Genomic DNA, 60,948 nt, shown 5'->3' with positions numbered 1-60,948 from the left:
AACACATAAAAATGGGATAATATAATTATAATTATATATTATTAATATTTTTAATTAATATTATTCTTTTTAACTATAACTTTACGTAGCTTATTAGTGTTTTGATTTGATAATAAAATTGGATAATATATAGCTAAAGACAATGGATAACTAAGAACATAAAATAGAAATGATTTAAAAAGGGATAAAAAGAGAAACGAGAAAAAAATAATAAAAAAAGCATAAGTATAAAAACTAAATATGAAAAAAATACTTAACGGATAATAGATTGTTCCGTGTTGAAAAAATAGATCCTAGAAGCGAACCAATTCCTATTGGTTTGGCACGCGTTTAAGGTAAAGTGAACCGTTAACCATACAAATCTAATTAATTACATTAGTTTGGTTTGGATTATCATGTTCTTCGAATTGATTGAACCAATGAACACCCCTATTAGAGGGGGTCTCCATAAGATTTTAACTATGTGGGATATCTATTAATTGTATGAATGCACTTGATGTAGACTAGAATATAGGGGTACATGATCCAGTCGGTCCATTAACCTATCTTGTACAGGATCCGGCCGATCCATTAACCTATCTTGGCACAAGTTCTTAAATTCGCATCTCATCTGATTTCTTCGAGTCTAGGTCCAGGCTTAAAAAGTTGGTTGGTCAATATATATTGTTTTGTAAAAGAATAAGCACAATCTGTCCCAAGAACACTCATTGTTACCATTCCAACTAATTTCAAAACATGGCTTCGCATGCATATGCACGAATTGTGCACGGACTGTGAGAACTATGCATGGAGATTAGAATTTTCTAAATTAACATCACATGGAGATTTTAAATTTCATGTCATATTAGCTTCAAGCCTCCAGCAACCGATATGAAATTCAAAGGACACGAGTTATGGTTTTGCATGTTAAGGACATGTATCTCAACTAATTTAGACACATGAAATGTTGTAAAAACTTATCAATATATAATAATACTGAAGAATGGGACCATTTTGACAATAAACTTCTCGCCTTCTCCAAAACATCACTCAAGAGAATAACATGAACGGATAACAAAAGCTAGAATGAAAGGGTTACAAGCAGGACTTCTTCCCAAGGAATAAAACAATTGTCTTCTTCAACAACCCTATTGCTCAAACAATTTAGAAGCACTTTCTGTGCACAATTGATGGTCCAGATTCATCATATTCTGCCTTTGCAATCCACATCTGCATTTAAAGGACAGTTTGGCTCATTAGCAATCAAATGAAGGCATCTCATAGCTACATTCAAAGAAACAAATGAATTAGAAGAGAACAGAACATACCTGCTGGAAGGTGCTCAGGGATGCCAAGATAGAACCACCAATCCAGACACTGTACTTTCTCTCGGGCGGTGCAACCACCTTGATCTTCATGCTGCTGGGGGCTAAAGCAGAAATTTCCTTGCTCATCCTATCAGCAATGCCAGGGAACATGGTTGTACCTCCTGAGAGAACAATGTTACCATACAGGTCTTTCCTGATGTCAACATCACATTTCATTATGGAGTTGTATGTTGTCTCGTGAATTCCTGCAGCTTCCATTCCCACCAGGGATGGTTGGAACAAGACCTCTGGACACCTAAAACGCTCAGCACCAATAGTGATGACCTGCCCATCAGGCAACTCATAGCTCTTCTCCACTGCAGAGCTGGTCTTGGATGTCTCTATCTCTTGCTCATAGTCAAGGGCAATGTATGCCAGCTTTTCCTTCATGTCCCTGACAATTTCTCGCTCTGCTGAAGTGGTAAACGAGTACCCACGTTCAGTCAGAATCTTCATTAAGAAGTCAGTGAGGTCACGACCAGCCAAATCAAGACGAAGGATGGCGTGTGGAAGGGCATAACCCTCATAGATAGGGACTGTGTGGCTGACACCATCACCAGAATCCAACACAATACCTGAAATAAGAAGAAACATGAATCATCATAGAGGAAAAGAAGAAGGGAGAAAAATTATCAATTACAATGAATAAGAGAACCAATAGAGGCCCTCTTGGTTGATGAGAAAAAATAAAGCATAGTTTTAAAAGTCCATCTACAACAAGTGTTTATTAATCCATTGTAAAGGCGCATGTGTCTTATATCGATCTAAAACTCAAGGAGTAATACTATATAGTGCGATAAAATGCATGCAAGAACTCCATTTTTAACCAATTAGATTTTGTTTGTTAGAAATCATGGTAAAAAATCAATGTAAAAAAGATTTATTTAGACACAACTCATGTAAAGCCAAGTGGCAATCTTGCATTTCGTCAATCAACATTTATTAATGTTCAGCATTTCCCAAACTAAAGCTCTCCAGATGAGCTCAAACTAAAACTTGAAACTAATCATCATCAATTAATTTGAAGGTATTGCTTACCAGTAGTACGACCACTGGCATACAGTGAAAGAACAGCCTGAATGGCTACATACATAGCAGGGGCATTGAAAGTCTCAAACATGATCTGGGTCATCTTCTCACGATTAGCCTTTGGGTTAAGAGGAGCCTCCGTCAACAGAACGGGATGCTCTTCCGGAGCCACACGAAGCTCGTTATAGAAGGTATGATGCCAAATCTTCTCCATATCGTCCCAGTTGCTAACAATACCATGCTCAATAGGGTACTTGAGAGTCAGAATACCTCTTTTGGACTGTGCCTCATCCCCAACATAGGCATCCTTCTGGCCCATGCCAACCATCACACCGGTGTGACGAGGACGACCAACAATGCTGGGAAACACAGCTCGCGGGGCATCATCTCCTGCAAATCCTGCCTGAAAAGTGAAAACAACACACATCGCAATGCCCCGCCAATGTGTTATCTAAGATTCATCCCCAGAAAATCAACAAAGGAAGAAAAACACAAAAAAATGATCCATTTCATTACCTTAACCATTCCAGTTCCATTGTCACAAACAAGAGGTTGAATATCCTCAGCGTCTGCCATCTTCTAATACCTGCTCTGCTTGATTAAAAACAACAAATCAAAGAAACATGCATTATAACAAACAAAATTGGCAAGGGATGCCATGAGGCCAATAATCTTTCTTAATTTAGCTTTAAATCCAGGCTTGTTAATAGCGCGTCATAGCGACGCCATAGCACTCTAGCGTAGCACTCTGGGGGTTCACTGCTACTCTACTATTCACAGCTATTTACCGCAATAGCACTCGAAATACACTACGCTATCTGCCATTAACAACCCTGCTTAAATCACAAAAACAATGCAGCAAAAATAGAAATTCCAACAATTCTCCCACAAACCAAATCACCCACATTTCAAACAAATTCAAAATAATAATAATAATTGTAATAAAAACAACTTTGTTAAAGAACAACAATAAACATCAAAATTGATTTATGATTTGTGACTTGTAAATCAAATCTGATCCTATCATATTAGAATGTAGAGCATGAGATACAGATTACCCTAACATTACAGATCCAGCCCCATTTGATAGAAATCTAGATTACTCAAACACAATGGTGATTAGGATTAACATTGTTCATGGATCAATGAACAATGCATAGATTCAACGAAATTGACAAAGTGATGAAGGTGGAAACAATGCATTTACCTTGGAAAATGCGGAGGGCGAGAGAGTGGTGGATGAGAGATTCTCAGAGCCAGAGACAAAATGAAGGAAAATTTTCAAATGAATATAACAAGTGCCACACGGATTTGGGACCGTTGGATTCTCACTCCCCATTTGGAGAGAGAGAATCAGAAATTCACGGAGGTACAGTACTTATTCAAAATCACTTATAAAAAATAAAATAAAATTTGTTCTGTTTTCTAATTCTGGACTAAAAATAAATGGAGGAAAAATCGGAAGAAAATAATGGATAATGTTGATTTTCAGAACCAATACAACCTGCTTCACTCAATTTTATCAATGTGACAACCTATTCTTAGTTTGCAATGTATAAAAAAGAGAGGACAAGAAATGGAAAAGATGAATGCCACCTTCCCTATTCATCACCCTTCTTTTTTCTTTTCCTCTAATTATGGAGGGTCACAACTCACAACTCATAAGCCTTTTAGATTACTATTACTAAATCTATACAATCTTGAATCAACTTTGGATTAAATATCCAATTTTATGGTTTAAAGTATGTAAGTTGAGGCCCCTCACTTTTTTCAACCATGATAGTTTGCTAGTACTATTATAAGTATATTGTTATGCAAGATTAAAGAATGCCAGCAAAATATTGGAAAAGAGAAACTAATTATGTGACTCATTTGGACCCAGTTACTTTTGCATTGTCAGTGAGCTGTATGAACTTTAGATGCAGTTCCATACCTGGATGAACAAGATTTATTGGCGATTGAGATTATTCAACTACCATAAAATTGTTAAGGGGTCAGCTTCTGACATTTAAAGTTGGATGAAATTTCGTCATGTTAAAAGATTATTGAATATCCCCAAGTATATGCTTGAGAATACATGATCGGGAGGTATCAGTACCTCACGATTCAAAGTAGCTAGATCCATATTTCCATTGTTGAGTTGGATATTGGTTGTTTGGATCCACTATTAAAAAATTTAGAGTCGCTTTTCTCCTCTAAATGCACACAGAACAGTTGGATATTGAAGTACTTATTATAATAAATATTGTTAATGCATATAAATTAAATTTAAATAGAACATAAAATCTGACCATGAAAATGAAATAGGGTATTAGCTCTTGCATTCACAGTAGTAAACTAACCAATACTGTCATTTTCGTTTAAAGAAATATTGTCTCCAACTCTGATGAATACTTCAGATGGTGACGTTCACCAAATTAGAGCCCCAAAACGCAAAGCGTGGAACAAGACCACACGCCTATCTATGAAACTTGAAACCATCAAAGATAAACCTCGTCTGATATGATACTAAAGCTGGTTTTTGACCTTGAAATTGTCAAATCGAAACCTATCCTTTGAAAGTTAATCCAAAAGTGAGGTCAGAATTATTATACAAGTATCTCTAATGCAAGATTATTAGTTCTTATTTTTGAATTAAGAACTAAGAACTGAGTTCTTAACTATTGGAGGTACTGACATAGAGTTCTTAGTTCTTAAAAATAAGAACTCAGTTCTTATATAAGAAGTTTTACTTTGAGTTCTTAACATAAAAAAAAAATTGCTCTCTTATCTAAATTACTTTATTAGTTTATGAGTTTTGTTTTATTACTTTATGAAATAAAAAGTATAAATAATGTGATTGGTGAGACCAAATAAATAGTAGTAAGAATTAATAACTCATGGTTGAAGTAAATTTGCTTAAGCACATGTGACAATACGAGCCCACATGAATAGTGCTAAAAACTAAGAATTAAGAACTAGGATTGGAAATGATGTAAACTGACCTTTTTTTTTACAACAGGAAAAGTAAACTGGCTTTAAGAATTCATGGAATATTATAAAAGTTGAATTTTAGCCAAATTTCTTTCAAATTAAAAACAACGGACAGGGCTTCCCTCTCAAGCAAACTTTTCTTTCCAGCAATTCGAAAGGAAATTAATTAGTAGACATGAAAACATTAGTTAACTAAATAGAATACTCAACTGATTTGGCGAAATAAATTTTCTCAAAAAATAATAATGAATAAAAATAAAGTGCCAGTCCTTCATTATATTCTAAACTGAATTTCACACACCAATGTAGATTAATGACTAAAAATAAAAATATCCAGAGAGTATACAAAGCACTCAACTCAAAGGTTACAATATTATACCATCCAATCTTTGCCACTTCTATCCTAAGAAAAACCAAGCAGAAGAGGAAAAAAGCACTCTCCCATACATTTTCTGTCAGCTCCAGCCTCCACTGGAGCATAAGGATCAAGCATATGGAATATTAAAACTTTCATAATTACTCTACCATTGCATTAGCGGAAATATCAGCAGCAGGCGCATCAGATTTTCTTTTGTCTTTTTTCCCTGTTAGTCACCACATATATCAATCAAACATTACAACAAAGAATATTTTGTAAACAATTTGATGGTCATATTTTAAAATGTGATATCCCCAAAGACATATATATTACACTTTTTAGAAAGGACCGAAAGACAACACAGCTATTTCCTCCTCATAAGTTCCAACTGCCAAATATTTGCAGCATATGCTTCATTTTACTGAATCCAACATATCAATCACCAAAATGCAAACTTCTAGATAATTGCAACCAGATCCTATGTGATCAAATAGATCATGTCATTTTGCTTATGTGATTGACAGATGAAACAGCCATCTCATCACATAGCATTGCAGATGTTAACAGAGGAATGACATGATAATAAGCAAATCATTTTGAGTACAAGTACATATCTCGTACATGCACACATAGAGCAACACATTTGAACTAACTCTAGGAACATTTTTAAGGCATGCGTAAATGTGAGACATTTTGAATCCATCCCGTACAAAGCATGAATAGAAGCATGGGCCCTCCCCTCTATATACCTGTAGCTATCCCCACCGGCATCATATGATTTTTTGTCCTACTGTGAGAGGTAATCCTCAAATGGTAAGGTAGAAGCAGAGAGAAACATGACTTAAACTATATCAGCTCAAACACCAAAGAGAATCCTTCAAACCATTTATATGATTTTTCAATCTCAGTAGCAACACCATTCTAAATTCTAACGTAAAGAAATAGTAAATTCTCTCTGAAATATGTCTTCAGTTTTGTCCAATAATTGTCAACTCAGTCACAAATTAAATATTACACCTTTCTATATATGATTAAGTCAGAATATGTGTCAGTGAGGAAGTTATGTTATTGAACAATCATATGCATCTAATCGAACCTTGTTGCGGAAATTTGCATATGTGCATGTAAATCTAACTTAAATCCTGTTGGGTAGTCCAATAATATAAATTTAATCATGTTAATGAACATGGTGTACAGTGGATAAGGTTTAGCCTTCTTTAATTTCGTTTTGGCTCTTTGTAGTATATAAGTCAACTAGTTATACAAGTTCTGGTGCCATTAGTATGGCCACTACCAGCAGTGCTAAGCTTTTAAAGGATATACATGCCTTGCCAACTCAAAAATGGAGGTCCAATTTGTTTAGAATGGAAGACAGGGTGAGATCAAATTTGTTAAGAGATATAGACAATCAAGGACTAAAATTAAGACTTGTCATTTTCTAAGAGGTGAATAATTGACCGAAATTCAAAGATCTGATTATAATGGAGCTGAAAGATGCAATGAGAAGCTTAAATTCCACTTACTGCAAGTTTGGAATGGTGCTGCAACTAGTGAAAACAGACTAACAGAGAAGAAAAGGAAAAAAAATTTGAGATGACTTGTAAACATCTTATGAGTAAATAAATAGGCTCAAAGATTTTTATGAGTTGATTTGCTACCATATTTCAATATGGTGCATTGGTGTATGCTGTGCAAATATGTTTAGATATATTCTTATTTAAAATGCTCTAAGATCTACACTTCCACAAGAGGAGAAGGCATATATCAAGAAGCTAGTTCATCCCATGAGATGCAACTTAGTTTTAGCCTTAGCCACGCACAGCAGAACAGATTTACAAAGGGAGTTGTTAATAATTATAATAATTGCACCAAACAAAAAACCAGTACTCTTGCAGACTATTGATACATTGGTTGACTATTGAAATAAGGAATTCAAACGAATTTGTTGTTGTTGTTGTACACTGTTGATGATGTATCGTCCTCTATCCAAGTCTGCTAAAATATATTGTTCAATCCAGGTACATCATACACTGTCTCTCTAAAAACTAAATGAAGTGAAGATGGTACATTATTAATGTAGCATACATGCTGATTGTATTAATACATAAACTAGTGCGAAATACAACAAGAAATTACAAGCATGGAAGACAAGTTAGTTACCTTTGCGCTTGAGTTTGAAGCTGCTCTTCTTCTTCAAGTGAAATTTTTTCCCAGAAGATTTAGGAGCATCTTTGGTTGCGCCTTCAGCAACTGCCATTTGCACATCTTCCATGGTCACCACGCCATTCTGCAACGCTTCCTTTTGCTCCTGCAGTTAAATTGAAAATAGAAAACACGCAAAAGTAAGGAAAAATCGTCACTAAGAACCAGCGCAGCCATGGAGGGAGGGACAGAGAGAGAGAGTTTACTCGGCGCCAGTAGTTGAAGAGCTTGCGCTTGCGTTTGCCGGAGAGAGACTGGGGTTGGGTCCGAACCTTGAGTTTCCCGGTGGTAGGATCTCCGTGAATCTTTCTCTTCTTCTCTGCTGCTGCAGCTCTTCTTGCCTTCTGCACCACATTGAACTTCGCCATTCTCCCCTCTTTCCAATCAAACCCTAAAAATTGTTGCTTCCCTTTAAACCCTACTCATTTATACATAACAACAAATTGATAATAAATAATTAATAATAATAATAATAAATTCTTTTTTGAAAGTAATAATAATAATGCATCATTTTTTATTTAAAAAGAAAAAACTGCATAATTGATTTTTTTATTTATTATGTTGAATGGTAACTCCAGTGGGCTATGATTTTAGCGTCTCAATTTGGTTTCTGATCGATTTACACCGCTCTTCCATAAATGGAAGAAGTCATTGGATGATGGTTCTTATTTGAGTTCAGTTATTTAGAATTGTGTTGTACTTTTGATTTTGTTAATTTATCTTTTGTTAGACGCTCACGCAATATGGTTGTTGACTTTTTGGCTAGGAATGTCTCTTCATTCATTAGTTTAGTGTGAATTTAGAAGGTTCCTCCTTAACATGTATTTTGTAATGAGTGACATTGCAGTGTCTATTCAATTTAATTAAGCACCAATTTTCTTTAAAAAAAACATACAAATTGGTGTGCCATAGAATAATTAGATATTTATAAATAGATAAAATTGCACAACTTACAAAATAGGGTGCACGTCCTGAATGATAACTCAAATGGTCAGAGCTAGAGAATATATGGGTTGGGGAGGGAAAAGTCCAGAAATTAATTCCTGGATGGTGTAATTTATATTTGCGATGTAAAAATAAAATAAAATAAGGTACACATGATCATGCTGGTCCGCCGAACCTGTTTGACCCAAATTGGTCCAATGGTAAAAGATGGATTGGAGTGGAAAAATGGGTCTAACCTGATAGATTTCCTTCAATTGATCATGTATCGAGTTCAAGAATCAATATGTCCAAATCAACTTGATACCCAAATATATAATAATAATTAAAATAAAACTTTTTTTAAATAAAAAAACCTAGTAAATAAATACTAAATGTTTGTAAAAAAATCTATTAAATGTGAAATTGTAAATTAAAAGTTAGGCTTAATTGCACTTTTGCTCCCTTATCTTTCACCGTTGTGCGAAGTCCCTCCCTCATGTTTAAAAGGAGCAGATTGGGTGAATAGTCACTTTGATCCCTAAAGTTACACCAGTCGGGCAAATTCGTCCCTATTCTTCCTAAATGGCTCCCGTCGTCCCTGAAGTTTGAAAACGTCGGTCACGTTGATCCTTACCTGAGCTCCCGTTAATAAACGTTAACAGAGATGATGAGTTGGCACGTTAAGTGCTCTGATGGCCATTCCACGTGGATCTGACCGTTGGGGGGAACATTGAAACATCAATTTAGTCCCTTTCTTCCTTGTAAAAGAAAAACAAGAATTAGAACCCTAGAACAGACCCAAAATCCCCAAATTCGAAAACCTTCAATCCCACCTCTTTGGTTCTTCCAATCCTCAAATTTCTTCTCTCATTCAACTCGCAACTTGCAAACAATGTCTCAAAAGTCCAAATGTACTGTAGAAACGAAGGGGAGCACGAAGGGGAGCAATGATTCAAATGGTACCTCGCACTCCATTGTTGATGGAGTCCTCTACTGTAAATGCGGTGAAAGGGCTGCGTTGAGGGTTTCTAGAACTGATGCGAACCCAAAAAGACCTTTTTATGCTTGTTATCTACCTAGGGTAACTACTTCACTACCACGAATTCGTAATCATGAGCTCTGTCTGTTGTGAATGTAATATTTGTTGACTTGTTCATTTGCAGTACCATGAATTCAATTGCAATTTCTTTCGGTGGGTTGATGAAGTGGAAGAGGAAATAGCACAAGATGGAAGGGTCAATGTACTTGGCAACAAAAAGGAAGATGAACTACAGGTGCATGAGGATTCTGGTATGAGGCAAGAGTTAGTGCAGGTCAGGGAAGTTATGTTGAAGACAAGTGAAGAGGTGATTGAAGAATTGAGGCTGGTGAGGGAAGTTATGTTGAAGACAAATGAAATTCTGAGTGAACATGTCAAGCTTCAGAAATATTATGGCATAGGAATGGCTTTGGTTGTCATACTTCTGTTGATTGTGTTGATCATTGTTGTCATTGTGAAGTAGGACATATAGTATGAGTGAGGAGGGGGAGGGTATGTTTCATGTTTTATGTTTGGTGTAGTGTACTGAAGAATGTAATCTTATGAAGATTTCATGAATGAAATTTCCATGCTTTTCATTAGATTTCATACCATTGTGACAACCTTGTTTAGTTACAGGACTAATAAAAATAACCATGCTTTTCATAGATAATAAAGATAAGTGATCACAATAGCACAATAAGGCATTAAAAGAGCCTAAAAGTGGTCCATACATAAAGTGCATAATGTGTCCATAAAGTGAGCACAATAGCATAATGTATCCATAATAATTTCAAAAGTGCATAACAAAACCACAATCTGGCATCAAAGGAGCACATATTTGATCCATACACAAGTCATTAATTAAAATACCCTAATATAGCATAAAAAAGCACAAAAGTGCACAAGTGGTCCATAATATATTTGGCCTAATATTCCTTCCAAAAAATTACAGTCCCATCAACATTATTCTTAGGTTAGTTTAGGGACACCAAAATGTAGACAGCAACCTCATGGATTCTGTGGAGGCCTTGGCTGGATTGAAGGTGTTGGCATGAATACCATAGGTCCTCCGGGAAGTTCATGTGTAGCAGGACCTGGTGATGGGGATCTTCTCCCTTGGGATTGTGGGGGATGTGTAGTGGTGGCAGGTTCAACCCTTTGACGGGGAGGCCTGAAAACTTTTCCTCTCACAGGGGGGGCTCTATAAGCAGCAGTAGCATGTGGAGCCCCTCTTTGATTCATTATAGCAGTAGCAACAGAAGGTGTGAGGCTGTAGACAACCCTTGGTTGCAGAGGTGGAGCTTGTGTTGAAGAAGAAGCAGCAGCAGCAGGGGCTAGTGGTGGAGGTTGCCTTGGAGCAGCAGCAGCCCTTGGTTGCAGTGGTGGAGGTTGCCTTGGAGCAGCAACAGCAGCAATTGGAGCTCTATAAGCAACCCTTGGTTGCAGTGGTGGAGGTTGCCTTGGAGCAGCAGCAGCAGCAGCAGCAGCAATTGGAGCTCTATAAGCAACCCTTGGTTGCAGTGGTGGAGGGCCCTGCAATTAAGTCTATTAGGTCCAATAGAGAGTGTATTAACAAATGACAATTTATGATTGTGTGATAGAATTACCTGTGGAGTTGTGATTGTGGGGTATGAAGCAGCAGCAGCAGGAGCTAGTGGAGTTTGGCTTCCAGTAGGGCCCTGCAATTAGGTCTATTAGGTCCAATAGAGTTGGAATTAACAAATGAAAATGCACATATGAGATTGGGTGATAAAATTACCTGTGTAGGTTGGGATTGTGGGATATCTTCTGTTGGTGCAGTTTGAGAGACATTAATCTCAACTTGTTCAGCATTTTCAGTTTCATCCTCTGGTGGTGGTGGTACCCAATTCTTGGGTCTTATTCGACATCCTTGTTGGTGACAACTTCTTGTGTTGTGACCCTCAAATCCACACCTTGAGCAAGTCATCACAGGATATGATCTCCTCACCCTTCCAGCAAGTTGTGACTCAGTGGCATCTCTCCTAGCCCTTCCAGCAACTTGTTCCTCAGTGCCATCTCTCCTCCGGTTCTTTTTAGGTCTCCCTGCTTTCTTCTTCATGTTTGGTGGAATAGGCTTCTCATAAGGAGTTGGCTCCCAATACTGTTGGCTTCTTGTGGGCTGAATAGCAAACTCATATGTGCTCCTATATGCACCCATTGTCAACCATGCATGAACATAATTCTCAGGCCTTTCGTGCTTCCATCCAATTGCAGCACATGCATGGAAGCAAGGCATGCCATTCAGCTGCCACCACCTGCATGTGCAAGTTCCAGCTGCTAAATCAACAGCCACTCTTTGGCCCCAACAGGTCACCTCAAACCTGGACTCTTGACCTGACCATGTAGCAGTCCATTTTTGGGCTGCCTTTTTCTCTTTCTCCAATCTACTTTTCTGCACTGGTGGTAGAAAGCCCTGATAGCCCATCAACTTCATCTTGTTATTTGCTATGATTCTCATCACATAGCATTTGATCTCCTCTAGCATAGTAATTATTGGCTTCCCCCTATATTTCAGGATCTTTGCATTGAAAGATTCACAAGCATTGTTGCAAATGTTGTCAGTCTTAGCAGTTTCACTGAAATGAGATTTTGTCCAAGCTGTCTTTGGCCATTTATTCAAATATGCCCATGCTTGAGCATTCTTTGCTCTCAGCCTATTCATCTTTGTGTTGAACTCCACCACAGTTGTTGTCCTTGCACATTCCCAAACAGCTCCTTTCAACTCCTTATCCTTCCATTGTTTGGCAAAATTCCTCCACAAATGCATCACACAGTACCTGTGTGACACCCCTGGCATAACAACTTGTAATGCAGGAATAAGACCCTACACGAAAACATTTAAGGTCAAGTCAGTCCTCAATGTTTCTTACAACAGGCAATTCAGTCCATCAACTCTAAACAATGCATTGCATTATCAAATACCATTACACAACTAAATAAAACTAAACAATGCAAACAAGTAAACACATTACCTTCTGCATGTCTGATATGAAAGTCCAGTTATGCTCATTGTGGTCTCCCAAGTCCTTCTGGAGCAGCTCAAGAAACCAAAGCCAATTGTCTTTATTCTCCACATCAACAACAGCATAAGCAATGACATATAGGTGGTTGTTAGCATCTTGGCCCACAGCACTCAAAAGCTGACCTCCATAGTATCCTTTCAGAAAGCATCCATCAAGACCAATCAAAGGTCTACAACCAGCTTTGAATCCCTTTTTGCAACCATCAAAGCATACATAAGTCCTGTGAAACTGTGGTGCTGAATCTGTGATTGGGGTTGTGTTCATTGTAACTGTGGAACCTGGGTTGCACTTAATAAGTTCAGCACAATAGTCCCACAGCAATGCATATTGCTCTGCTTCATTCCCTTCCACCAGTTTCCTTGCTTTTTTCATTGATCTAAAGATCTTTGAATCATCCAATTGTACTCCAAACTGCATTTTTATGTAGTCAAAAGCCTCAGAATGTGTCAAGTTTGGTTGAATCCTCAGTTTTGCTTCAAGCTTCTTTGATGCCCATTTTGTGTTAGCTTGACAATTCCTGAATGACCTGCCACAACTATGTTCTTCATGGAAGGTCTTAATTTGGTAACTCCTCAGTGCTTTGCTCCATCCACAGAATATTTTCCAAGGGCACTTTGGTGCTCTGCATTTGCCCACCACTCTGATTTTGTCATTCTTCTCCCACCTGATAGGCCTACCCTTCTCAATAGTATAGTCCTTCACAGCATTTTTAAAAGTCTCCAGGTTAGAAAACTCCATGCCCAGTTCTAAGTGAACATTCCCAAAAGTAGAAGCTTCATTAAACTGGGGGAAAGGTCCTCTCTTCCTAGAATTTTCTTCACCATCAGAGCTTACAGGGCTATTTAAGTCCTCACTATGATAATTTGCACTCCCTTCACTTACAGACCACTCCTGCAACTCAACTTGGCTAGGTTCATACTCATAATCAGATCCATCTGACTCATTTCCACTGTCTCCATCCAAGTTAACCTCAGTCATCTTTCTCTTGCCCTTCCTATTCTTCTCCATTCTCACTCTCTTGCCTTTCATCACCTCATCATCAGTTTGTTCACTATCACCATCAGTACCATCAGTATTGTGTTCCACTTCTGGTTCTTGAACTTCTGGTTCTTCAACTTCTGGAAATTCAAATTCTGGTTCTTCAACTTCTGGAAATTCAACTTCTGGTTCTTCAACTTCTGGTTCTTCAACTTCTGGTTCTTCAGCTTCTAGGATTTCAGCTTCTGGAATTTCAGCTTCTGGGATTTCACTTTCTTGAATTGGTGGTATGGTAAGTGGTTCTTCAACTGGATGGTCATAGTAAATATCAATCTCATTATTGCTTAGGCTGGAAGCTAAGCACATATCCACTATATCTGCATCTCGCAATACTTGCCTCATTTCAAATGTTCCTCCACTGAGTGGTTTCTTCCACCAAATCTCCTCAAACTTCTCATAACCATGTTCTTTTGCAAAATTGACTATGCCAAATATGTTCAGCGTATCACCCACAATCTGGTCCCAAACACACATCTCTCCACCATAATAACGAAATGATGCCCTATCATCGCTTACTGTAAGCTTCCCCCCATGATGCAAAATCAGAGTGAGGTTTCTGTCCATCTACATGCAACACAAACAAAGAGGTTCAATCAATGACAGTGTCACAAAAATAGAAACCCTCATCAGCGATTACAATGTCACCATTTGCAACATACACAAACAATCTTGAATCAGTTAAACGATAAACATGTAAATTTAGAAACCTAAACCCTCATCAGCGATTACAATCCCCCGATTGTATTAACCCACAATGACAAACCTTGAAACATTTAAACGATGAACATGTAATTTATAGAGCAAAATCACGGTTATCTTAAGCTTATAAGCATGTTGGAGATCAATTTCAGGGTTTTTCATGAACAAAAATAGGGAAAGATTGTACCTTTGCCTCGGTGAGACTGAAACCCCAAAAAGAGCAGCGTCTCTTGTATCCTTCTTCTACGCCGGTGACCGAGCACCTTCAACGCTCCTCTGTCCTCTGCCTTCGCCTCTCTTCAACCTTCAACGCACTTCAACGCTCTTCAACTCTCCTCTGCCTTCGTCTCTTCTTGCTTGTCAGAGGGTTGAAGATGAAAGGTTTGGGTTTAGGAGGCTTACGTTAACTGGGTATGAAGAAGGTGGCAAGGACTATTTTGCCAACTTAAGGTCCAACCACAATGTGACACCTACCAGGGACTAATTTTCCATTATGTTTATTTTGGAGGGAAACACCTCAGATCCACGTGGAATGGCCATCAGAGCACTTAACGTGCCAACTCATCATCTCTGTTAACGTTTATTAACGGGAGCTCAGGTAAGGACCAACGTGACCGACGTTTTCAAACTTCAGGGACGACGGGAGCCATTTAGGAAGAATAGGGACGAATTTGCCCGACTGGTGTAACTTTAGGGACCAAAGTGACTATTCTTCCGGAGCAGATTTCCTCCCTCATGTTTTAATTTGTTCTACCGTTAACTTTTCATCCAATTATTAACGGGATTGCTATTTTCACCTCCTCCTTTTACTAACCACACCCCTCAATCAACAATATAAAATAAAGAAAAAAATAAATGAAATAAGTTAAAAACAGAAGAAAAAAAAAATATATTTTTATAAAAGAAAAAAAAAACCTTCATCTCTCTTGCACATAATTTTTTCCATCCAATAATTTTTTTTTCCAGAAATCATGTAAGTGGTGGAGATAGTAAAAAAGGGGTGAAAATAGCAACCTCCGTTAGCTTTTAGACGGCTGGACTGGGCGGGACATAAAGGATGCTTATGCCCGCCCGAATCGAGCAAACACATGAACGAAAGCAGCCTTGGCGGGATTCACGGAACAACATTGTATGCCGCCCTTCCTTTAGCCGGGTCCACACGTCAGCTGGAAGATTCCTTTAGATTTGTCTTATATGTATAGAGACTTGGGCCCCGGTTGTCAGGCCCAAGTACAATGAAAGTCCACATCGTGATCGTTCCCTCTATAAAAGGAGAGGTCAACACCTTGTAAAAAGTACCTTTGGAACATTTAATGAGAATATTCCTTTTATGATATTTTTAGTACTCTGCTAGGGTTTTGCTTTCTGTCAGTTTCTTACGTCAGATCTCCCTAGTACAGAACATTGGCGCCGTCTGTGGGGCTTACCTCGATCTACAACTTGACGTAGACGGTGAGCTTTAAGATCCATGGAAACCCGTTCGTGTGGTGTGGGCCGCCGCGATCATCGCCGGAGGGGTGGTGGTCGTCACGGCGGCCGCAGCGGCGGACAATACAACAACCATGAAGTGCCTCAAGAGCCGGAGCAGGAGGCTTCTTCGGAAGGGGTTCACTCGGTGGCGCAGTCACCGATGTCGTTGGTGAATGCTGCTCCGGGGAGACCTTCCGATCTGATAGCTAGATCAGATCCAGGAGTCAGGCGACGATCAGCGCCGCCTGAATACGTGAATCTGGACGACTTCAAAAACAACGTTCCGAGAAAAGCACCAGAAGTAGTGACGGGAATCACTCCGGCGGCCTTGCAACAAATGTTGGATACTTTGCAAAAAGTACAAAGCCAGAACGAGCAGTTGCAAGCCCAGGTGGAGTATTTAACCCAACGACAAGACTATAAGCAAGAACAACGGCTCGAGGCCGAGGATGTTGTCGAGTTCCAGCCTTTTGTTCCCGCCATCACAAGGGTGGGTATACCAAAGCATCTGCAAACGATGGCTTTGGACGCCTTTTCAGGCGACTATGACCCCATGGAACACTTGCGTTACTTTAACACAAAAATGGTTATCGGAGGAGCAACAGATGAGGTGAAGTGTAGATTGTTACCGTCAACGTTCAAGGGGATGGCGATGCAATGGTTCATCCGACAAGCGCCCTTTTCCATTGACTATTTTACTGATTTGTCCACGAAATTCTTAACTCAATTCTCCGCCAATAAAACTACCAAGGCAACCATGTTTGACCTTATCAGCATACATCAACAGCCAGGGGAGAAGCTCAAGAACTACATGGCGCGATTCAGTAAAATGGCGGTTCAATTGGAGGAAGACAATCCAGATGTCTGCCTGGCGTCTTTCAAAAATGGCCTCAGGGCGGGTGATTTGAATCGAGATTTGACTAGACGACCGGCTAAGGACATGATGGATCTTCGTGCCCGCGTTCAAGAATTCATTTTGATTGAGCAAGATGATCAAAAGAAGCAAGACAGGGAGGAGGGGAGAAAACAAGTCCAGCCTGGCGGAGTTTCTCAGGAAAAGAACAAGACTGGAAAGGATACACGGGTAGCTCAAACTCCTCGTATTCCAAGACCCGGCCCCTATCAAAATACCAAGCCCGGGTTCCAGAATACGTGGCATAGGAATCCCCAAGGTACCGCGGCAGCCCCGGCTGGTCAACAAGCACCCTCGCCAACTCCTGTTCCACTTACTAAATTGAATGCCCCTCTAAGAACTATCTTAAAGGCAGTTGCACAAACAAACACGGTGCAATACCCGCCGCCTCCTAGGCGACCACCAGCCAACGTGGATACAAACCGATGGTGTGAGTATCACAAAACGTTAGGGCACACCACAGATAATTGTTGGAACTTGAGGCGGGAGATTGATCGGTTGATCAAGGCTGGCCATCTGGCAAATTTTGTTAAAGAAGCAGCAACATCAGAGGCCACTAAGGTAACCCAGGGGGACAGGGGGAAAGGAAAAGAGATAGTGGAAGAGTTGGGCGACCCTGTTGGGGAATGCTCATCGATTGCAGGAGGATTTGGAGGAGGCGTTATTTCAAGCAAGGCTAGAAAGCGGTACGTGGCGGCTGTTCATTCGGTGCATGAGGTGTACGAGGGCGAGTGCTGGTTGAATCATTCTCCCATCATTTTCACCCTTCAAGATTTTGCACACGTTATTCCCCATGAAAATGATCTGATTGTAGTGACAATCAGGGTCAACAATTACATGACAAAAAAAGTGTTTTTGGATCAGGGATCTTCGGCGGACATTATTTATGGGGACGCCTTTGAGCGCCTGGGGTTGAAGGAGTCGGACTTGAAACCTTATACTGGAACCCTGGTGGGGTTTACAGGAGACCGAGTCAATGTGCGAGGATATGTTGAAATATCGACGGCTTTTGGCGAGGGGGATTTTGTCAAAAAATTTCAGGTGAAGTATTTGGTATTGGCATGTAGGGCCAATTACAACGTACTCTTGGGGCGGGACACCCTCAACAAGTTATGTGCTGTAATTTCAACAGCGCATTTAACTGTTAAGTACCCGGCCTGTAATGGGAAGGTGGGCGTCCTTCGAGTGGATCAAAGCGCAGCAAGGGAGTGTTACCTTCGCAGTGTGGCTCTTTATGGGAAGAAGGCCGCCAAGGAAAGCAGCCGTATCACGGAGATTTTTCCACATGAAGGATTTAGCTTGGATCCAAGAGATGACGCTGATGATTTCCTCCCACAACCTTTGGAGGAAACAAAATCAGCACAAATCAAGGATAAAGTTCTGAAAATCGGTAGCGGATTAACAAAAGAACAAGAAGAAAGATTGATCAACCTGTTAGGTGAGAATTTAGATCTTTTTGCATGGACAATCAATGACGTGCCAGGAATTGATCCCAACGTAATCACTCATAAGTTGGCGATACGGGCAGGAGCAAAACCAGTCATCCAACCAAGGCGACGGATGAGCGATGAAAAGAACAAGGCGGTTCAAGTAGAAACTGAGAAGTTGATCAAGGCACAATTTATTCGTGAGGTGCAGTACCCAACCTGGCTCGCCAACGTCATGATGGTCAAGAAAGCTAATGGAAAGTGGAGAATGTGCACGGATTACACAAGCCTGAACAAAGTGTGTCCCAAAGACTCATATCCTCTTCCCAATGTTGATAAGTTGGTAGATGGGGCTTCTGGCAACGAACTTTTAAGTCTCATGGATGCCTATTCTGGCTACAATCAAATCATGATGCATCCTTCAGACGAGGAAAGTACGGCGTTTATGACTAACCAGGCGAATTATTGTTACAAAACAATGCCCTTTGGTTTGAAAAATGCTGGAGCCACCTACCAACGCCTCATGGATAAAATCTTTTCAAGACAAGTTGGAAGAAATATGGAAGTGTATGTAGATGACATGATTGTTAAGTCGTCCAAGTCAAAGGATCATGGCGACGATCTTAAGGAAGCCTTTGCTCAGCTAAGAAAATATCAAATGAAGCTAAATCCTGAGAAATGTTCGTTTGGGATTCAAGGGGGAAAGTTTTTGGGCTTTATGATAACATCAAGAGGGATTGAAGTAAACCCAGATAAAGGCAAGGCGATCTTAGAAATGAAAAGTCCAACAAGCGTCAAGGAAGTACAGCGATTAACAGGACGCATGGCGGCTTTAGCACGTTTCCTGCCAATGGCGGGAGACAGAGCGACTCCTTTCTTCAATTGCTTAAAAAAGAATTCCAAGTTCCAATGGACGGAGGAATGCGAGCAAGCTTTTTCCAAGTTGAAAGAAACATTAGCAACGTTGCCAGTACTATCCAAACCTACGCCAGGCGTTCCTCTGATGCTCTACCTGGCTGTCACGGATAGGGCGGTCAGCACGGTGTTGCTTCAGGAGGAAGGAAAGCGACAGAAGATTATATATTTTGTGAGTCACACCCTGCAAGGCGCTGAATTGCGGTATTAGAAAATTGAGAAGGCGGCCTTGGCAATTTTGAAGACAGCAAGGCGCCTTAGGCCATATTTTCAGAGTTTCTCAATTAAAGTTAAAACTGATGTTCCTTTAAGATAAGTACTCCAAAAGCCTGACTTGTCTGGGCGGTTAGTCAGCTGGTCAGTCGAGTTGTCTGAGTACGATATACAATACGAACCAAGAGGGCAAGTTACAATCCAAAGCTTGATCGACTTCGTGGCGGAATTAACACCCACGGAGGGCGAGAAAAATCAGGGCGAGTGGATCCTGTCTGTTGATGGATCCTCAAACAACACCGGAAGTGGAGCTGGAATCACTATTGAAAGCCCAGATAAGATGGTCATTGAGCAATATTTGAAATTCGAATTCAAGGCAAGCAACAACCAATCAGAGTATGAGGCTCTGATCGCCGGACTAAGGCTAGCCATTGAGTTAGGAGTTCAAAAATTGTTCATCAAAGGCGACTCACAGCTGGTTGTTAAACAAGTAAATGGTGAGTATCAAGTCAAGGACCCGCAACTTTCAAAATACTTGGAGGTGGTGCGGAGACTAATGATGGAGATAGGGAAGATCAGAATAGAGCACGTTCCCAGAAGTCAAAACGAAAGGGCTGATGTGCTAGCAAAGTTGGCTAGCACGGGGCGATTGGGCAATTACCAAACAGTTATTCAGGAAACTCTCCCTCGCCCCAGTATTGACTTGGTGGAAGTGAAGTTAAAAGCAGTAAAGTCAATTATCGAAGGCGAGCCTTCGTGGATGGAGCCAATCAAGATTTTCTTAGAAAATCCTTCAAACGACGACGATGTGAACTTAAGAGCAAAACGCAGGGAGACCAGTTTTTACACGCTAGTGGATGGGGAGTTGTATCGGCGGGGAATCATGTCTCCTATGCTCAAATGTGTTGATACCAAGGACGCCCATGGAATAATGGCGGAAGTCCATGAAGGTGTGTGTTCCAGCCATATCGGCGGGCGATCCTTGGCAGTAAAAGTTTTGAGAGCAGGATTTTATTGGCCGACAATGAAAAAGGATTGTTTGGAGTATGTTAAGAAATGTGAAAAATGTCAAGTCTTTTCTGACTTACACAAGGCTCCACCGGAAGAATTAACAACCATGATGGCGCCTTGGCCGTTCGCCATGTGGGGGACTGATATTTTAGGACCATTCCCTGTAGCGAAGGCACAAATGAAATATATCATCGTGGCAGTTGATTACTTCACCAAATGGATAGAGGCTGAAGCAGTGGCGACTATCACAGCCGCCAAGGTCAGGAATTTTTTGTGGCGAAGGATTGTGTGCAGATTCGGGGGTCCCTATGGCATTGGTGATGGACAATGGAACCCAATTTACAAGTAATATTACCCGGGAATTTTGCACAGAAATGGGAATTGAAATGTGATTTGCCTCGGTAGAACACCCGCAAACCAATGGACAGGCCGAATCAGCAAACAAGGTCATTTTAAAAGGCTTAAAGAAGAAGTTGGATGAAGCGAAAGGACTTTGGGCGGAAGAATTACCAGGCGTCCTATGGGCATATAACACCACTGAGCAATCAAGCACAAGGGAAACCCCATATCGTTTAACTTATGGAACTGATGCCATGCTTCCTGTTGAAGTTGAAAACCAAAGTTGGCGATTAGCTCGGTTTAATGAGAATAACAATGGGGAAAACTTAATAGCAAATCTAATCATGCTGCCTGAGGAACAACGTGAAGCACACATAAGCAACGAGGCGGGGAAAGTAAAGGTCGCAAGAAAATTCTCAACGAAAGTAGTGCCAAGAAAGATGAGGGTAGGAGACTTAGTGCTCCGAAAAAATACAATACCTGACAAGCACAACAAACTTTCGCCCAATTGGGGCGGGCCTTACAGGATTATAGGCGACGTTGGAGGAGGAGCCTATAAGTTGGAACAACTTAACGGTCAAAGGGTTCCACGAACATGGAACGCCTCTCATCTGAAGCAGTATTTTAGTTAAAAGAAACAACAAAGGTGAATGAAGCCGCACTCTTTTTTCCTTTCTTTGGAGAGGTTTTTAATGAGGCGGCATGTGTAAAGAATGAAGGGACAATTGTTCCCATGTATGAAAAAGTAATGAAAAGATCGTTTCAACAGAGTTGCTATTTTTTAACTTATATTACGAGTTTATGCAAGGTAAATCATATCAAGGTATATACTACCGCGAATAAACCTTTCGGAATAAGAAAGTATCGCCACCAAATATTATAAGCCTTGGCAATTCTAGTGGCCACTAGAAACCAAGCCTCGTCGACAAATCGGCTAAGGTATGTAAACCTAAATAACAACAAAGTGTGGTAACAACCTCAAGGTAACAACAAATAAACTTAAAACAGATTTCATTAAAGGTAAGAAAGAGGCGAAGCCCATACACAACTTGAAATAACAATAAACAAAAGGGCAATGCCCAGAGCAAAATGTTGACTTCATAAAATAAAAAACAGAACAAATTCAAGGCAGATTCACGTTGGTGGCGCTGTTTCCCTGGCCTGCGATAGCTTGAGGGTCTTCCTTTCCTTGATCCTCGCCCCTGTTCTGGCCATCTCCATCTTCGCCATCTTCTTCTTCTTCTTCAGGCTCACTTTCATCATCAAATTGAGGAAGGAGATCAAGGCTAACGTCATCCTCGCCAACCACTTGGCCATCCTTAATGTCCTTCAAATAGCCAATGCGGGAAAGATCAAAGCTTGGCTCAACCACACTTATCTGCTCTTTGGCCGCCAAAAAGCCTTGAGCAAATTGGAGGGAGGCGCGCCCTAAAATTGAAGCATTCAGACGATCATACTTCTTTTCCAGCTTTTGACACTTGGCCTGTACAGCAGTATGTTTGTCATTGATGGCTTCTTTTAGAGACTTGGTCTTTTGAAGAAGCAGATCCGAAGCTGCCAAGTCATCAGTCAACTTAGCACACTTCTCCTCAGCAGATTTCAGCTTTTTGTTGGCAGTCTCAGCATCAGCCTTAGCTCGCTCATATGCAGTCTTGTAATCGGCTGCCTTCTTCTCAAGACGGTTCTTGGCTGAAATCAACTCCTTCACACACTGAGCCATCCCCGCCACAGTGCTGGCGGCAGAAAGGGCGTGATGGATCGCCACAGAAGCAATGTTGGGGGGGCCCTGACCGGAAACATCCTTATGGATCCGGTTGTCAAAAGTACGGGTCATGAAGTCTAACCCGTTGAAGTGAGGGTCAGATAAACTCAGCAGAGGGGGCGAAGCCTCGCCACCAATGGCTAAGCTAGGGCCAGCTTGGTTGTACGGAGTTTGCGGGCGGTTGATAATGCTTGAGTCTTGGCGGGGCGGCGGGATGTTGTCATTTCCCTTCTTTTTCTCCGCCGGATGACTTTTGGAAGTTAAACCGGCTGGATCGAGGGTGGACTGATGAAGAGGTTTGCCGCCAGCAGCGCCTGAAGTCTTTTGGCGCTTTGGGTCCCTGACGTTGTCAGAACCCGAAGCACCGTCATTCTTCTTCTTTTGCTCAGTATCGGCGACCCTCTTCTTCGCCGCCGCAGCAGACTGGGCGAGGTATTCCTTCATCTTGATCGAGTTCGCGTCAACCTTGCTTTTTCCCATCGTAGCTGCATGGAAAGCACCAATTAGACGGGATACATGAACAAAAAGAAAAACAAGTTATGTGCAAAGATTATAAACTTACTAAAAAATTGATTTAAAGTGCCGGATTTTCGACGCCTCAATCAAGTCATGACCAGAGATTACTGGTAGTGTGCGAAGGTAATCGGCGATGCCTTGCTCAGATTCATCCAAGGCGTCGTATGAAATGGATATTTTTCGGCGAGGGTTTTTTGTCCAGTAAAAAGGGAAGAGAGGGTTATTGTCGGAATCTCGGAACAAGTTATTTATTTCGGGCGACTCCATAACTTTGAAATATTTTTTCTGCCACACTTTGTAATGGCTTTTAAGGGCGGTGAACCGACTCATGTTCTTACGGGCTAAAAGGGGAACCCATTTCACAGAAGTAGGTTTAGTGGTGACTGACTTATAGAAAAGGAAGAACAAAGGATAGGTCGGAGTGAAACTCAAATGTTCACACAGAATTTCAAAGCAGCGGATAAAACCCCAGGCGTTGGGTTGGAGTTGACAAGGCGCCACATTCAGAAAAGAAAGAACGTGACATATAAAGGGCGAGAATGGAAGTTTGATATTCAAATCCAAGAAAAAATAACCATAAACAAAAAAGAAATCGGGCGATTCATCAGAAGATTCCTTGCGTAAAAGAACACAATCACCCTCGCCACATGGAAGAACATTCAACAGGTGATCTACGTTATTAGAGGTGGCAGGGTTTATCTTTGTAAACCCTTGGGAAGATATTCGAAGCGAGTTGATGCTCCCAATACTGCCCCAGATGGAACGCAATAGACATTTATTTTCAACCAAATGTGCGTTTGAACGCCATTCGGGTGAAGACAAATCTCCATTGGAGGAGAGAATATAGTCTACAGAGCCGGCGGGACCGGAATCCTCGTGGGTAGAAGGCGAGGAATGAATTTCAATAACAGTGGGGGCAGAAACTTCCCCCTCCGTAGAGGGTGAAGAGAGTTCTAAGGAAGAAATGCTGAAATTTTGCATCGACATACTGGGTAATTTCATAAAAATAAAAAGAAGATGAACAGATTCAGAAAGAAAAAAGAAGAAGACGAACAATGTCAAGAAAGAAGAAAGAGAAAGGACTCACCGGAGGAAGAAGTGGAGGATTGAGTAAAGAGGATGTCGGCTATGGGGGAGCACCGCGCAATGACGACGGCCGGGGTGACGGAGGTTCGCCGGAGTTCAAAGAGGAGAAAGTGAGAATTGCAGAGAAAGTTTGAGGGAAAGGGTTTTCAGAAAAGTGAAAAGTGAAAAGTAAAAAGGGTTTTTATAGAAGAAGAAGGAAGAGAGAGAATGAGTGGGAAAGATTGTGAAGAGTCGTGGGATTTGAAATTTGAAAAGGTATGAAGCGAAAAGACATAACTCCTCGAGACGCACAATTAGAAACTGCATTCATGACAAATGATGACGAAATCCCGGAAAACAAGGATACGTGCGTCAGTTGAAAAGACGTGACTGACGGTTATGATGATGGCGATGTATCAACGTAACAAGGAACGTGAAAATGGCGCCATAGGGGCGAACAAAAAAATGGCGATGAAGGCATAAGCAAGAATGCGGCAACCGGCCCACAACCACAAAGAATGGCGATATGCTCATCAATGGGCGCGTTAAAGACATCTCGACTCAAGGAACCTGAGTCTCTTGTCTTGGGGGCATGTGGACTGGGCGGGACATAAAGGATGCTTATGCCCGCCCGAATCGAGCAAACACATGAACGAAAGCAGCCTTGGCGGGATTCACGGAACAACATTGTATGCCGCCCTTCCTTTAGCCGGGTCCACACGCCAGCTGGAAGATTCCTTTAGATTTGTCTTATATGTATAGAGACTTGGGCCCCGGTTGTCAGGCCCAAGTACAATGAAAGTCCACATCGTGATCGTTCCCTCTATAAAATGAGAGGTCAACACCTTGTAAAAAGTACCTTTTGAACATTTAATGAGAATATTCCTTTTATGATATTTTTAGTACTCTGCTAGGGTTTTGCTTTCTGTCAGTTTCTTACGTCAGATCTCCCTAGTACAGAACAACGGCTAACTAACGGAAAGGGCGAATCTTCACATTTTAATACATGAGGGAGGGAATCTGCTCCTTTCAAACATAGGGGAGAGACTTCGCACAACGGTGAAAGATGAGGGAGCAAAAGTGCAATTAAGCCTAAAAGTTATTGAAAGTTTTAAACCCTAAACTTTTTTCTCTTCCAGATTCTACTTTCTCATACAATTATCTCACTCTATGCTTTAACCCTTGTCGCAGCTAACTCTCTCACTCCCAGAGCCTAGTCGTCATCGCCTTAAGCCCTCCATTTTGTCATTCACGTCACTGGTTCTGGTTTCTTCGCGCTCGTTCACCACATCGCCGGTTCAAGTTCATTTTTCGGGTCACTCAAGCCCTCCAACATGTTCCAATCACGTTCAAGTTCTAACCTTTGTCACGATTTGCCAGTTCTTATTCGAGTTCCAGCCACTAATGAGCCACGAAAGTAGGTTTCTTCTCCCCTCTTCTATTCTTTCCTCTTCCCTGCTAACTCAATGAGCGTATCTTTTCCATTTCATGTTTTGCCTTTAATTAAGGGTGAAAATAGGCTAGACTAGACTAGACTTTGATTAAATAAGTCTGACTTACTTCAAAAATTCAAGTTATGAGTGTAGCTTGTTAGTCCGAGTCTGATCTTTTCGAAAGTATGACCTGACCTGGTGGTTTGTTTAAAGTATTGTTTTATAATACGACATATCGAGTGGACCGATAAATATATTTGTACACACGTCAACAAACTTACAGCCTAACGAGTTAAAATATATTAAAATCATTATTTCATCTAAGTCAAAGTTAAGTAGGTCATCAATGTATTTCTAAAGAGATTTATATGGTTAAAATTTGTTGTAGTCTAACATATCTAAACATGTAAGTAAGACAAACACAAAGACATTATAATAAAAACTCAATATAAAAAAATAATAATATTAATTTTGCCTGTGTAAATAGGTCGACTTGTTTGGCTTACAAAGCTTTTTAAATGACATAAGTATGACATTTTAATTCGGTCTGATTTGATCCAAGCTTGATGTAGGTTAGGACTTATCAACAATCTAATATATTTTCATCCATGCCTTTAAGATAGACCAAGACATTAATTACATAATAAAACCATTTGTGTTCCTCCCCAATATCTCGCTACAATCTCGACCTCTATCTCCTCCCTCACTATTAATCACATGCGGTCACTATTTTATTTTTTGATATAAAGAGCAGAGAAAAGGAAAAAAGTCAAAAAAACAGTAAAAGAAACTTACGCCTCAGGAAGGCAACTCCAAGAGCATCCGCTTGCAACAAGGACAAAACACCAGCCAAAGGTGTATCCCAAAATAAAATAGCACTCGCAGTAGAAGTTCCAAGCTTGGCCAAATAATCCGCAAAAGCATTTCCTTCGCAGAGAAAGATGATGACAGTGAACAACTCAATTCCGGCAATTGAGGTGCTTGATGTTACTAATAATGCAAATATACTAGTGAAAACCTAAATGATCTAAATTAAGAAGCCTCTGATTAAGCATAGAGTCCTTGAATAACTCCACACATCTAAAACCATGCTCCCAACACAACTCCAAACCTCTGAGAATAGCCAAAAGCTCTGCACGGAGGTTGTCACACACACCCGCGTAACCCGCAAAGCCTAAAATTCAAATCCTCTCTGTTGACTGCACAACACCCCCGAAATCAGAGGAACCTGAATTCCCAATAAAACGCTAACCCGTATTGAGCGAAACAAAGCCTGACTTAGGATAAATCCACCTCACCCAACGCTCTGCCAAAGGAGGATCGAGTCGAGCGATGGAGAGCATGAGCAACAAGCAACCAAAGGGATCGCGCTTCACGCACCACTTGGAATGGTTGCTTGTCCAAACCAACAAACAAGGCCATGCATCTAGCTTTTTAAATAGCCCAAGCCGTCAACAAGATCACAAGCAGGCTGAAATCGTCTAAACTTTGCAAAACATCCTAAAAGTTTTGATGAGTGAAGAAGTTGGCAAAGATCTGGGCTAAACCTTTCATTAGAGATGAGAGTGAAGTTAACATACGTCCATGGCCGATCTGTGTATGCAAATTCATATACGTATTGGCAATATAGGTTGAGTGTGTGCGAATAACTTTTGGGTTCGATCCTCACTCAATACATTATGGGGGAGAAGGGATGATGAGACTTAATTATGACTGATCTCAAATCTGACGACATCCAAACAGTGATCGAGTATCTGATGTGTATAAAAAAAAAATCACATACCGACGTACGTACAAAGCTGGCAGCTAATTAAGTATCGAATGCACCGGTCATTAGTGGTTTACTTTCCGTGCCTGTATCTACCAATGCAAGGAAAAGGTAAAAAAGAATGTCATAAAACAACTGTCATTCACCAAGTTGAAACTTTTTCCTTTTCTGGTCAATGGAAGCAGTTGATTCTTGAAGAACTGGAACAGTAGTACAATACCATTCTTGAGATTCTAGAGACAAAACCGCAAATCTGTGGGGCGTACGCAGAAGGAGACGTGGCCGTTAAATTTAAGTCCAAATCGGTGGGTCCGTAACCCACGGCGTTGGCCTCCTTCGCCGCTTCCGGTTGAAAGCGAACTGACACATGGCGGTAATAAATATTACTAGTATCTTTTCTTACCTAAAAAATAAAGCAACCTAATATTTATTACATTATTCTCATATATATATATATATATATACATTTAAATACGTTTTTTTCCCTAGGAATATTACAAATATCAGTTTGAGTATGTGAATTTTTTTTTTTAGTTTTTAACCCCTGAAAAAATATATATTATTATCTACCCTAATCGTTGTTACTATTAAGTTTTTTTCCACATCGAAGAGATACTCACTCCGTTCTCATATATAAGTCATTTTTTAAGAGTATTTTTTTTTCCTATATATAAGTCACTTTATAATACAAACGAAACATTTAATATTTTTTATAAAATTACTCTCATATTATGACAGAGATAAGATAGTGTAATTTAAAAAGATTTTAATCTGAAGAGAGAAATTCATGAGTAATATTGCAAAATTAATAAAAAAATTCACAAATTTATTATTAGTAACTATTTTTCATCAAAAAAAAAAACTATAAATGAGTATGGATAGAGTAAACTATAGTCCTTGAGGATTGATTCCTGGACCTTTCCTTCCCCCAACATATATGTCCACAAGTTTTTACAACTTGAACTGTCCTTCGGCTCACACATGTACCTAATAAAGGTGACATAAAATTATGTAAATGGGTGGATCCAAGAGTATTAAATTATATAAAGAATATCAATTAAGAAGTGTGAGTATCATTTCGTGAGTCTAACCAAAATTTAACAGCAATAAATAAAACAAATAACCATGATTATTTTCTTGTAGGGACCAAACAAACATTTACCATATTTTTAAGGACAAAAACATACTTAAACCTAGATAATTCTTGTCAAAGAAACTAAGAAAGGATTATCCCACGGGAAACGTAATATTCGATCCTATGTCCGTACACATGTGAATCGTGTCTTTCGCAAGAAGAAAAAAAACTGTAATAAATAGCAGAAAAATAGCAGAGTAACCCTCGCAAGAAAGAAAGAGGTAGTTGGGGCTTCCAAAAAACCACTAAAACCTCGTGCTCTCTCTACTACTGTTCTCTACTAGTGTTGGTGATGGCGAACATTGATATCGAAGGGATCTTGAAGCAGATTCCAAACGATGGCCGCGTTCCGAAGACGAAGATCGTGTGCACTTTGGGTCCGGCATCGCGATCTGTTGAAATGACTGAGAAGCTTCTCAGGGCTGGGATGAACGTTGCTCGCTTCAATTTCTCTCATGGTACTCATGAGTATCATCAGGAGACTCTCAACAATCTCAGAACCGCTATGCATAACACTGGAATACTCTGTGCTGTTATGCTTGATACCAAGGTCAGGAATCAGGATCACCCTCTTGCTTCGCACCGCACCGCACTGTTTATTTTATTTATTTTTTTAATTTTAATTCATTTTTTATTGATTATGCTTTTCATACAAAAATTATTTGTTTTTTGTTGTTGTTGTTGTTGTTGGATGAGTGTTAATTTTGCTATATTGACTTTGAATGATGACTGAATTGATTTAGGTTGAAGTTGAGTTTGAAGGGAAAGTGATTTATATATGGATGATTTTGAAGGTTGTTTGTTTTTAGTAGTTAGTAAAACCTCCTACTATATTTTGAGCTCAAAATCCAGTTGGATTTATAACAACCAAGCATGTTATTTTTTCCAAAATCAAGTTTCCTTATTCTAAACCCACTTTTGAACTCAACAATTTTTCCTGACATGGTAAAAGGGATCCATGTTGGGTGCTATTTGGTGTGCAATTTTTTCTTAAAATCAGAATGAGTTTAGTTTAAAATGTTTGACTGGGCATAGGAGAAGGAACTGAGGTTGTGTTCAATTGAAAATGAGATCAATGAACTGTCTGGCCTGTTTGAATTTTGATTGCTTGCTTTGGTGGCCTGATTCACTCTTTTACCTTTTTAAGGAGATGAATGTTTTCTTCAATTGTGTAATTAAGAAATAAAACCCTTTCTGTGATGCCTCCAATACGTTATCATGAATTTGGAATCACATCTAAGAACATTCATTCATTCACTTGATGGCGAAGAGTAAGTGACTTTATATTTTACAAATGTGAGGACAGTGATTTTGGTGATCGAATTGTGGTAAATGACTGGTAACCATGGATCTGTATGTTATCAATTCACATTACTTATCTTTTTTCATATTTTTCATTCGTTGTTCGTCTATATTGGGACATGGCTACTTATCTTGTAGGCACAAGTTCAAAGTGCTTTTTTGGCTTACTTGAAAGGATTTTCGAACCAATCTATTGCATCTGGATGCTGTTAAATTATCAGGCCTCTCATGACCAGTGTATACTTTTACGTTTAACCCAGGATTATGGAAGTTTCATGGTTTGATTATGGAGTTTTTGGGGAATAGAGAGCCTTCATAAACAGGTGTTCAGCAGTAGAGGACACCTTCATAAACAGGTGTTCAGCAGTAGAGGACACCTTCAATTTTTCCGCTTTTCATTTTATCCTGTTGTTGAGGAGGATATATTGTCACCATTGTTGGATTATTTTGCTTCTCCTATAGTGATACTTTCTTTCTTAATCAATAGTATGTTAATGTCTTTATGTATATCTGCTTTCTACTGTATTTGTGCAGGGACCTGAGATTCGGACGGGCTTTCTGAAAGATGGAAAACCTATTCAGCTCAAAGAAGGACAAGAAATCACCATAACTACAGATTATACTATTAAGGGGGATCCGGAGATGATATCAATGAGTTACAAGAAACTGCCTGTTGACGTGAAGCCTGGAAATGTTATACTGTGCTCTGATGGAACAATCTCCCTCTCTGTGTTGTCTTGTGATCCAGCTGGTGGTACTGTTACTTGTCGTTGTGAAAACACTGCAATGCTGGGTGAGAGGAAAAATGTTAATCTTCCTGGTGTTGTTGTGGATCTTCCCACTCTTACTGAAAAGGATAAGGAGGATATTCTTCAATGGGGTGTCCCTAACCAGATTGATATGATTGCTCTTTCATTTGTTCGTAAGGGCTCAGATCTTGTAAATGTCCGGAGGGTCCTGGGGCCACATGCAAAGCATATCATGTTGATGTCAAAGGTATTTTTGTTGCCTTCTCATTCAACTTCTGTTACGACCAAGAATCAGAGAGGGAGAAAGAGGAAGAATATCAGAGAGAATAGGGGGATAGAGAAGTGTTTCATTATCACAACTATCAACAACATAACTATTCTACAAGGCCTAAGCCTATTTATATAGGCACCCCTAATATATCGTAACATATCCCTCCCCTTAAAATTTTCCTTGTCCTCAAGGAAACTCGAAAAATCCAATCAACAAAATGAACAACTAAACTAAATGATACAAGACTAAAAAAAAAAATTGACACGGGCTCCAAAATAAGGAAGAGAAAGCAAAAGTAGCAACAATTTCCCTTGTAGCCTAATAGCCTTCTAAATCTAAACCCATAAAGACATGCATCTCTAGGCCTTTGTTTTTGTGTTTCCTGCAAGAGCCACCAGCAGCAGCAAGGCCCAACTCCTTTGAGCAGTTTGGGCTTGGCCCATTCCAATGGGAAAAAGGTTGTCCAACGTTTTCCCTCTCACTTGTTCCATGTCCCTATGCGAAGTCCTCTTCCAACGCTTGCACGGCTTGCACCATGCCGCAATATCAAGTTGCCCCCACCACGGAATCAGACCCACCGCCACATCTGGTGGCTTCGCCGGTGGCCTCCTCGCCATCACCATCTTGCAAGATTCGCCGGTCAAGAAGCAAAGGTCCTCACCGCAAAGCAAGAAATCTGGTGGCTGCCGTGGAGGTCTTCTTCCTCCACCAGACGCAAACTCCTCAACCTGAGACAAAACAACACCGCCGAGCCCAACGTCGTCGCCGTACTTAGGCGAATCGTCGTCGAGGAGCCTTGAATTACTCAATTGGAACCATTCGGTGACCCCTAGATCATCAATTTGGAAAAAATCGATCAAAACACAGAGGACCGGTCGCCAAGAATCTGCGACCAAGAAGCACAGTTCACCGCTGCAAAAGAACGAATCTGGAGGCTTCCATGGAGGCGTTCCTGCTCCGTCAATCGCTGAATCACCACCATAATCACCTAGAACATCGCCGCTGAGCACAGAGTTCCCAATTTTGGGCGAAATCGCAAACCTTAAATCGCTGATTTGGGGGAAAACGATTTCGAGCCCTAAATTACAAAATTGGGGTAAAACGGCATCGAATTGAGGAAGAACGGTGTTGATTTTTGGAAGAACAACGTTGATTTTTGGAAGGACGGTGTCAATTGGAGAAAGAATGTCGTCAATGACCTTCACTGGAACGATTTCGGGAAGAACGTCGTCGATAACCATCGCTGGCTCGTCCTCCTCCTTCACCGTCATCGCACGCTCCGCCTCTGAGAGCGCCTCTGCTTCACGTTCTTCCGTTGCTGCAGCTTCTCGCTCTGCCTCCGCCGTGGCCTCGGCTTCTGCCGCCGCTGCCGGTTTGGCTTCGTACCGCTCGTATGCCACCATGTACTGCTCGTATTCGGCCACGTGCCGCTCATACGCCGCTGCCGCTTCTTCTCGCTGGCGAACTTCTTCACGTCGGCGAGCTGCTTCATGGGAACGCTTCAGGGATTCATCAAGCCTGTCTAGGGCTTTCCACCAATCTGCATCCATTTTTTTTTTTGATTTTCTGGTCTCAGGTGCACCGGATCGGTGCTCTGATACCAATGTTACGACCAAGAATCAGAGAGGGAGAAAGAGGAAGAATATCAGAGAGAATAGGGGGATAGAGAAGTGTTTCATTATCACAACTATCAACAACATAACTATTCTACAAGGCCTAAGCCTATTTATATAGGCACCCCTAATATATCGTAACAACTTCCATAATATAAACTGCATGTATTCTTCCATCATATAAAGTATAAACAAGACCTTTTATTTGTTACAACTGATCTATTTTGATTTGTTTGGGGTTTCTCTATTGCTTTGGGAAGTGCTGGTTTTTTCCCCCTCTTCACCATGCACGAGTTGCCCACTGGCGATAGAACATTATTTGTTGTACATTGTGGAAGTGAAGCCTATTTCCAAAGCCATGCCATAGAGATAAATGAAAAGAATTGCATGTCCTTGTCTAGTTTGATATCTTTTATTCATCTTCAAGTTGGATACTTCTTTGTATTATATGAAGGAGAACGTGTCTGTGTGCATTTATTCCATATGCTAAGGATTTTCATCTTCCAGCTCTTTATCTTCAATTCAGAAGTCCTGATTTATTTTCTTAATGATTTTGTGCAATTTCTAGGTTGAGAATCAGGAGGGAGTCTTGAATTTTGATGAGATCTTGCGTGAGACTGATGCATTCATGGTTGCCCGTGGTGATCTCGGAATGGAGATCCCAGTTGAAAAGATTTTTCTGGCACAGAAGATGATGATATACAAGTGCAACCTTGTTGGCAAGCCTGTTGTCACTGCTACCCAAATGCTTGAATCAATGATCAAGTCCCCGCGGCCAACCCGAGCTGAAGCAACCGATGTAGCTAATGCAGTTCTTGATGGAACGGATTGTGTCATGCTTAGCGGTGAAAGCGCAGCCGGGGCTTACCCTGAAATTGCTGTGAAAATCATGGCTCGCATCTGCATTGAAGCAGAATCATCCCTGGACTATGGTGCTATCTTCAAAGAGATGATAAGGTCCACTCCTTTGCCAATGAGTCCATTGGAAAGTCTTGCATCTTCAGCTGTCCGCACAGCTAACAAGGCCAGAGCAAAACTCATCGTTGTGCTGACACGCGGCGGGTCTACTGCCAAGTTAGTTGCTAAGTACAGGCCAGCAGTTCCAATCTTGTCTGTGGTGGTTCCGGTTTTGACGACAGACTCATTTGATTGGACCTGCAGTGATGAGACACCAGCAAGGCACAGCTTAATTTACAGGGGCTTGATTCCTGTATTGGCTGAGGGATCTGCTAAAGCTACTGATGCAGAATCTACAGAAGTGATTCTGGAAGCTGCTCTTAAGTCAGCAACAAAAAAGGGGCTTTGCGTACCTGGTGATGCAGTTGTTGCACTACATCGTATTGGAGCTGCCTCTGTTATCAAGATCTGCATAGTTAAATGATGCATTATACGCAGACTGTGTTGTTCTCCTGATGCCATAACACCAACTGATGCAGAGTTATATTTTGGCTTTTAATTAATTAAACTTTATGCTGTTTTTTTGTCCATTATAAAATGGAAGGTTTAGCTATTAGCTTTAGATTGAGCGAGTTTTGGTATTCTCTGACTCTGTTACTTAATATTGCGGTGTACTTCAAAATTAGTTTGTTATGAAAATAATCCGCAGTTCTTGCTTTCTAATTGTTTAGATTTTGTGGATAACCCTGTTCTTGAAAACTTTTGGCTTTTAAGGGCACACCATATCTCGTAATAGTGGCATTGCCTTTTTGTAGAGAGACCAAAATTGCAACGGACTCCATCTCGTATTGCTTGTCTTGCCATGGAGTTGGCGACCGAATTGCTCTCATGAGGAACATGAGTGAAGATAAGTTGCTCTCATGATGAACATGAGTGATAGAAATCTTCCATCCCAAGATAACATGCTTCTAACCTTAAGGATTCGAATGCGCAATCAGTAACTTTGAACATTTGGCATACTTAGCCGGACATCTACCACATCCTTGTTGTTAGATGCACAAACAATGTCACGACATCCCAAATTCCATGCTTGAGTTATACCAACATCAACAACGATCAATTCTGCAGGGAAAGCATCACCCTCTCCAAAACTCCTAGAGAAGCCACAAATCCACTTACCATCACAATCCTGGATGGCTCCACTCTCTCTCATTATGTTTTCGTTATGAATCCAGTTGTCATCCATATGAACACGCAAAAATCTATCACTCCTTACGTCGTTAATAGAAACTACGAAGTCCGCACAATCCAACTCGCACTTCATTCTTCGATAGCCTCGATTCCGGACCAAGCGAAGGTCGTGAGTCAATGCCGAAGCTTCAACACATTAGGCTTTCCTCCATTTTTATGGCCTGTAACACCTGCAACTCAACCATTGTCGTACACATCAATCTTAACAAACCCTTGACGAGGCGGACGCCAAGCTTCATAGTAAAGTTATACCAACATCAACAACGATCAACTTTGCATGGAAAACATCACCCTCTCCAAAACTCTAGAGAAGCCACAAACCCACTTACCACCATGGTCTCGGAGGGCTCCACCCTCATTATGTTGTCGTTTTGAATCCAACTGCCATCCACATGGACACGTAAAAATCTATTGCTCCTTACGTCGTCAATAGCAACTACCAAGTTTGCACAGTTCAACTCGCATTTCATTCTTCGATAGCCTCGATTCCAGACCAAGTGAAGGTCGTGAATCAACGCCGGAGCTTCAACACATAATGGCTTTCCTCCATTTTCATGTCATGTAACACCTGGAACTCAACCACTTTTCTCATCACAAATAAGAGCACCAAATCTCGTGCAGCTTGTCTCTTCTAAAAAATTGTCGTACACTCCAATCCTAACAAACCCTTGACGAGGTGGACGCCAAGCTCAACATGTTGCAATGCAGACTCCATGAACTTAGGAATAAGAAACCATCATAACTCATGATTATCATGACAAGTACGCTGTAACACCCCACTTTTTGTTATTAGGTTATTTATTATTTTATCTTAATTATTATTATGCTATATGGTATTTTGATAATTTATGTGATTTAATTAGATGATAAGGTCATTAAGTGATTTTATTAGATAATTAAGTTATTATGTGATATAGATAAATAAGGGTTTTAGGTTTTAAGTGAGTGGTTGAGAGTGGGGCCCATTGTAAGATTATTTAAGGGTTATGAGAGAATTAAAAAGAGAGAAATCAAAAAAATTAGGATTAGAGAAGCAGCGGAACAGAGAAACACGTGAAAGGTGAAGGAGAGGAGAAAAGGTGGAGAAAACCTAGAATTTGATCTTCAAGAAGAAAAGGGTCAAGGAGGCTTTGTACCGGTGTCATAGAAGGTAAGAGTTTGAATTTACCTTGTATAATTGTAGAATAACAGAGGTTGAGTTTAACATGAAGGAACCCCCATCTTCTTTGAAAATTCAGGACTGAGAGACTGTGTTGAGTGTTAACATGTGGTGAGCAAAATTGATTTTGAGCGAAATTGAGGTTCTGGGGAAAATTGGGTTCTGCTCTGTTCTGTTCTGCCCGCAGATACCCTAACAGTCTATTTTGTAGAGAGCATAACTCTCTCTACAAAATTCCAAATTGAGTGAAACCAATTTTGTATGAAATATAACTCATAGGGCTATGTTGGGTAATATTTTCATAATTTTTCGATTGCTGGTTCAATACCAGAATCATTTGCAAGTTCATTCTGTTTCTGCCCGCAGACACCCTAGCAGCCTGTGTTGTAGAGAGCATAACTCTCTCTAAAGAATTCGGAATTGAGTGAAACTAATTTTCTATGAAAGATAACTCATAGGGTTATATTGGGTAATATTTTCATAATTTTTGGATTGCTGGTTCAATACCAGAATTATCTGCAAGTTGACTCTGTTTCTGCTCGCAGACACCCTAACAGCCTGTGCTGTAGAGAGCATAACTCTCTCTACAGAATTCCAAATTGGATGAAACCAATTTTGTATAAAAGCTAACGTATAAGGCTATGTTTGGTAAAATTTTCATAATTTTTGGAGTGCTCGTTTAGTACCATATTTATCTGCAAGTTTGCTATGTTCCTGCTTATTTCTGTGATTGATTCTGGAACTGGTTCTAGTAATTGATATGAGACATTTGATGATTTTGTGTTGCTATTTTGTCAGTGGAATAGTGAATGATTTGATAATTATATTGAAGTGTTATTTTGTGCAATTTTGGTGTGATTTCTGTTATGGAATTTGGTGAGAAAATATGTTATATATTTGGGGCTGGAGTGGTCTCAAATTGCATGTTTTAATTTATGAGTTTTTGCACGAAATACACTTCATTTAGTCAAGAGGTAACGTGTCGGTTTTCATCGGAAAACTGAGGTTTGTCCCAGAATTGGCGTGGTTCTGGAAGTCTGGAGTGGACTTCATTGGTGGTTAACTGACTGGAGTGGACGCGGTGATACCGCTAAGGTTAACAATTGGTACCACATGCATACATTAGAGTCTCACACACTAAGTTTCACGTTTTCAGTGGTTTTATGTGTTTGGTGATTTGTTGGTGAATTGTTTTGCTGTTGTGGTAAAGTCGAATTATTATTCTTCTTTAAACTTATAATTTTCCGAAACATTAATAAGAATTGTGAAACTGTCTTGAGAGAAAATATTATAATCACTCAGATTTTAAAGACAATGTGAAGAGTTTATAAAGCAGGATCTGAATTGTTTACTTGCTCTTTGTTATGCTATATTTTATACAATGTAAGTTCTTACCCTTCTGTTAGAATGATGTTCTATGTGACATCGCTCAGGTACTGGGGGTAGAGATGTGGCTCATGAGGAGTAGCTTCGGAGAGTCTTAGCTTATGTTGTTATTATTATTATTATTATTATTATTATTATTATTATTATTATTATTATAAAATAAGTGTCTTGCTCTGTAGTGTAACACTGGGTAGATACTTTACGTTACTTTTACATTTCGGTTGAGAGGATTTTATAACCTCTCCTTATGGAAGTTGTTGAATAATTTTCTAAATTATGGCGATGTCGTACTGTTGATGGCCGAAGTGCTTATGAAATTTTGTTCTGAGTATGATGAATTTTTATTGGAATATCATGTAAGATAGACCTATTTAAATAAGTGATTTTATGCATCTTAGTATTATCTGGTTGGTTTAGAAATTTTATTGCCAGAAATAATTCATTCTTTGGAAAGCATATGAACTTATAAATTTTCAAACACAATTAGTGTTAATTTTAATGAGTTTTCGTGAAGAAGTATAATACTCCCTTGATATGTTTTTAAACTCTGATAAACATTTTTAAATAAAACAATGGGAAAAATGGGTGTTACATACGCCGCCAAACCTCACTAGTAATTTTTATGAATTACTAAGTAAAAAGATTTTATCAATCCATTTAAATTATTTCTAAAAAGTGTGCTTAAAAAGTTTCTAATCCACCGCTTAGTACACTTACAATAAGGTGAAAGATTAATATCGGGTAATCGTTGTGCAAATACACAAGACCAAAAAAAATGAAAAGTTTTTTATTTTATAATTGAAATTTTAAATAAGAACAAAAGAATTAAAAATTAATCTTTGAAGATTAGATATTTGGAAGACACATAAAGAGATTGATTTTATCCGGTAAGAAATGGCAATGGCGAGTGGATGTTGCTGCCGCCGTTATTTGCCAGACTCCAATTCCTTCTGTGCCTCCTCCGCCGACAACCACCGTCTTCGTTTGAGGCGAGCTGTAACCGTTTCCGTTTCCGCTTCTGTTTCTACCTCCAACGACGATGATAACACTCGCGCTTCTAGCAGTGGAAGAAGAAGCCAAGCCGCCGTCAAAGGCTCCGGAACCACCGCCAGAACTCGCAGATTGCTCAGAATTCGCGAAGAGAAGCAGCAGCGGGAACACGACCGCGTCCACAACTACCCTGCTTGGGCAAAGTGCGTCTTCAGTTCTTCTTCCTCCTCCTCTTTGCATTGCGTGCTTTTGTAACTGATGGAACAAATTCTGTGCTTGCTTGCAGAGTCCTGGAAAATGCTTGCAAAAACGACACCGAACTCCGTGCTGTTCTTGGAGATAGCGTTGGCAACCCTGAACTCATGAGGAAGCGGGTGTGTTCTCTGTGCTTCATTTCATTCCCTTGTAGCTTCCACCACTAAGGGCGTGTTTGGATAAAAACACTTACTCAAAATGAGCTGCTTATAATTAAGTGTTTACATGATAAGATTAGTCCAAATGAACTTTTTATGTTGATGCATGCCATTCTCTGTTAGTTCTAAAATTTCAATTCAGTCTATTATATTTCTAGGATTAAAATGGGTTTCCTTTCACATATGTGCCTTATGCTATGAAATTTGGAAATTTCTGTTTGTTTGAAATAATTAAATGCAGCTCTGTCAAATTGATTGATTGATTACTGTACATATACCATTGCAGTTCTGATTTGATCAAATTTAAGGATTTGAGAATTTTTACTTGATTCTGATTTCTGACTTGCTGTAAAGGTTTTTCTTTTCTTTTTCATATAATGGATCTTTTGTTGGCTGTAAATAGTTATTTTTGTGTGCTTGTAGCTTCTCATGATGATTTGTTAATTTTATCTTTGCAGCGGTAATGAATCTGGTCAATGTGTTACAGGTGGAAGAGAGAGTACGGACGAAGGGGAGAAACTTTAGTAAATCAAAAACAGGATCTGTGGTTGCTTTCAAAGTCAGCTTTAGAGAGTAATGATAATCTCTTTACTCTTTCTCCCCTTCCTCCCTCACTCCCCCCCCCCTCCTGTGTGTGCGTTTATCAGCCACTCTGGCTCGATGATTCTTTTTCTTTTTTTAGGAGAATTTCCTAACCTGCCCTCAGTTGCAATTTCTCTCCTTTTCTATTATCCTAAAAAATGAATGATGAGCCCGAATAGTTTCTATTTGAGCTCAGTCATAAATTATAATTGTATTTCCATAATTCTGTACACTGGTCAAAACATTATTTCAGTTTTGCATAGTCTGAATCTGTACCTTCATGAACACCTTGCATGCCTCTTGCAGCTTCAATCCAACTGATTCATATATCTGGTTTGAATTGTATGGATCACCATCTGATCAGGACGTTGATCTAATTGGTAGTGTAAGTGTTTCATTTAGATTTTAAGCTTTTGATGTGTAGTCAAATTTATTGAAAAACCTTACTGTTTGATGCATGTAAAACATGCAGGTTATTCAGTCATGGTATGTCATGGGTCGCCTTGGGTCCTTCAATTCTTCAAATTTGCAGGTTAGGCCATTTTTACTTCTCCTCAGGTTCATATAATTCTAGGCTGATATTTTTCTCTCTTTCGACTTCTACTTATTCAATTCTGTTAGGTATCAGATACATAATGAACATGTTAGATTTACAGAAGTGTTGGTTATCATGAAATCATAAAATCTATATTTTGAGTCTGTTGACTTGAAATTCTTGGAAGTTCTGACACCAGATGGAAAAGAGAGAGAGGAGCCTGCATGGGAGAAACTAAAACTGAGATGTCCAAACTCAAATGACTTATATCTACTTATTTGTATAGTTGGGTGAGAATGTGAGTAATAAAACAAGAATTTGGTATATTAGGATTCATATCATTTTTGTAATCTATGTTAGTTTTAATAGGCTTGCCTGGGTTGTGGTCGTTACCATTTATACTTGGTCTAAAAAATTAGTGTAAATAGGAGCATTACATTTGTGTTTGGGTCTCACATCTTATCTTTATATATTCACTATCCAGACACTAACTCGTCTTTCATTCGGCATTCTTCACCAATAATTTCAACATAGATTAGAGCTTTGGTTCCATCCACAACGAACTGTGCACAGTTGTAAAAAATTTGAAACTCCCTTCTCAGCGTGCCTGAAGTTACTCATTTTGCTTTGTTGTCTCTCCAGTAGGATTTTGTTCATACATTGTCTGATTGTTTATTTGTAACAAGCTGAGAGAATCATAACGCTCATGCTTTAGCTATATGATTGGAATTCTAAGATGCTTAATGCAAGATGCTATGCGAATGATCTGATTGCTTTTGTGATGAATCATGGGATTGCTATTTATTTCTAGTTTATACTTGTAACTGTTACCTTTAACAAAGATTAATTGATTACAGATGTCAAATTCATCAATGGAGCATGACCCTCTATACGATGCGGAGCAGGGTTTTAAAGTGATGCCATCATCTTTCCATGATATCAGTGACATTGAGTTCCAGGATAACTGGGGACGTGTTTGGTATAAGCTCTAAAACCCTATTATTATTTTTCTAAGAAAAGTAAACTTGTTTTATGATCTTGCAATTGAAGGAGGTAAAATGAAGGTAAGTTATAAATTACAACGTCAACAAACAACAATAGCTTTTTCACTCTAGGTTACATCATACATGATTCAAACTACACTATAATATCGTATCATAAGTTATATTTAATCAATAATTTAATTTAAATTCCTTTTTAATGATTTGATCTTATTATCCTTTTAACAAGCAGACCATCCTTCACCTAATCTACTCTCCTTACTAAGGCTTTATTAGGTCTTCTCTTCACATGCTCGAACAAAGACAAAGCTCTACCATCTTTTCCACAATTGGTGCTAATCTAATGTTCTTCATTGCATTTATTCCCAATCATATTTTATCTTGTGTGTTGTTAGGAACCCAATTGCAAGGTATGGGACTTGAGTCTCACATTGGAAGTATGGGATTCTAATGTGGGGTTTATAAGGTCTTGGGCTCTCCAACTACAACAGCTAGCTTTTGTGGTGTGGTTCTCCCAAGGTTCTTATCACGTGTCCACTCATCCTTAATAACATTCTGATCTCTGTAACATTGAGTCTTTACAACCCCATATTTGTTCTTATACAACATAACAAGTCTGGTAGTGGTGGTAAAATTTTCCTGTTAAGTATGAGTGGTACCTTTTTATCACAAATAACGCAAAGCATTCTTCTATTTTATCCTACATCTTCCTCTATTTTTCCATCATTATGCATGATTGATTCAAGATACTTAAACTGTGTGACTTATGGTATGATTTCCAATTTTGACCTCTAAGCTAGCTTTAGGGTGCCTCTTACTAAACATAAATTCCATGTACTCCCTTTAACGTCTACTAAACGAATGTCATGTGCTTCCGGAGCTTGTCTCAACATCTCTAGCTTCCCATTTATTCTCTCAACTCTCCATTAGAAGTATATCATCCATGGAAAGCATGCATCATGGGGGGAAAGGAATAAAATACAAAGAAAAGAATGAGATAGAAAGAATATAAACAAAATGAAATGAAGAGAAATCTTGACAATACTTGGAGAAAATAAAGATTAATTTGGGTAAGAAACAACAGTCAAAAAAATGGAGGAAAAAGTCCCTTATATGAAGACATGTATTATTATTATTATATCGGCCCTCTTCTCACGTGATGTGTTTTATATATGTTATTTGGTCAAGATTTATGTTGGCACAATATATATTTAAGCTTTAGTCATATCTTATTGGCAGGGTGGACCTGGGTACATGTGATTATTTAGCAATTGATGTGCTTCTCAACTGCCTAACTGTCTTAAGCTCAGAGTAAGTTTGAATACCAAATAACATGTAATAATAAAAGAGAGAATATATGCCATTATCCATGGAAGGTTTTCTTCTTTTCTTATGCAAAAGCGATTTATAGTTGACTTTTTTCTGAATGGCAGATATCTTGGTATCCAACAAGTTGTTTTTGGTGGTCGCTGCATGGGTGATTGGGAAGAGGGGATGACAGATCCTGGGCATGGTTACAAATACTTCAAGATATGAACTGAAATAGACGCAATTCATATCATTACTTGCTCTGTGCTTTCGATTGGTTGAAAAAAAATGTCAGCAAGAGGTTCAATAACTTTGCATCGATGATAAAACATGTTCTCTGGTTTGTGTTTGTGTTTGTGTTTGTGCAATCCTTTGCTTGAATCTTCATGTACAAATATTTAAATTCCATCCAGTTCCTAGTTGTTCTTGGTTACTACATGCCCCATAGGATTTTTTGTACAATTCTAAGCTAGAAAGCTTGAGTATCAGCTGTGTTGTGGCTGATATTAGAAAGAAAAGACTTAGTGATGGGAATTAAATAGCTTCAAATGGGCATGCAGCTTGTGAAATGTTTTCCATTTGAAATCTTATATTGATGAAGTATCAAACTTGTTCATGAAATGAACCGTGGCTAGATTCGGAACTCACATGGAAGGTGGAAGGAGTCTTAAACCTAGCTATTTCACTATAAAAATGAACTTATCAACAAGAGGTTTCTTCCCCTTGTATAGGGATAAAAAAAGTGCAAGCCTAATTCTAAACCTGCCGAAGATATAGGCCAAAAGAGAGGTATTATATAATACCTCATTGTTGTTGCAACCATGCATGGTTTCTTTCTCTCTTGCCAGCATTTGAACCCAGGCCCTCATGGTATTGTCATGACTCATGACACAACTACCATGTTGACAAGGGATGCTTACAATCATCTTCCAACAATTATGTAATAAAATGATGTATCAAGGCATGGATGGATCATTGCTCATTCTAACTAGATTTCTGGTTAGATTACTTTAATACTTTGGTCATGAAATGGTGAACTTTTTTATTCGTCTAAGATATTAATAAACTTTATATTTCAAATTAGGTTTCTAAATTTATGTGTTTCATTTCTTCTTGAGAAAATCCATATCGTATCCTTTGCAATAAGATTTACTTATGTTTGGATAGAAAGGAAAGGAGAAAGGTGTAGAAAGAGGGAATCTCAACGGTGTGTATAAATTTAAAATTTTAGAAACTAAATAATATCATGATTTATGTTTTCACTTTTCACCCAAAATCTTCCATTCAAATATACTACTCAACATTCAGAGACAACAATTCATCGTGATAGCCATGTGCACGGAACTTGTCAAGAATGTATTATCAAAGTACAGTATCCTCACGATTAATCCTTTCTTAAGATTTTCACAACGCCTGAAATGGTTCACTTTCCTGTATATTGTTTTTCAACTCTGACCTAAAATGTGGCAACTCAAACAACTCCGCGTAGATCACCCTTAAGATACTAGATCATTTAGCAATTGGCAAAGCTATGACTTCATTTCTTTTCCGCAGATAACTATCAGTGTAGTTAACCAAAGGCATTGAAAAACATCTTACAAGAACATGAAATAGAAATAACTCATGCTACATTTATGGCATTTAAAGCACCATAACATCACAAATTTTCAAATAAGATTAGATCAGTAGTAGTATCATCAGGTTAGTTGTCGAACGGAGTGAGATCTTCACATTAGACCGAACAGTGCAACCATCAGCAGAAGAAGACATGCCTCAAGCTTCGGCTCTGGCTCCAAGTAAATGTCGCAGAATTAGTAGTTATTAGTGCCTCCATTCATCTACATCGTGAATGTTTACAGCAATAAATTTACATACAGGACAAGCTTCATTTGATGCCAAAATACAATGCATCAAACAATTCGCTGACTTGTGTAGGTTTAGATCTTTGAAGCACAAAACCCCCCCAAAAGCACCGGCAAAACTTGAGTAGCAGAAACAATTGAATCCTGTCAGAATCATGAAACATCCTGGAGAGCCAGATTCAACTCCTGTGCATATTTTGCAATTGATCCTCCTCTTCTACAGGCGAAGGGACATTAGAGAATGAGGAAATGAGCATGACAAACTCTAATTCATCCTAATGTCATTAGCTTAATAAGCCTTCTAATTACTTTTAAGAAGAGAGTATTGATGCTTTTTGAGCTTTCAAAGTATTTATTAATGTTTCTATATTTTTAAATTAATACTTCAATTGAGATGACTTTAAGCTAATAAAAATTAAAAAGTATTTAGCATTACTAAATTAGCACCAGTAGAATCAGCTAAAATAAAAGGAATATAATTTAAATATAAAAAAGAAAATAAATAAATATGAAGATGTACCTTGAAAGAGAAGGTATAAAACGTTTAACCTTATCAAGCTCTATAAAGCAGAGGTTGCAACGATCTAGCCTGAAACACATTAGCAAGGAAAATAAATAACTAATTATGCAGATAAGGAATATATAAAAATACAATAAGAAAAGTCAATGTGATGAATTAACACCTTATCTCTGCCTCGATATCAACACCAACGGAGGGTTTCGCTGATATGGTTGAATATATTACAGAACCATATAATCTGACCAGCTTCAATAGCATTTCCAAGGATACTCCTAGATGTCTACAGATATACATCTCAAAATGTCAATATCGAAATAATTTATTAAGTTATAACTTACTAATGCAAATAAATAAATAAAACACAAAAAATCAACATGTTCCTTTTGGATATAATCACAGCATTGAAAAACAAGCAGAGCCAAACATGAAACCCAAGATATGTTTCCAGTAATCACGAGATTATTTGCAATGATCGAACATTATTGAAGCCAAGAATACATCATATTTTTTATTTATAAAGTTGTGTTAGTGTATCTAGGCTGTATCGTATCTTGAGCTTTTCTAAGAATTTTCCATATCCATGTAACCGTGTTGTAACGTACCTGTGCCTCATCGTATCTAGGACTTGTAGCTTAACTGGTTATACAGATAAACTGAGAAAAATGTTACCCAATGAAATTCAAACAAGGTAAATCATGCCTCTTAACTTACATGTTGGATTATTTTAGCACTAGTCTCTTCCCCTCAGTCCGTAAAATAGCCTTCCCTCTTACTCCCACATAAAGCTGGTTATTAGTGCAATTGTTCTACTGGTGCAGGTGAAATTGAACACATAAAAGAAACATTTCATATTTGCATATAGGTGCATCATTTTAGTTTTCCTTTTCTTGTTTTAGTGATTTTGATAAGTAAAACTTCATGCCCGCAATATATCTGTCTAACACAGCATAAAAATTGTCGAATTTCAGGTGCAGGTGAAATTGATCACAAAAGAAACATTTCATATTGCATATAGGTGCTTCATTTTAGTTTTCTTTTTTTTGTTTTAGTGATTTTGATAAGTATAACAGTATGCCCTCAATATATCTAACAGAAAGCATAAAAACTGTCGTATTTTCAGATTGCAGAGGAGGAGGACGCTTACCTATCCATTTCACTTCGTAAAAGGTCAGTTAGTAGTGGCAGAAGACCAGCGCATATTTCAAGTGTTACAATATCAATTTTCTCCGCTATAATGCTAACAACATCAGCAATCACCTGGAATAAATATTAAGACAGAATATCATGCGCATTTTCAATATTTTCTAAAAAAAAATCTTCGCATCAATTTTGTTGATACTATAAAAGAGAACAAAATAATAACATTGGGTAGCTATAACAACATAAAAAAAGCAAGTCAAAATGCTCACAGCATGATCTTCCATCTTCGCCATAGTACCAATGACTTCCTTAACATCATTTCTTTCCCAACACCTTAAGACCACCTGCAGTATAATCCTTTCAAAGTTCAGCAAATTAATAACTGGTAGTAGGTAGGGTTCAGTTACAAAAAGCCCATAGAAAACAATAAATTCTATTAAAAGGTGTTTTATATAAAAACTATGTTCACATTCTGATTTTTTAAGAAACTCACTCTGAGTCAGGACGTGGACCCATCCATCAAATTGATTTTAGGGAATAAGGAACAAGCTCAACTAATCCCCAAAAAAAGACCTGGTTCAACATGCTTCAGTTTGTTCCATTGATTTGGTATACCTATGATTAGAGAGGTAAAGCCGTAAAGGACAGTACGGCACCTAGGTGCTATTAAGCTCCTGTCATGGAGGTGTCCAGCAAAGGATCCATTACATATTTCCCATCTTGTCTTGTATGGTAAAAAGTGATTTTGTTAGCTTCTTTGTGGAGTTTGCCTAAAAGGCTTTTTAGAAGGGTTTCTTAATTTGGGGCACAAAGTTATTAGCATTTAGCAAGCATTGCCTAGTAGATCAGTTTTTTTTATCTTGTTCACTCCAGTTTATGTTTGTTGTATACTCTGAGGATATTGTTAGACATAGAATATCAAGAAAAAATTCCATAATATCATTAGTCTCTTGGAATATTGTAGAACAACGTGGACAACACGTAGGAATGTTTCATATTTCATAATTTGTTATCATGTTACACACTACATATCATCAATATTATATACTTTTACAAAGAGACAAGAGTTCTCTCTTTTACTCCTCTACCAAAATCCCAATAATTTCAAAGGATATACTGTCCTGACCTTGTACTTCCTCTTCTTAAATGAACTATCTTCTCTTTTCACCAGAGAAAAGAAAAGAAAAAAACAGAAAAAATATGCTAAAACACATCATGTTAATATAGGTTGTCTTCCTGATCTGTTGATATTCAATAACATGCAAAGACTCTTGCTTATTATACAAATAACAGACAACCGATACAGAAGTCACCATAAATTCAAAGAATTCAATGAGAACAATTCATACACTTAAAATGACATTCAATCATCAATACCTGTAACTTAGCTGAACGCGCCTGCATTGAACTGAGAAATTCATGATGCTGTTCCATCACATCAGCAATAGAATCTTCATCACTGGCAGAAACTGTGGCCTTCTCATTGGATAAGGAATGTGCTCTCTGTTAAACTTTGAGAGGTGAGAAAATTACATCCTCCAAGGAAAAGCTCCTCAATAGTCAATACAATTGTATCAAAAAAAGTCACAGCACTTATTTAGGAACAAAAATACAAAGGTGCAGGAAAACCCTATTCCCCAATCAAAAGAAAACCGCACTTATTAAATAGTGTGCTATAGTGCTGTAGTAGCATGTAGCAACCCCTGGCCACTCCTAATTGCTACGAAGTGACGCAGTTCAGTGTAGTGGATGTCATGGCACTGTCTGGCTGCTATTTTGTGGGATTTGTGAGAACCTAAAAAGACCCCACAGAAAGATAATGTTAGGGAATTTTACAGGGGTATTTTAGGGTTCTTGCTTAGGAACACATACTGAAAAGGGTCTGGTGTTAATTCAAGATTTTTACTCCTCTCTAAGTGGAGTGCATTTCTGGGCTACCGTTGAACTTATTAGTTATTATAGGGTTGCTGGGAACTTAATGTGGCTAGGAATGATGAAAAGGGTGAAGAAATTTGTCAGGGGCATATAGTTGGTCAGGGTATAAGACTCGATCTGTTGCTACGAGACCTAAATCAATTAAATGGTTTAGAGTACATGGTACACAAAAAGTACATAGTAGCTATTCTACTGTCATTGTATAGGATCTTGGCTTTGCTAGAAATTGGTTAGTTTACTAGAAGTTAGTTAGGCAGTGATAACTGCCTCCATTGTAATCAGTCTATATATGATCTCTCTCTCTCTCTCTCTCTCTCTCTCTCTACCCTTGTAACTGTCAGAGTATCAATGATATAAAATCCTTTTCTCAAATTCTCTGTGCTTCTAATAAATGGAAACGGTTTAGGGTCCTTTTGGCAGGTCTCACCTTCCAATGGAATATATTTGAGGTGAGGTGTCCATTGAATATCAACCTCCTTGGGAAACTAAAGAGGTGTGCTCTAAAGAGGTTGAGGATAAGCTTATCCTAAGGCTAGAAGTGTGAGGTTCTAGTGGTCCATTAAAATGTCTTCTTCTTTTTAAGTATTCCTTGCATTCCAATAATTTGCAGAATCTCATTCTTCTGTAATGAGCTGAGCTTCCTGTCTTCCTTATCTACATATTCTGATTCTGTCTTTAACGAAATCGTTTCTATTGCATTGCATGCAACACTTTTTACAAGCACAAGCCAAGGGAAAAAAACTTAGGGCCTGCTCAGATTGAGAAAATATTTTGTTTCCATGTCCTAAACTGCAAATAATTACAAAAGTGATATCTTGTTTTTACCCTTTTTTCAAAGATTTGGATAGTGTCTGTTTGGTTTGAGAAAATAATAAAAGTTGGTTTTCACTATAGCACAAACACTTACGATGTCGGAGTATCTGACACTGACACTCGTATGATCATGTCGGACACTTCACATACACTTGAATGACATAATCACATAACTCATACTGAGAAAAATGTATTTTGTTTTTGAAAAACTTGCAACAAAAACCAACTTAAATAGGCATCATTTGGGAATACCAGTTATGCATGAATAGGTAAAATTAACCCATCTCTCTTTCAGACAGACAGGTATATATGCAGCGCCCAGGTGTTTTAAATTTTTATACATTGCAAGTGCAAGTATGTCAATGTCGGAGTCGTGTCCAATATCCACGTCTATCTTTGTGCTTCATAAGTCCTCAAACCTTTGAAAATGAGATTTGAAGAAAAAACAGAGAGGCACTTATAAATTATTTGGGAAAGAGAAACAGAAAATGTTTTCGTAAAGCTAATAGGCCCTTCACATGAAAAGAAATTGATTTGATTGTGCCAATAATTTTCTTTTTCCATTTGTGTTCTTTGCTTAGTTATATAATTGTAAACAGAGTTACGGTGCATTGATCATCATACATAACAAGGTAGCAGTAGAAAGGAAAGAAAATGATCATAGAACACAATAAGAAACAGTACAATACCCCACTGAAAGGAAGCACATGATCTGACGGTATCCTTCCATGAGAAATTCCTTGTCTAGGTCCCTCATAATTAAAAGAACGTTCCCTCTTTTCCAAATTGAGAACTGAGCGCATTCTCCCTATATATATTAAAGAGCATAAATTAAGAAACCATTTATATAATGAATAATGATTAATCATCAACTAATACAAACAAGATACCTCTTTTCGGTACTTCAACAAAACTTCCATCTCTGTTCACTTTCTGGCCCCGAGCTTCATCTGGCACAAGACAGAACTTAAACATAAGTAATGTGCCATCCAACTGAACCAAAGACATTCACATTTTCCCTTCATCAATCACTATAACAACCATAACATGGGACAGTGGGCCTTTACATTAAATATATATAGCTAAAGCTTCTACTACAGCTGTTAACATAACAGCTATTAACAGAATTAAAACAGACCTATGATGTCAATCCCAGTTCCCAGCAGCCAGCCTCAAAACTGGGATAGTGGGAACCCAGAACGCGGGATGGCCGGGATAGTGAATTTTTGTCTATATTTTGTATAATTTATACCATATATATACAAGATGAAACAGAGGAGAAGAAGGTCGAAGTGAGTAGAACAGAGGTGACGCTCGCCAGAGAAAGGTCAGAGGTCCTGTAGTGGTGGTCGCCGGCCAGTGCTGGGTCAAAGAGAGGGAAGGTGCAAAGATAGAACAGGGGAGAAGAGGGTTGAAGTGGGTAGACGAAAGGGAAAGATCGAACAAAATCAAAGTGCTAGGGGTTTTTCCATTGCGAAAACCTGGAAATACCCCTTAATAAAGACCCCCAATGTTTACAGTTGGGTGGCATTTTTGGAAAACTGGGGCCTTCGCCATCCTGGCTGGACCGGGATTTTGGCCGGGATAGTGAACTGGGATGGGATGGGAAAACTCATCCCAAGGCATGGCTGGGATGCTGATGCAAACCAATGTAACAGTAAACAGAGAATGAAATGATAACTGGGAATCACTTGATTGAATTAAAAGAAAGAAGCAAATACAGTAGGTTACTACTACTCCAGAGCTAGGCTCCTATAGAGAAAGTATTTCTCTATTCATTCTTACAAATAACCATAACCTCCGATACCTTTCTATGCCTAACTGATTTCCTTTTATGCACACCCACACACACACACCCTGATTCCCGGTAACTAACTTCCCCAGCCTCTCTCTCTGCCAACTCACTACTCATTCTGGATGCTTCCCCTCTTGAGCCTTCTTTCATAAACCCGCCACACTTTGGGCCTTGGATCAGTAGCTGCAGCCCATTCCTGTCGTGTGGGCCTATCAATTCCACCTCCTTGAGAAGCAACCTTGTCCTCAAGGTTGAAGGCGGGAAACTGGTTTAAGAGAGTGTGCTCATCTTCCCAAGTTGCTTCTTCTGCAGATTTGCCTTTCCACTGGATTAAGTATTGATTAACTGTCTCTGCTTGGTGTGATATCATGCGGGTTGCCAAGATGTTGGCTGGCTCCACCTGTTCCGCGAATTCGCCATCCATTCCGCTCGGTAACTCTTTCTCAACATGGTAATCTCCCACTGCTTTCTTCAGAAGTGAAATATGAAAGACGGGATGAATCCTTGATGTCAAAGGCAAACGAAGTTTGTAGGCAACAGCTCCTATACGCTCCAAAACTTCAAAAGGGCCAAAGTATCGGGCAGCAAGCTTGGGATTGATTCGCTGAGCCACTGATTGTTGTCGATGGGGTCGCAGTTTCACAAAAACCCATTCCCCAATAGCAATTTGCTTGTCCTGTCTTTTCTTGTCAGCTTGGACCTTCATGCGTCCTTGGGCACGGGTCAAATGGTCCTTTAGTTGACGCAACGCCCCATCCCGTTCCTGTAAATTCTGAGCCACAGCTTCCACCTTGGTTTCCCCAGTAGAAAACCGCAGAATGGTAGGAGGTTCACGGCCATACACAGCTGCAAAGGGGGTGACACCCGTGGAAGCATGAAAGGTTGTGTTATACCAATATTCCGCCCATGACAGCCATTGAACCCATGTACGAGGTTGGTCAGCGATAAAACATCGTAGGTAAGTTTCCAAGCAACGGTTGATAACCTCAGTTTGCCCATCCGTTTCCGGGTGGTAAGCGGTGCTCATAGCCAAATGAGTCCCTTGCAGCTTGAACAACTCTTTCCAGAAATTACTAACAAAGATTGGGTCGCGATCGCTGACTATGGAACGAGGGATGCCATGGAGCCTTACTACTTCTTTGGCAAAGGCTTCAGCTACCATGCGCGCGGTATAAGGGTGTTTCAGAGGGATAAAGTGTGCGTACTTGGATAGCCTATCAACGATCACAAAGATTGTGTCAATCCCCTTTACTTTAGGTAGCCCATTGATAAAATCCATAGACACATCATCCCATATGCGCTCGGGAATTGGTAGGGGTTGGAGTAATCCACCAGGGGAAGTAGCTAAGTACTTTTGGCGCTGGCAGGTATCGCACCCTCTCACAAACTCTTGGATGGTGTTCTTCATCCCTATCCAATACAGATTTGCAGCGATCCTTCTGTAAGTTCGATAGAACCCGGAATGCCCTGCTTGTGGAGTGGCATGGAATTCAACGAGTAATTTAGGAATCAAAGGAGATGTGGAAGAGATTACCATGCGTCCTTGATAATAAAGCACTCCCTGCGAGTAAGAGAAACCAGGCCTGCTGGTTGGATCTGCCTTGAGGTCAGTGATGATCTTGGCGAGCCTACTGTCTTGATGGACTTCCTGGACTAATACAGTACCTTCTGTCCAAGTTGGGAATGACGCCAAAGCCTGATATTCCCCATCCTCATGGATCCGGGAAAGTGCATCCGCTCCCCTGTTAGTGATGCCCGGCTTGTAAACGATATCGAAACGGTATCCCAACAACTTGGCGGCCCAGTTTTGTTGATCCCCGGTGGTGATGCGTTGATGGAGTAGCTGACGCAGACTCCTTTGGTCAGTACAAACCGTGAAATGCCGTCCTAAGAGATAGGGGCGCCAGTGTTGCACAGCCAGCACAATCGCCATCAACTCCTTTTCGTAAGCGGATTTCACCAAATTCCGCTCGCTCAGCGCCTTGCTGAAGTAGGCAACGGGTCTTCGATTCTGCAGAAGGATTGCCCCAATACCCTTGCCCGACGCGTCGCACTCAATAGTAAAAGGTTGGGCAAAATCAGGCAAGATCAGAACAGGAGCAGTAGTCATGCGTGTCTTCAAGGTCTCGAAGGCTGTTTGTGCTTCTGAATTCCACTTGAATCCCTCTTTCTTAGTCAGCTCCGTGAGGGGCTTGGCGATTTTTCCGTAGTCCTTTACAAACTTGCGGTAATACCCCGTGAGGCCCAAGAATCCCCTGACTCCCTTCACATTCTTGGGCGTTGGCCAGCTTGTGATGCTCTGAATCTTCCCGGGGTCCATAGCTACACCTTCGAAGGACACCACATGTCCCAAATGCTCGACAGATTGCTGTGCAAACGAGCATTTCTTGCGGTTGGCTACCAACTGCTGCTCCCTCAATGTTTCGAGTACATGGGTCAAATGAACAAGGTGAGACTGCCAATCGGTGCTGTACACCAGAATATCATCAAAAAAAAACTAGCACACTACGGCGGAGCATGCTTCGAAACACTTCATTCATTAACGCTTGGAACGTGGAGGGAGCGTTCATGAGCCCAAAAGGCATTACTAAGTACTCGTAATGGCCTTCGTGAGTGCGGAATGCTGTTTTATGGACATCCTCCTCCTTCACCAAGACTTGGTGGTACCCCGATTTTAAGTCGAGTTTTGAGAAATAACGTGCACCATGTAGCTCATCCAATAGTTCTTCGATTACAGGGATTGGATATTTGTCTGGTACCGTGGCTTTGTTGAGCTCGCGATAGTCCACGCACATCCTCCAGGAGCTGTCTTTTTTTTTACCAAGATTACCGGGCTCGAAAAAGCGCTTTGGCTATGTCTGATGATGCCTGATTGAAGCATCTCTGCAACTTGTTTTTCTATCTCATCCTTGTGGTGATGAGAATATCGGTATGGCCTTACATTAACAGGCCCTTGTCCAGCTGACAAAATGATCTGATGCTCTTTTTGTCGTTTGGGTGGTAATCCTACTGGTGCAGCAAAAATGTCATCAAACCTTGTAAGCAATGAGTTCAATTGCTGGCCCTGTTCCAAAGACAAATGAGACCCTTCTCCTTGTGTTACTGCTGAAATTCCAGTAGTGATTTGGGAACACTCTCCAATTCCCCAATTGCTCTTGCCCATGAAGCTTTGCAAAGCGTTTCCGTCTTCGCGAGAGCAGTCTAATCCTTGGAGGCAAATCCATTTTCCCTTGTGTTGGAATTTCATTGTCTGTTTGCCCCAGTGTACCTTCATCTCTCCCAAGGTTGCAAGCCAAGCTATTCCCAATACCAAGTCAATTCCATCTAAGTCAAATAGCAAGGCATCCACTGCAGTACGATACTCACTGATTTCCACCTCTAATTGTTTGCACTCCCCTCGAGCTATGGCCTTGTAACCATCACCTAAACGGATTCGCAAAATCGGGGTCGACTGCACCACCCAACCCATCGTCTCTACCACTCGCCGTGAAACGAAATTGTGGGTCGCTCCACTATCGATCAGAATCACCATGGGAACGCCACAGATTGATCCCCGTAGCTTCATGGTCTTGGTGTGGATGGGTTCTGCTCCCAATCGCATGATACTGCATTCGCCGTCGACCTCTGCCTCCGTCGCCTCCATTTCTGTCTCCGGTTCGTTCCCTGCTTCGTCCAGTTCGTCGGTTAACATAATCCGCAGCTGCCTGTCGGGGCACTGATGAAGGGGATGATACTTGCCGCCGCACTTAAAGCATAGACCCTTTTGGCGACGATCCAAAAGCTCTTGGTAGGGAAGATGACGAAAGCCTCGATCGCGAGGTGGGGTGCGAGGTTTGTTGTTGTTGTCCTCTCGCCGCTCACTCCGATCATCCTTGCCCTTTACCATGACCCAACCCTGGTTGGGTTTCTGACTCGTTGGGCCTGACCCGGTTGTAGTGAGGTGGGCCGCTCGGGTCAGAGAGCCTGACCCGTAGTTCAAGCGTGAGCTTCCTCCTTTCGACCCGGATGAGAAATTTCCTGGACCATGGAGCTCCGTTTCCACCGCCCTCGCCAAAGGAATCAAACGCGACCGAGGCAGTGGCACCAGCGTACGCATACTCCGAACACGAGCCCGAATGTCCTCTCGGAGTCCATGGATGAAGTATCCAAAGAATTGTTCATCTGGAAGGTTGGGAGTTTGTGACAACAAACGCTCAAATTCCAGCACATACTCATCGATTGTCCCTTTTTGTTGGAGATCGGAGAGTTGTTCAAACACGTCCCCTTTGCTCGCGGAACCGTAACGCTCCAGTAGCTCATTGGTGAGCTTTTCCCAGGTTAAACTTGGGTCCAGATGCAGTAAAGAGTTGAAGTAGTGAATTGTCGACCCCTCCATGCACAAATGGGCCAGATTCACCTTCACCTCAGGACTGGTTCCCATGATATGAAAGTAAACCTCTGCTCTGGCAATCCACCCTGCGGGGTCGTCGCCGTTGATCAAAGGGAGTTCCACTTTTTTTGCAGATTTGCGGAGTTCATCAAGCAAACCTCCGTCCAGCTTAGTCCATCCGGACACGGACGAATGACCTCCTTCATCTCTTCCAGATTTGGCCGCTGAGATGTTGTGGAGAACGTTTCCAGATTCATCTTTTTCTGGTGAGGATTTGTTCAAATTGGTGGTCAGCAACTCAAGCAACTGTGCTTGATGGTTCTCTGCTCGTTCCTGCATCGTAGTCAGGGTAATACGCAGGTTAGCAACCTCACTCTCTAGCGCTGCAACTTTCGCCTCCATCTTCTTGGGTGGCATGCGTTGTTGCTAAGCTTCTTCTTCCTCAAACACTGGTACAGCTTCGAATTGGGGATCCGGCAGGTCGGACCAATTTGATGCAAACCAATGTAACAGTAAACAGAGAATGAAATGATAACTGGGAATCACTTGATTGAATTAAAAGAAAGAAGCAAATACAGTAGGTTACTACTACTCCAGAGCTAGGCTCCTATAGAGAAAGTATTTCTCTATTCATTCTTACAAATAACCATAACCTCCGATACCTTTCTATGCCTAACTGATTTCCTTTTATGCACACCCACACACACACACCCTGATTCCCGGTAACTAACTTCCCCAGCCTCTCTCTCTGCCAACTCACTACTCATTCTGGATGCTTCCCCTCTTGAGCCTTCTTTCATAAACCCGCCACACTTTGGGCCTTGGATCAGTAGCTGCAGCCCATTCCTGTCGTGTGGGCCTATCAGATGCGAACCGGGGATCCCAGCCATGACTAACCTAGAAACAAATTAACAAAGCCTTCACTGAAGCTACAAACCGAGACTATCCTATATCTTCTATTAAAGAGTATCGTACACATATTGGTGATAGATACGGGTACTACACGGATACTACAGCAGTTCTGGAGTGTCTAAGCTTCATAGCTTGTATACAAAGATCATTGATTTTCATTAACACAAACATATTAAGCAGTCAAAGTTTATCCTCAGCAAAACTATTTTCCAACTCAGACTTGTACTACTTTCTCATTATGAGTAACACCAAGAAGTCTCTGGCGCAGACACATGAAATGTATTAGCAAAGAAGATAATTTCTGAGAAAAACAATATAACAAAATTGCTTAAAAGTATAAGCCACCAACAGTATTTAAAAATGACTGTCATAAGGCAAGTAATATCACGCCCATGAAAATTTGTTTCATATAGATAAAGCACATGCTGACAGCTATACTGTATTGAAACTCAGTACTGTTCTAATGTTCTATGCAGAAATTTTATGGCAGAAGCAGTGCTAGTGATAATCATACAATAGATCTGCTGAAATTACAGAGTCTAAATGAGAAAGGAGTAAGAGAGATAGATGGCTCCTAATTATCTGTCTTAGATTAATATGATGTGATGATAATGCTTTACAAAACACCAAGTCAATAGTCCTGTTCATTTATACGAATAATTAGGTTAACTTCTAAGGTATTAAAAGTACGAGCCCAAGAACATTCATACAATTACCCTAATCAAATAAGGTAGCAAATAAGAAAACATAATAAAATAAGGAAACAATGCCTAAGATAGCTTGCTCAATTAGAAAATGACTTATTAAACTATTTTCTAATGATCTTTTAAGATATTCTCAAAATTTTCTCAAATGGACTGAAGATATTCTAAAAAGATCATTTTCTTAACCACATGATAACATTATGTCAAAGAACCACTTGACCTCAGATGTTATGTTGGTAAGTAAGGAATTGAACAACTGCTATAACACTAACAGTACAAAGTTGCAATTAAACAGATTCTGACTATAAAGCATATTGCATTTGCATGAATATCAATCACTGAAAACAAGCATATACATGGATAAAGGATTTAAAGAAAACTTCAAGCTGATTTCTAGCACTCAGCTCTGTCAAACTTATTGAATATTTGCCAGTTCCAAGACAGGTAGCATACTTTAAGCCTTTCTTAGAAGTAGGAATACCTTGAGTCGAGCATACAGAAGCAGGGAAGTTATTTTTATCTGCATAACCACTTGATTCACTACTCATAGAAGCTGCAGATTCAGTTACAGGAGAGAAAGGTAGCTTATCCACGTCATCTCTGGTGTTCGGAAATTTACGTGTATCCAATGCCTTTGGCTGCAAAGAGAATGGCACAGTTGTTCCAGCAACACCAACTTCTTTTCTAGAATCAGCTACAGGCTCTGACCTCATGCTAGTTCTGGGAACAATTACAGGCATTATATCTGATTTATTGATAAGTGGAACATTGGTTGTTGTATGCGATTTCGAAGAACTCCTTTTTGGAGCTGTTGCATTAAGCACTGTTGTTGAACCACCAGAAACCGTTTTGGGACCAGAGTTCGAGTGGATCCTTTGAGGAGTACTTGGTGCACTTCCTGTGGCTTCATGGAATCCATAAGTCAGGTAATGAGAATGAATGGCAGTAAGGATATTTATTGTCAATAGGATCCAAATGGATCAAGCAATATAGGCTTGAACAAACTTGCAATTATAAAATGCAAAAAAAAAAAAGTAAAAACTTATAAAAAAGAGAAAGGAGATATACATGCCAAACATTTTCCCTCCTTTGAGGAGTCTGAATCTTGAGAAAGTGACAACCTTCCAAGAGATCTACTTTCCTTTAGTAATGGATCTGAGTTTTGTGAAACAGATAGTCTAGCCTTAGCCTCATTCAGGACAGTCATATTTCCACTTGAGGATTTAGATTCTGAATGGCCATTTAGTTGGTTCACTTTATTGAGTGCATATGGTTCTATACGCTGCACAAGAGGTCAGAAATGTAAAAAGGAGATGTTAGCACTAAATAGTATAGTATCAGATACAGCCATTACTAGAAGCAGTAATAACTTCTCTGAAAGGTAAGTGCATCTACCGATATGTCCACAACCCAGACTCCAACACAACTTTGATTGGATGAGCAGCCAAGAAGTTTTCCTTCATGAACATTTAGATCTGACAATCTAGACCAACCGACATCCACCATATCATGGCATTGTATAGGTTCCCACGAGAAAACCTAAACAGAGCCAATTAGAACATAGTTAGTTACCTTGATAAATAATTATCTCAAATTACTAACCAGAAAAGGAGCATACCTTCAAACTCTCGTGTAAACCACAAAGCAGGGCCCTCCCATCGGGACTGAAAGTAAGAGAACGCACTCCAGTCGTCTAAAGTACAGATAAAATAAAATAATGTAAATTACAAAATCGAAAATAATTTTAATAATAGTGATACTAAACTCCATCATCCAGAAAAAAAGTAGTAAAATTACTATGGTACCTCAGGACCAGCTGAACCAATAAGCTCGAAGGTTTCAAGGTCCCAAAATTTAACCGTCCTATCTGCAGAGCCTGGGCATTGGAAAGATATAAATGGAATAGAAGTTAGACTTGATTTCATTGAATTAAAAAGAAGCTTCGACAAGAAAACAGCACAACAATCCAGCACAGCATGCTATGTAATATAATCACCACAGATAAGAAAACAGAGTATTGTCAAATCTCAACAGATGGGTGTTAATGTATGTGAGGTAAGCCTAATGGGCTGGCTGGTTTCTGATAGTTAAAGGATTGAGAATTAGAGTTTGCTAGTTAAAATTCTTACAGCAATCAGAAACATAGGCTGCACCTGCCACTTGCTCATGTGCAGAAGCATGAGACAATGACTTTGCAAACACCTTTTCCCTAACATAAAAGACACCCAGTTCCATATGTTTGGTTCTTTAATGTAGAACCGGGCTGTGACACACAATCACAACGAGTTGGTTATCATAAAAAAGTGGCTGGAATGGGCGGTGGGCACAGAAATTTGCAATTCAGACTCCCTTATCCCTCCCTTTTTTCATCACCACCAGCAAAGGCTAACCCACCTGCACATATTTCCTCTATGCTGCCTGTCCTCCCCAAATTTTCAGCATCCAACCTCACTTCTCCATCTAATTCCACACTGCCATCTACTTCACCACAATTCTTCTATGGCAGTGTAACCCTGTTTCTGGAGTGCATTAAACCGCAATCTTTCTTCTGAATTGTATTTGAAAACCATTGTTAAGAGTCTGTGGAGCCTATTAAGTTTCAACTCTTTATGTTTTAAGTATGACATTAAGTATATTTATTCGTGACATGCTAAGAACTGCTGCAAACAAAGTTGCAATTTTGTAATTGTTAGTAGAAACATATCAATTAAAAATGAAAAAAAAAAACTAACAAAAACACCAGTACTTGTCAAGGTACTTTTTTTTTTCATAAAACAAAGTAAGACTAACCTGTTGCTAGTAGAAATTCATTGGGATGAAAATCAATGCACTGAATCTGCCCCTCATGACTCTTAAAATCATGCAAGAGTTTCCCCGCAGTCAGATCCCACAACTACAGTAGTATATATCATAATTTAGTCAAATTAAAAAATAAAAATCAATAGGACATTTACTAGTAAAGTAATCATGATCCATAACAATACTAAGAAGATAGTCATATTACAAATTACACACCAATAACTGATGAGCCAAGAACTTTACAGGAATTAACAAAGTCACATACTAAGTCAGTGAAGGTTCGATAAAATTCACAATATTATCAGAGGAGGTTTTCTTTATAAAAAATTATTTGACTACATAGGAGAGAGAAAAAAAAATAGTGTTGTCAAATAGCGGATAGCGTGGCACTATAGCGTAGCTCTGAGAGCTCACTGCTGTCCACTATTTCTGCTGTTTTCCATTCCGCTATTTTCCTCTGAGGGCTTGAAATAGCGGACTTTCGACTTTCCGCTATTTTCCGCGATGCACATTAACACGGGAAATAACACAATTAAATTGAGGAGTAAGAACTATAAATCCTTCAAAACAAGGGGGGGAGGATAAAAAAAAGTAGTAGAAGTAGTAATAGCAGTAATAATAATAATAATAATAATAATAATAATAATAATAATAATAAGAAGAAGAAGAAGAAGAAGAAGAAGTAGACTCCAGAATGCAGCAAGGCTGCCCAATCTGTCAGCTGTGAACAACTTAAAATCCTACTTTATCTTTACTTGTACTATACCTTTAGATTATGGTGATTATTAGGGTCACTTTTTATTTGTTCTCTCTTACTGAACGAACATTTCTTGTCCCGTGCATCAGGGTTCAGGGTCACTATAGTAGACATTTGAACTTGATTTTCGTCTTTCTGGGGACATCATCGTGTATAACTTTTGATGTACATTTTTTGTTCTATCAACATCCAGACCAACATGGACCAAGATTGAACTGCATCGGTTATTTGAGACAAAAGATGCCGCTATATATGATACCGTATGATTAATTGTTTTCTCTTTTTATAGTTTACAACTTAATATACAATAATAAAAACCATTTAGTATTTCACTGGAAACTGCCATACAAGTTTTGTGGAGAGACCTATAAGCATATGGGTTTCAGTAAGCGTAGGTAATAGAGAAGCTAACATTATCCTTGGCCATTGATCATAATAACGTTGTTATTGAGTATGACTCTATTATATCATCAAAACAGAAAACAATTCTAACCTTCACAGTATTGTCCTCTCCACCTGAAACAACCCAGCGTCCATCTGGGGTAAACCTAATTGCATTTACCCCGCGAGTGTGGCCCTTGTATGTATGAATACACCCCTTCTTTCTGATGTCCCATATCTTAAGATTAGTGTCTAGAGAACCAGATGCAAAGAACTCTCCAAAAGGATGAAAGTCCACCGATGTGCAGTTGGACCGATGACCAGTAAGAGTACGAACAACTAGCAAAGAAACATAGCAAGTCAAAAGCTCAATTTATCAGTATGAAAAATTCAAAAACTTCTTGGTAAAAATATGAACAAGTTTTATGAGACTACTCATCTCTTTTCATCAGTGTTTTAAGAACATTAAAGGAAATGGAAAGAAACAGCATACTCTTTGCCTCTTCTAAGTCCCAAAGCTTGATGGTACCACTTGCCGCACCAGCCGCTACCAAAACTTCAGAGGAATCAAAGCTTACAGAATCTATTCCACTTGAGTGTCCTGACAGACTCTGCAAAATGAGAAACAGCTCTTACTGAACATAAATATAAATGTGCTTCCTATACAGACAAAGTATATAAGCAGATGATAATAGTATCATCCCATAATATCAAAACAAAAACGCAATGCATCTATATAAGAAATCAATCACTTGTCCCCAAGGCAACACCCAAAAAGCTGAGCATGAAGTACCCCCTCGAAGATCTAAGGTTCAAGTCCCATTGGGCTGGATAGGGTAGGATTTACAGGAACCAGACAGGCTACTCCTATTGTGTTGCCCATATCCCTAACAAACCCAGAAG

The 60,948-nt window shown here is 39.6% G+C and overlaps 6 protein-coding genes across 8 annotated transcripts in view; 3 read left to right on the top strand and 3 right to left on the bottom strand.

The window, feature by feature from the left end:
- Nucleotides 1-944: 944 nt before the first annotated feature.
- Nucleotides 945-3,738, bottom strand: LOC130739148 (actin-1). The gene is made up of 5 exons (XM_057591387.1): nucleotides 3,583-3,738; nucleotides 2,892-2,966; nucleotides 2,385-2,778; nucleotides 1,308-1,921; nucleotides 945-1,209 (listed from the first exon to the last, which is right to left on the bottom strand). Exons 2-5 carry the CDS (start codon nucleotides 2,949-2,951, stop codon nucleotides 1,144-1,146), a joined length of 1,134 nt encoding a protein of 377 aa, XP_057447370.1. The 5' UTR covers nucleotides 2,952-2,966; nucleotides 3,583-3,738; the 3' UTR covers nucleotides 945-1,143.
- A 1,856-nt stretch (nucleotides 3,739-5,594) lies between these two features.
- Nucleotides 5,595-8,311, bottom strand: LOC130739147 (uncharacterized). The gene is made up of 3 exons (XM_057591386.1): nucleotides 8,115-8,311; nucleotides 7,867-8,014; nucleotides 5,595-5,932 (listed from the first exon to the last, which is right to left on the bottom strand). The coding sequence occupies exons 1-3, from the start codon at nucleotides 8,274-8,276 to the stop codon at nucleotides 5,865-5,867; spliced, it is 378 nt and encodes a 125-aa protein (XP_057447369.1). The 5' UTR covers nucleotides 8,277-8,311; the 3' UTR covers nucleotides 5,595-5,864.
- A 1,413-nt stretch (nucleotides 8,312-9,724) lies between these two features.
- On the top strand, nucleotides 9,725-10,334 carry LOC130736946 (uncharacterized protein At4g04775-like). Its single transcript, XM_057588722.1, has 2 exons — nucleotides 9,725-9,913; nucleotides 9,996-10,334. Exons 1-2 carry the CDS (start codon nucleotides 9,725-9,727, stop codon nucleotides 10,332-10,334), a joined length of 528 nt encoding a protein of 175 aa, XP_057444705.1.
- An 18,427-nt stretch (nucleotides 10,335-28,761) lies between these two features.
- On the top strand, nucleotides 28,762-34,156 carry LOC130739145 (pyruvate kinase, cytosolic isozyme). The gene is made up of 3 exons (XM_057591384.1): nucleotides 28,762-29,151; nucleotides 30,438-30,899; nucleotides 33,105-34,156. The coding sequence occupies exons 1-3, from the start codon at nucleotides 28,894-28,896 to the stop codon at nucleotides 33,915-33,917; spliced, it is 1,533 nt and encodes a 510-aa protein (XP_057447367.1). The 5' UTR covers nucleotides 28,762-28,893; the 3' UTR covers nucleotides 33,918-34,156.
- Nucleotides 34,157-38,076: 3,920 nt separating this feature from the next.
- Nucleotides 38,077-42,679, top strand: LOC130739146 (uncharacterized). The gene is made up of 8 exons (XM_057591385.1): nucleotides 38,077-38,422; nucleotides 38,506-38,593; nucleotides 39,120-39,205; nucleotides 39,521-39,599; nucleotides 39,687-39,746; nucleotides 40,607-40,728; nucleotides 41,990-42,061; nucleotides 42,184-42,679. Exons 1-8 carry the CDS (start codon nucleotides 38,124-38,126, stop codon nucleotides 42,284-42,286), a joined length of 909 nt encoding a protein of 302 aa, XP_057447368.1. The 5' UTR covers nucleotides 38,077-38,123; the 3' UTR covers nucleotides 42,287-42,679.
- Nucleotides 42,680-43,570: 891 nt separating this feature from the next.
- Nucleotides 43,571-60,948, bottom strand: part of LOC130739144 (katanin p80 WD40 repeat-containing subunit B1 homolog KTN80.4) — an 18,963-nt gene continuing 1,585 nt past the window's right edge. For 2 of the 3 annotated variants that reach the window (XM_057591382.1, XM_057591381.1), the window contains exons 4-19: nucleotides 60,539-60,656; nucleotides 60,158-60,384; nucleotides 58,899-59,001; nucleotides 57,914-57,984; nucleotides 57,727-57,801; nucleotides 57,504-57,647; nucleotides 57,177-57,390; nucleotides 56,590-57,012; nucleotides 49,219-49,278; nucleotides 49,018-49,136; nucleotides 46,958-47,083; nucleotides 45,850-45,924; nucleotides 45,585-45,697; nucleotides 44,604-44,720; nucleotides 44,441-44,509; nucleotides 43,571-44,137 (exon numbers count right to left, since the gene is read on the bottom strand). In XM_057591382.1, the coding sequence (XP_057447365.1) occupies nucleotides 44,074-44,137; nucleotides 44,441-44,509; nucleotides 44,604-44,720; nucleotides 45,585-45,697; nucleotides 45,850-45,924; nucleotides 46,958-47,083; nucleotides 49,018-49,136; nucleotides 49,219-49,278; nucleotides 56,590-57,012; nucleotides 57,177-57,390; nucleotides 57,504-57,647; nucleotides 57,727-57,801; nucleotides 57,914-57,984; nucleotides 58,899-59,001; nucleotides 60,158-60,384; nucleotides 60,539-60,656 (2,118 nt within the window). In that variant the 3' untranslated portion in view covers nucleotides 43,571-44,073. Of the gene's footprint in view, nucleotides 44,138-44,440; nucleotides 44,510-44,603; nucleotides 44,721-45,584; nucleotides 45,698-45,849; nucleotides 45,938-46,957; nucleotides 47,084-49,017; nucleotides 49,137-49,218; nucleotides 49,279-56,589; nucleotides 57,013-57,176; nucleotides 57,391-57,503; nucleotides 57,648-57,726; nucleotides 57,802-57,913; nucleotides 57,985-58,898; nucleotides 59,002-60,157; nucleotides 60,385-60,538; nucleotides 60,657-60,948 lie in introns of those variants that run through there. The other variant, XM_057591383.1, reaches the window with a different exon arrangement.

This window comes from Lotus japonicus, chromosome 2, assembly GCF_012489685.1.
Source record: "Lotus japonicus ecotype B-129 chromosome 2, LjGifu_v1.2".
Lineage (NCBI taxonomy): Eukaryota > Viridiplantae > Streptophyta > Magnoliopsida > Fabales > Fabaceae > Lotus > Lotus japonicus.
Note: the sequence above shows the minus strand (reverse complement) of the source record. Positions and strands in the feature narration are given on the sequence as shown.

Bases quoted from the DNA above. Each gene is read 5' to 3' on its own strand.
- LOC130739148 (XM_057591387.1), bottom strand. From the start codon at position 2,951: ATGGCAGACGCTGAGGATATTCAACCTCTTGTTTGTGACAATGGAACT. The intron at 2,779-2,891 runs GTAATGAAATGG...TTCACTTTTCAG, and splicing joins ATGGAACTGGAATGGTTAAG to GCAGGATTTGCAGGAGATGA. The intron at 1,210-1,307 runs GTATGTTCTGTT...CTTTAAATGCAG, and splicing joins CCCTGAGCACCTTCCAGCAG to ATGTGGATTGCAAAGGCAGA.
- LOC130739147 (XM_057591386.1), bottom strand. From the start codon at position 8,276: ATGGCGAAGTTCAATGTGGTGCAGAAGGCAAGAAGAGCTGCAGCAGCA. The intron at 8,015-8,114 runs GTAAACTCTCTC...ATTTAACTGCAG, and splicing joins TCTTCAACTACTGGCGCCGA to GAGCAAAAGGAAGCGTTGCA. The intron at 5,933-7,866 runs GTAACTAACTTG...GGTGACTAACAG, and splicing joins CTTCAAACTCAAGCGCAAAG to GGAAAAAAGACAAAAGAAAA.
- LOC130736946 (XM_057588722.1), top strand. From the start codon at position 9,725: ATGTCTCAAAAGTCCAAATGTACTGTAGAAACGAAGGGGAGCACGAAG. The intron at 9,914-9,995 runs GTAACTACTTCA...GTTCATTTGCAG, and splicing joins ATGCTTGTTATCTACCTAGG to TACCATGAATTCAATTGCAA.
- LOC130739145 (XM_057591384.1), top strand. From the start codon at position 28,894: ATGGCGAACATTGATATCGAAGGGATCTTGAAGCAGATTCCAAACGAT. The intron at 29,152-30,437 runs GTCAGGAATCAG...GTATTTGTGCAG, and splicing joins CTGTTATGCTTGATACCAAG to GGACCTGAGATTCGGACGGG. The intron at 30,900-33,104 runs GTATTTTTGTTG...TGCAATTTCTAG, and splicing joins ATATCATGTTGATGTCAAAG to GTTGAGAATCAGGAGGGAGT.
- LOC130739146 (XM_057591385.1), top strand. From the start codon at position 38,124: ATGGCAATGGCGAGTGGATGTTGCTGCCGCCGTTATTTGCCAGACTCC. The intron at 38,423-38,505 runs GTGCGTCTTCAG...GCTTGCTTGCAG, and splicing joins AACTACCCTGCTTGGGCAAA to AGTCCTGGAAAATGCTTGCA. The intron at 39,600-39,686 runs GTAAGTGTTTCA...TAAAACATGCAG, and splicing joins ACGTTGATCTAATTGGTAGT to GTTATTCAGTCATGGTATGT.